Consider the following 72,089-nt stretch of genomic DNA (forward strand, 5'->3'; position numbering starts at 1 on the left):
TTTATAATGCATATAGGGCTTGTCTAACATGGTTAAGATAACCACCGAAAAACGTGTGAAGAAGCTTAACCTTAGATCAAACTTGACAAGCAACTAGATTTACTTACAAGTATTGCATATGCATGGATGTTGTTTTGTCGTTTTGTTCCATTTGCCCTCTTATTGCCAATTTTCTTAAAAAGAATTATAGCCTAAGGCAAAATATTTTGAAAAATATGAGGGTTTGAGAGAGGTCACTCACATCAGTCCCAATTGGTGTTTATTTGAGTCTTATTCAAGTTGGGACTTGATTGGGAACAGGCAGCGCGAAGGAACATTGAAGATTTGCTGGAAAAGAGTGACCAAACGCTGCACCAGACTCTAAAGTCTAGCGTCCGGTCAGTTCACAAGAGGTGAACTCGCTGCGAAGGAGTGACCGGACTCTGTCTTTCAGCGTTCGATCAAAAGACGTCTCAGCGTTCGGTCGTGTGAAGAAGATGAAGGCTAAGTTGACCAGACTCTGGCTGCGTCCGGTCGGTGTCCACCGGACGTGTCCGGTCACGATTCCAGAGGAATTGGACCTCTCTGGAGTCGACCGGACGCTGGGTGGTAGCGTCCGGTCGCTACCACCGGAGCGTCCGGTCAGTCGAAAATGTGTGTTTTCCAAGCTTCTCATTCGTTTCCTTTTCTACTCACGTGGGGGACCACTTTATGACCAAATCATCGTCGCAGTATTAACCTAATCCGTCGCATCCTATTCTCAGCCACCGACATCGCCGCCTCCCGTGCTCGTGCGCCGTCTCCCGCGCCCTAGCAGCCTCACATCCGAGCCCGTGTGCCACCGCCAGCGCCTCCCCGAGTCACGCCTTCACTGCCAGCCGCCGCGCCTGCCCTAGCACCGCGCTGTTCCCGTGCACCACCATGCCTCCACGTAAGGCTCCACCGCCGTCCTCTCCTACGCGCCTGCCGTGCTCCCACGTCGCCAAGATTCACTGCAAAGTTCTCACCCATTGCTCCGCGCCGGTAAGGCCATGCCCTAGCACCCACTTTGCTTTGCTCTTGATCTAGATCGGTTTCAAAGCTTTGACTTAAATTGCATCCAGGGCTGTCAATTCACCGCTCAACCCTAACCCTAGCCAATTCGGCGTTTCCCCCGCGTCACGCTTTTCTCTTCTCAGATCGTCGGTTTGTCAGGTAGCAAGCCAGTCGCTTCAATTTTGTACCTACATTGCTTGCTCTCTTAGGGTTTCGCATCTATTAGAAATATCGTATTTATTCGTATATCTATCTATTCCATCGTGCAGTGAGCTAGTGCCGTTGAGGTGACAGGTGCTGTTGTCAGTTAACTCGGAGCCAAGCTCGTGAGTACGGATCGAGGCCAAACCTCGAAAGTGTCAGTGGACAATTGATCTTATCAGCGGCAGTGGTTCTAGTCAGATCAGATGGCTCGCACCAAGAATGTTGGTGGTGGTCCAGGAGATGATGATCGGAGGCCTCCGCCTCGCCTGCCTATAGATCCTAAAGGCAAGACGATGAAGAAGGTTGCATCAAAGAAGCACAAGTACCTTGATGCAGAGACAGCCAGAGCAGCTACAGTTGCTGAGGCCGTAGAGCGTGCCAAGAGAGGAGGTGCCTGCAGTGGAGTTGTCATTGCAGATCAGCCGCTTTCACCGGAAGCAAGGGCTGGAATTGAGCTAGTTGAGCGCCTTCATGGTGGTACACCTAGGACTGTCACGATTGTAGGAAGGCGTCATGCTATTGATGAGAGTCAGCCATATGGGGAGTCATAGCAGCAGCAGCCCTAGCCAGCAGAGTAGACTCAGGAGGATGAGCAGGCCGAGGAGGCCGAGGAGACCGAGCAGACACCCTAGCCACAGCTTCACTACTCTGGTTGTACCCGTGTTCTAGTCTCACCGAGGCCACCGACACAGCGGAGGGGATCACGTCCACCGCCTAGACCACAGGGTCCGCCTCCAGTGACCCACCTTGACTTGAGGGCCACCACGGCCAAGCAGGTTCAGCAGCTGAGGTTTGTAGAGTTTGATGTATGGTTTCCTCCGAGGAGGGATGAGAGAGCATCTAAGGGATTCTACACACTGCTCCAGGAAGATTTCTACAATGCATATCTAAATAGTGGAGCAGTCTTCAGAGTCAGGGACAACCTCCAGCTCAGTTTGCTTCTCCCACAGTACAGGTGTCTCAGTGGTTATCCTCGCCAGTGATAGCCCCGCAGTTCACACCATTTCAGACGGACTTCACACCGGATCAGTCATCCTTGCTATTTGTGCCTAACACATCAGTCTCTAGGAGTCTTGGAGTATCTTTTAGCGAGTTGACAGGGATGCCTACACTGCCACATATGCATGCCTCAGGTCCTTCTACAGCAGCTCCTGTCGCCATGACTACTCAGAGGCTCTCTTCTTCTGTCGCATCTTCAGATCCTACGACATACCAGCAGCATCACAGGCTGCACCTGCCCTAGCTTAGACCCAGACTGCTTTAGCGACACTTCCAGCCACAGAGGGCCAGTCAGTACAGAGCTCAGGGTCAGATGATGATGGCGCCCAGTTCCAGCTTGCTCCTCGTACCTCAGCGCCCGGCTCGTCCGCTGCAGCCCCGCCGACCGACCCTTAGGTTTTGCTGTTTGACACCAAAGGGGGAGAGGGTTCAAGAGTATGTAGACTCAGGGGGAGCGACTTTTTTAGGGGGAGCTTAGTTTTCTATTAGCTTATATTATTACATTTGGAGTTTTTGTGTGTGATACACTATTACTATTATGCATTCGTGTGTTTACTTTCATGCATATTATTATATCTATGTGATAGTGATATCTACGTGATTGTGATACATGACATGTGTGCTCTCTACTTTGAATTCCTTTATATGTCATATCACTTGTGTTATGCTCAGTTGCTTTTGCTTCCGCGCTTTACTCCGATGCAAATGAGCTTCACCACTTGTACTCATGCTTATTTCATATCTTTTGAGTACATCGTGTTGTCTTGGGTCATATAAGCTTGCCTAACTATTTTGTTCTTATTGACAAAAGCTTATATGAACCAAGCATGTCAAAAACCTCACTCTTTCACATACTCGAGGTGGTATTGTCATCAATCACCAAAAAGGGGGAGATTGAAAGCATCTAGGCCCCTAGTTGGGTTTCGGTGATTAATGACAATACAAGATTACTATGACTAACGTGTGTTTTGCAGAGGCAATTAAGTTAGGTCATGGTAATGGAGATCAATTGGGCAATCAAGGTGGTCATGCCCCTACGATGGAAATCATTTCGGTTTTCAAAGGATGGATGACAAGGTTAAGGATGACTAGTTCTAAATGTCGATTGGAGTTGGAGAGACACTTAGAGTAGTTTAGGACTTTGTTTTTTCTTTGGCCGTACTATTAAGGGGGTATGGACGGGTAGCTTGACCTAGGTGAGTCTAGTGAGTTAGGTGTGGTGCACACTTGTTAAAACTAGCGCTAGGTAGCTCCCACATATGCCTAAGATCCAATGGAGCTAACTTCATTCACATATGATCGAGAGTTGGAAGTGAATGGAGGGTCAAGTACTGACCGAACGCTGGCCGTAGGGTCCGGTCAGTTCATTTGACCAAGGAGATTACGTCTGGTGCGACCGGATGCTGAGGTCTAGCGTCCGGTCGACTCCAGTAAGGTTCCAGAAGAGAAAATCTACGACCGGATGTGTCTGGTTAGTACTGACCGAACCTTGGGGGTTCAGCGTCCGGTCGAGTACAGTAAGGTTCCAGTGAGGGTTAAATGCGACCAAACGCGTTCGGTCAGTGATGATCGGACGCTGCCAGCGTCCGGTCAACACTTAATCACTGGTGTGCGGATGGAACTGACTGGAGCGTCCGGTCAACATGACCGGAGCGTCCGGTCACCCCGCAGAATCACATAACGGTTCGTTTTTTAGCCCATGTTATAAATAGAAGCTCCACTCATGTGTGGAGTTACTTTTGCTCATTCCAACAGCTGAGAAACACGTTTGTGAGTGCCAAGAAGAGCAAGGTCCTAGTAAGGTGATTGAGATTTGAGAATCCAAGAGAGTAGCCTCATTAGTGAATCAAGAGTAGCAAAGTGTGTATCCACCGTTCTCATTAGGCTTCGCGTGGTCAAGTGAGAGTTCGTGCTTGTTACTCTTGGTGATCGCCATCACTTAGATGGCTTGGTGGTGATTGGGAAATTGATGATCACCCGACAGAGCTTGTGGGTTACCCAACTCAAGTTGTGAGCGGTTGTGGGTGATTCACCGCGATGGAGTGTCGAAGAATCAACCCATAGAGAGCACTTGATCCTTGCGCGGATCAAGGGGGAACTATACCCTTGCGTGAGTGCTCCAACGAGGACTAGTGGGGAGTGGCGACTCTCCGATACCTCGGCAAAACATCGCCGCATTCTTCTCTCTCTATTTACTTTGAGCATTTACTTTGAGCATTTACTTTGAGCAATTCAATACTTGTTTTTACATTCATAAAATTGCTATGCTAGAGTAAGTTTGAAACATAGGTTGCAAGTCCTTTGAGCGTTAGATTAATAGAAATACTTTTCTAGGCACAAGGGGTTAATTGGGTTAACCGTAGGATTTAATTATTGCAAGAAAATTTAGAATTAGCCCAATTCACCCCCCCCCTCTTGGGCATCTTGATCCTTTTAACTGGCAAGTGAGTCTTCAAGCACAAATTCAAGGCAGATGGTTCTCTCGAGCGCTACAAGGCGCGCTGGGTTCTTCGTGGCTTTACTCAGCGCCCTGGCATTGACTATGATGAAACTTTCAGCCCTGTTGTGAAGCCCGCTACCGTCCGGACTGTTCTGTCTCTGGCTGTTTCTCGCAAGTGGCCAGTACACCAGCTTGATGTGAAGAATGATTTTCTTTATGGGCATCTCTCAGAGACAGTGTATTGCGCTCAGCCTTCAGGTTATGTGTCGTCTGAATCGCTCTCTGTATGGACTCAAACAGGCGCCACGTGCATGGTACAGACGTTTTGCCAGTTTCCTTCTTCGGTTGGGTTTTGTGGAAGCCAAGACAGATACATCACTCTTTGTATACCATCGTGGCTCTGAGACTGCTTATCTTCTGCTGTATGTGGATGATATTGTGCTGACAGCTTCTTCTCCAGACTTGCGTTATCGCATTATTGCAGCCCTACAGCGTGAGTTTTCTATGAAGGATTTAGGCGAACTTCATCATTTTTTGGGCATGCAAGTTCAGCGCACTGCTTCTGGGTTATTCTTGTCACAACACCGGTACATGTTGGACATCTTGGAACGTGCTGGTATGGCTGATTGCAAGCCGTGTGCCACTCCAGTTGATATCAACCCGAAGCCCTCTGCCGATGGTGATCCTATTTCTGATGTTATAGATTACCATAGTCTTGCCGGCGCATTGCAGTATCTCACCTTCACACGGCCTGATATTGCTTATGCAGTACAGCAGGTGTGTCTACACATGCATGACCCGCGGGAACCTCATCTTGCAGCTCTGAAGCGGATTCTTCGCTATGTTCGTGGTACTTTGGACTTGGGCCTTCATATCCGTGCCTCCAGTCAGTCTGATCTTGTGGTCTACTCAGATGTAGATTGGGCTGGTTGTCCTAACACTCGTAAGTCTACCTCGGGCTATGCTGTGTTCCCCGGTGACAACTTGGTCTCCTGGTCCTCCAAGCGCCAGAACACTGTCTCCCGCTTCAGTGCTGAAGCTGAGTACCGTTCTGTAGCTAATGCGGTTGCAGAGGCTTCCTGGTTGCGCCAGCTATTGTCCGAGGTACATACACCTCTGCGTCAAGCAACGTTGGTGTATTGTGACAACATCAGTACAGTTTACATGTCTTCCAACCCCGTTCAGCATCAGCGTACCAAGCATATTGAGATCGATCTTCACTTCGTCCGAGAACGAGTGGCTCTTGGTACTATCTGCGTTCTTCACGTCCCGACGACGTCCCAGTTCGCCGACATCTTCACCAAAGGCTTGCCTTCTTCTGTCTTCACGGAGTTTCGGTCCAGTCTCAACGTTCGCAAACACGGCGCTGTGACTACGGGAGGGTGTTAGACTATAAATGTATATATGCGTGTGTATATGGGCCTGGGCCTTGGTATAGCCGGCCGGTCCTCTATTTGGTTAGAGAGATATGAGGAGATCTTGGTTGGTCTTGTTTCTATAAACCACGAGATCTTCTCTCCCCTATATATATATATATATATATATATATATATATATATATATATATATATATATATATATATATATATATATATATATATATACATAGGTCTCTCCAATCAATCAATCTATTATTCCACGCAATCCTTATTGCTTTCAATGGCTGCAGAAATTGCTCACGTACTAGATGAAATCATGTTGTTTAATCCTTTGGTATTAATTTACCCAATGTTTGGCATTTGCAGTTGAGCAGTTCATATCCATTTTTTCCTGTATTTATCGTCTTGCGGATTTGAAGAATCTCAGTTCAAGCAAGCATTTCTGTTTCTGATCAAATGACCAACTAAATCCTGATGGGCTTAACTTGAAGAAAAAGAGAACATTTGCGATGCGCTATTTCAGGATTGTTGTACTCTGAGCAGTGAAAGCAGGGCAGCCCCAACCCAGACACTTCTTAGTAGACATGTTCATGGGCCATCCGACCCTACCCGGCCCGCTAGTGCATTGGGTCAGGTTAAGGGCCAGGATTTTCGACCCGTGGCTAGACCTAAAGTGCGAAAACCAAACCCAAGAAATAGCCCAACCCGATTGGCCCACCAGTGTGTCGGGTCAGGCTCGGGCAAAACATTTGACCCCAATCATTTTTTCCAGCCTGACCCAAACCCGATATTTGATCAGGTCTACTTAGTAGTTTTTATGACATACCATGTCATGTAGACACCAGTTAACAAACTACAGATACTCCCTCCGTCTCCGAATATAAGGCATGCACGTATTTTAAAATTCAAACTTTGTTATCTTTGACTAACAATTAGGCTAATTATATCAAACGTTTGTATTACAAAAGTAGTTACATTAGATTTGTATTTAGAAATACTTTCTAGTGATCAAACTTTTGTTCCTATAAGTTGCATATTATAAGAGAAACTATAGGTCAAAATATGTTCTTGAAGACCGCATCAAGTCAAATCGCGCCTTATACTTGGGGACGGAGGGATTATTACGCAATGTCTACTTGTGGCTATAAATAAACCTCTAATCACCTTTCTCCTTCCCCCAATCCATTTTCCTTCGCACTCTCCTATCGTCAGAGAGGCCCTGATGGACATCCAGTGGATTCAGGAATCAGGATATTAGCCTTCTCTGATTTTCTTGATGTCTGGGACTTGACCCATTGTGTAGCTGCAACCGGATGTACAGGATGATCATCGTTGTAGATTCATAGAATCCGGCCAGTATTCAGTAAAATCAGCTTATGTGGCCTTCTTCAATGGGGCTGCTTATTTTGGGTCGTGGGAGCTTATTTGGAAATCTTGGGGACCTAAGAGATATTATTTTTTCCTATGGCTAGCAGTGCATAACCGCTGTTAAACTGCTAATAGACTTTCCAGCAGGAGACAATTCAACATATTTTGACAAATTGTGTCTTCTCTAGATAAGTTTAGGGAGAAACAGGCGGAAAAATCCCTCTCTCGTTTCCATATCTACATTTTTTCATCGGAAACGAGATCAGGTCGGAAAAGTTGGGATCGGAAACGTGCGGACATACAGAAATGGAGAAATACAGACAGAGAGCCGAAAAATTAAGTTAGCATCACATGATCTAATATTCTCAAGTATGTATGTATAAAGTCACACAATAATATACACGTATGAAGATCAATCTAATATTCACTTGCATGCCATGTGTCAATATCCATCCCAATGGATTATACTCAAGAGAAAAAAAATCTTGTCTTGGTCTTTGTGATATCCATCTAAATGGATTATCTAGTTTCTTAAACTTTAGCCTTTGTGCAGGAATCAGTTTCTTGTATTTTTCTTCTCTCCTCCTTGACGCTATTGACAAATCGGCAAATTGTTCTATATGGCACCATATTAAAGGGCATGCTTCCTACAATCCAGTCCCCTGAATTTTGGGTGACGTTCAAGCGACTGGAAACCGGCATCCATAGAAAGGGAGGGGCCCGACTGCCTGAGGGTGGCCGTTGACAGGCGGTGGTGGCGGGTTGGCCGGCGGCGAGCGAGGCGGCAGGGGAGCCACCGAGGGGACAGGGTAGGACAACCGAATGGCAAGTGGCAGCGCCGGGGGCAAGGGGTCGACGACGAGGTCATGAGATTGGGATTAGGGGAGGGAGGGGTTGGCACGGCGACGGTGGTTGGTGAGCGGCATGATCGGCGGTGGTTGGTGGGCGGCGTGGCCGGTGGTTGGGGAGCTGCTGGCCGGGGCGGCGGTGGAGGCTGGTGGTGGGTCGGGCTGGTGCAGTGGAGAGAAGAGGAAGATGAACAGTGCACCATAATCTTTAGCCGTTAGATCATCATCCAATAGCTCATGTTCGTCGCCTGAGAAAAAGGGAAAAAAACATGCGCCTGAAGAATAGCTAATCCCATGGTATCGAAAATATCCTAGTCATAGCAACGTGACTACAGACTACGGGCCTGTTTGAAATGCGGGATTTTTTTCCTATTCCTATGTTTTTCCTGTGAAATTGAACTAATTCCTGTGTGATTCCTGTGAAATTCCTGCGTTCCAAACAGGCCCTACCTAAGGTATGACCGTATGGGTGATTCTGATGAAAGGTAACTGATGTTCCTTTTCGAGTCTAGTAGGGCAGCGACAAATGTCCACGCTGAAAAGCAATACGGGTCAAATCCATGGGTCACAGGTCTACTCTTGCAATTATTGCATCAGACTAAGGGCATATTTGGTTCGTCCAGTAGCTACTAAATTTAGTAGTTTTTAGTCACTTTAGCAACTTTTTAATCAAACGCTATAACTAAAAGCTACTAAAAGGGCTTTAGTCATCTCTAATAACTCTGGAGTTACTAAAAGTGACTAAACCGTTTAGTAGCTACAAATTTAGTAGCTCGAACCAAACACCCCTATCTGCTCTTGGAAGTCTGAGGTGTCGGTAGCCGGAACAGGCACTGCTGATGGGCCCATGAAAAGAAACTCCACAAAGATGTGGACATGTGGACTTGACAAAATCACTGTGTGGAAAGAAGTTTAATGGAGAAGGGACCTATAAACTACTCAACTGTGCTAAAAATATCCAGACATGGCCAAAGAATAAATTTGAACACTATTTCTATTAGAATATGGAATATACCTATAAATCTAATAAATTATAAGATAATATAAGTACTTTACAAGACAAATTTTAAAACATCATTCTTATGTTTCCGAACTAAATATTTTAAAAGTTATTGACAACCAAACTTTCAAAAGTTTGACCGGACAAATGAGTATTAAAAATACGAAGGCACGCCGTCAAGGCGGTCTTCTAGGGTGTCCACGTATGTTCTATTTAGTTGGTGCGTTAGATAGAAATTCTACGGCCTCGATGAAATACCTCACAACTGGCATCCATCCATGACCTTGTTCGCTTATCTTATAATCCGTCTTTTTCAGCTGCAACAGTAATTTTTCTCTCATAATAAATCAGTCGAAATAGTATTTCGGCTTATTTTTTCAGCGAAGCGAACGGGGCCCATGCATTCAACCACGGCCATGGGTAGGTGAAGCAAGTGGACGCATTTAATGAAGCACAAAAATTAGACAAGGATGCATGCACTCGCTGAGTGCGATCATTCATGTCACTCATTGGTAGTAAATCAGAAGTAGGTGGACACATTCAATGCATCTGTCCATTGAATACAAGATTTTGGCCCTGCTGCGGCTGATTTGTTGTGAGAGAAAAAACACTATTTCCATGACTAAAAAGTATGACTGATTCTGGCCGATAATCTCGAGCGAACAAGGCCTTTACCATCAACAGACGAAAAACAAGTGGGTACTTCTTACCACAGATAAAAATAAGTGGGCATTTCTTACCACGGACGAAAAACAAACAAGTGGACACTTCGAGGACCATCCATCCAGTGCCGATGGGCATTTATACTTCCATATTCATAAATGAGGTTGTTGCACCTAACAATAGTTGGTACGCTCACTACCCCTTCAGCTTCGCATGCGTATATAAACGTGTGACATCCCTTGCTCCATCGCACACACTCCTCCCAACATTTGCATATGTCCTCAGCGTAGTTCATACCTGAGGAATCCGCACTCCTCCCAACATTTCCCAACATTTGCATATGTCCTAGGTGTAGTTCATACCTGAGGAAGCCATAGGAACACCTGCATAGGTCCAGTAAATTTTATCAAGCACAGCTAACGGCCTAAGAACATGTTGCATGCCAAGAACCACAGGATAGATCTGTGTTGTGGTCTCGCACGATGACTTAATTAGCATGTGATTATGGTTGTAACGATATGTAAGTAACACATGACTTTGATCCTGACAAGCGCCATCTCCGCACGTGTTTCGTGTGACTGCTGGTGTCCATTTACGACGTTTGCTTTTTATTCTGCTGTCTTTGGGATCGGATGGCTATGGCTCTGATCTGGAGAGCCTAAACTGACGAGGCAACTCCACCTCAAGACAAACAAGATTCACGGCTACAACCATGTTGGATCAGCGTAGTTCACATAACATCATTTTGTCTAATGTTCGGTACATGTTCACCACGTTATTATTATACTCGATGAGTTTAAAATGGTTCCTTGTAATTGTACAATGTTAGCGCATAATAAGCAGCAGAGTCACTAGGAACATGATGTTAGCTACAGGCGAATGGGCCTTGGCAAAACTACCGTTAACCCAATTGTGCATGTCTCAGGGTTCAAACTTAGGGCGAAATTTCAGCCAGAATTCACAAAATATGGTGTTTTTGAGGTGACCAAAATTATAGATTTTAGTTTAAAAATACCGTGTTCACATGTTAAATAGGATTTGTGTCAACAAAAATAAATAAGTCAGTATCTAGGCTAGAGGAAAGTTTCCACCTCCACCTTTCAGAAAGTGAAAGGATCAAACCTCATATCATCCCCCTACACCCATGAAATCTAAGGACTATAAAATCAAATTATTAAATTAAATTTGGCCGTAATTTCTGCAGTGACCAACACTGAAAAATTGAAACCATGACATACAAATATTGAATAAGCAGCTGCATAATAACAACAATTAACAAGTACCTACACATATGAGAGATGTAAAAAATAATTGGGGAAAAGAATCGAAAAAGCACCGACGAGGGGTGGCGAGCGCTGACGAGGGCGATGAGCGCGGGCTTCGCCTTGAAGCCTCCGTGCGCACCAGCCATCGATCGTTGCCTCCGTGTGTCACGCCGCCGCCAATCCTCGCCTCCGTGCGCAGCCACAGTAGCCAGTTCTCGCCGCCGTGTGGAACCACCGCCGCCAGTCGTCGCGGCCTCGCCTTCAGGGTAGGTAGGTAGGGAACCAGCACGCCGCCATGCTGTTGTGCCGCCGTTCCGTTGCAGACCAGGCACCAGGGGCCTACGAGTGGCTGGCCGAGGCTGGGGTCCTAGGCGCTGCCCGCGCTGGGCGAGTGGGCGTCAGCACCTAGGCGGACGGCGGGAGGTGGGCCGACTCCGCCGGGGCACCGGGCCCGAGTGGCGCTAGGGTTCCCGGTGCACGGCCGCAGCGGCGCTTCGGCGTACAGCGGTGTCAGGGACGTGAGCTTGAGGATGAGATTATGGGCGCTAATCTTCCTAGTCCCATGTATTGATTTTATTATTAAGTGGACTTTTCTTTTGTGGGCCTTATTTATTCTTCCAGCTTGCAAACTTCGCTCAGACTGCTATTCGACTTGAGCAAACTATATGAGAAAAGAAGTAGCACGGGCCCTGCGGCTAGGGTACGTCCGTGTCCAAGAATGTTTTCCCTTTCCATTTTTATTTCCTTTCTCTATTTCTTTTTCTATTTCCATTACTTTTATCTGTTCCTTTTTTATATTTTATTTACTCTATTGATATATATTCTCCTTCATTCGTACCTTACGTGCACTATTTTCCTTCCTTGTTTTGTTTTTTCGTTCCTATATGTCCGCTTTCATTTCGTACTTTTGCAATATTTCGTAGACATTCCCCCCCCCCTTGGATATGATCTTATAATATTATGGTACTATTTGATCGAAACTTTTCTGACTTATTTATTGCTCGATTGCCCTCGAAGGGCCTGAATTACGGGAAGCTGACCCAACTATGGCGTTCATGTCTGACCACTTGCTTTCCCTAGATAAACAGTATGACAGGTAGGCCACCGATTTGAGGAAATGCATTCGAAGAGCAGGGGACACCGGAGAAGCAGACAGAAGCCTTGAAGTGCAACTTGCGGAGGCTAAGGCATAAGCAACTAGAGTGGAGAGCCGTGAGGCTGCAGCAATTGAAGCCTTCAAGCAAGCCGAAGGCCAGCACACTCAACAGTTAAAGGATTTCTACCTTGTCACTAGGGCTAGGAGAAGGACCCTCACTTTGGAAGAGAGGGAGTGCCCCATGCTAGGTGGAATTTCAATTGCAACTATGGAGAAAAATCAAAGCGGAGATTGTGGACCTGCCCCCCACGCCTCCCCATGTAATTTCTATGACAGGGTCAGCTGATGGAGAAGAAATCCTCCCACTCACAGCCACCGCCAAGGGATGGTGTCTGTTGTCATGCCATCCTCCCAAAGGATTCCTCAAGCTCTGAAGCATGATCTAAGTGGACACATCGTCCCCTCATGGAATGAAGCTAATACGGTCCGAAGCTAAACCCTTAAAAGTTGTTCCACGCAGGAGGATATGTACCCGTATTGTAGTCCTTACTCTTTCTGCCTATAATGTAATCCCACACACTGTAATGCTTTGGCCTAACGAAAGTGAATCATAATTCACTCTTTTGTAGACCCTCGCATAAGAGATGTACCTACGTTGTAGTTCTTACTCTTTCCACCTATAGTGTAATCCCACCCAATGTTGTGCTTTGAATCTAAGTGTGTTAGTTGCTTGAGCCCAACTCCATTAAACACTTCTTTACACTAACGTGGCATTGATTTGCTGGCCTAGAATAGGCATCATGTAATGACAACCAACTTCTATGTTCCTTTACAACATTGTAATGAAAAAAGACATGTTACCTTTCATTCCTATATTTTCCCAACATTTAATGTACCAAATAGACCTGACTTTTCGTAGCAACGCAATACAAAAATATATTAGACATATGATCTTCCCTTGCCGTATTTCCTAAGATTTCCTATACTAAGCACATCACCCGCAGCAAAGTGTAGACAGTAGTGGCTAGTATATATTATAACGCAGAGGTCCTTTAGTACACGTCTATTCTCAAGTCCTTCCCTACAGGAGTACCGGAGGACTGTACTTATTATACTATTATTATATCACTAATTATGTCATGAGTTTCTTTGTGTTGACAGTTTCCACATTTTGACTACATAAGGAGAAAACCAACAACCCATATTCAGGCCCCGTTCGCTTCGCTGAAAAAACAAGCCGAAACACTGTTCCGGCTGATTTATTGTGAGAGAAAAATATTGTTTCGGCTGAAAAAACAAGCTAGAAAGTACGGATTATAAGACAAGCGAACTAGGCCTCAAACATGCTTGTCTGACCAAAGCAGTGGCCAAGTGATAGGATAACCAAGCGTTTCTTCTTGTAATGCTCTAGTGCAACAACAGAACTTAATGTGCTATAGTTTGTCGTAGTGAATCCTCCATATTTGCCGGCCTGCAGACTGCTACAAGTTCACACCTATGTCCTTATAGTGCTCTTCCCAGGATTACATAGTGTAGAGAGCTAAGAAGCATTTCTGCACTCCTAGTACTAGTAAAGCAAAGGTGAGAAGATGGCAAGCGGCAACATGGTTCCTTCTCTACTCCATTCTAGCTTCTTCCTCGCATGCCTCCTCTTGCGACATCAAGGCACCTTGCTGAGCTGTTTCCAGTGAAGGCGCCACGATTTGGCTACATGCTGAGGCCCATGACTATTGCCTTGCTCTCCTGTGCTTCAAGTCCCAGCTCTCTGACCTCACCGAAGCTTTGGCATCTTGGAGTAGCAACACCTCCACCGACATCTGCAGCTGGTATGGTGTTACCTGCAATAATACGAGACAACCATATCGTGTCACTGAGCTGGACCTGGAGAGCTTGAAGCTCACAGGTATCATTTCTCCTTGCATTGCAAACCTGACTTTTCTTGAGAGGATACACCTTCCAGACAACCATCTGACTGGACAAATTCCACCTGAGCTGGGTGATTTACAAATGCTTCGTTACCTCAATATCGGCTCCAATTAACTCAATGGAGACATACCCAGTCTATTAGGCAGTAGTCCTTCCATTGTGTACATTGATCTATCCAGCAATGGTCTCACAGGTCAGCTTCCTGAATCATTGGCTACAAGTTCATCACTTCAAGTGCTTAAACTTGGGAAAAACAACTTTGATGGGGAAATCCCACCTGTTCTTTTCAATTCCTCGTCACTAGTCCGTATAGATCTTCAACAAAACAATTTTACTGGACCCATACCAACAGTTCCAAAGATTATGTTGACTCTGCAGTATCTCAATTTCATGTCAAACAGACTCTCAGGGACTGTACCACCCTCTCTAGCAAACATTTCTTCCCTACTATACCTATACCTTGACTTTCTAATTGCACAAGCCTACAAGTTCTAGATCTTGCTAACAACTCGTTCTCCGGAGCAATACCACCTTTAGGATCTTTGCAGAATTTGACGTACTTGGATTTCAGCCTTAACCACCTTGAAGATCCGGATTGGTCCTTCTTATCCTCCTTGAGTAATTGCACCCAGTTGACAAGTTTAGGCCTTATGGCAAATAACATCAGTGGGAAGTTGCCAAGCTCAATAGGTAGCCTGCCTTCCCAACTTGACACCCTCTGGCTAAGCTTGAACCGGATATCTGGAACCATACCACAAGAGATAGGGTACCTAAAAGGACTCACAGTTCTTATGATGCACGATAACCAGTTTGTTGGAAGCATACCTTCAGTTATTGGAACAATGAGTAATTTGTAAGTCTTAAGTTTATCAGGAAACAGACTCTCTGGTCCAATTCCAGATTCACTAGGAAATCTTGAACAGCTGACCGAGCTGTATATGAGAGAGAACGATCTGAATGGAAGCATACCTAAAAGTTTAGGAAATTGCAAGAATTTACAGCTGCTAAACTTTTCCCACAACTCACTGGATGGAAGTATACCAACCGAGCTATTAAAAATTGATTCACTTTCTGAAGGTCTGGATTTGTCACACAACAAACTTAGTGGGGTCATACCACAAGAAATTGGTGTGCTAATCAATCTTGGTGTTCTTAATATCTCCAATAACCGCCTCTCTGGCCAAAATTCCTTCCGCACTTGGTCAGTGTATTGTGTTGGAGTCCCTTCGTCTGGAGGACAATCTTCTTGAAGGAAGCATTCCACAATCTTTCATGAACTTGAAAGGCATTAGAGAGATAGATCTTTCTCAAAACAACCTTTCTGGAGAAATACCACAGATACTGACATCATTCAATGCTTTACAGTACTTAAACTTATCCTTCAATGATTTCAGTGGAGAAGTACCATCTACCGGTGTCTTTGCAAATGCCAGTAAAGTGTCTGTCCAAGGAAACAAGAGGTTATGTGCTGGGGCACCTATGCTAGGTCTGCCTCTTTGCTCTGATAATTCGAAAAGAACTTCCAAATCCTTACTACTGAAGATACTGATCCCACTATGTGCTGTCTCTGCAATATTGCTGTCTTGTTTCTTCGTTGTCCTTTTAAAGCGAAGAAGAGCACAACCATCTGCACAGGATTTCAGAGAACAAGAAAAGGTATCATATGAAGACATTGTTAAAGCCACAAACTGGTTCTCCTCTACCAACTTGGTTGGCTCAGGATCATTTGGGACAGTGTATAAGGGCACAATGGCATTTGATACAAACCCAATTGCAATCAAGGTGTTCAACCTCAATTTCCATGGAGCATCAAGAAGTTTTTCTGCAGAGTGTGAAGCTCTGAGAAGCATACGTCATCGAAATCTTGTCAAAATCATTACTTCATGCTCCACTATAGATCCTTCTGGGGCAGAGTTCAAAGCCCTCATATTTCAATATATGCCCAATGGGAGCCTAGACATGTGGCTACATCCAAAGGCTTACGGATACAATAATATCAAAGTCAATGTTTTTAAGGCGGTAAAGCGAGGCGAGGCGACCAACTACCGCCTTACGCTAAAGCGAGTAAGGCGTAAGGCGAGGCGACGCCTTACGGCCATCCAACAGTAGTATAGACTAGAGAACTGGAAGCATGTCATACCTTGGTGTTGTCCTCTCCTGTGCAGCCCGCAGCCCCAAGTGTGCATCCAACAATACACTGCAATGGAGAGATAATTCAGGTTAGTACCTAGGTATTTCATAGGGAATATGGCACCAGCAAAAAAAGAAATTAGTTGAGGGACAGGTAAAGATTAACGAGTAGATAAGCACACTGCCACAAATAAAACCATTACACAAGTAGTTCAACAATAGTCCACTAAACAAGATAACTGGAGTGCTCAGTGAGCACATTCTACAATACTATAATACTAGTGCATAAATAGTCTGGCACAAATACTCTCACAACTCTCAAGCATCATTAAGTCAATAGAAGTCATCCTCCATCACAAAAGGATCTGAATTGCCACCACTAGCAGCAGCTTGATCACTTTCGTCAGCAACAATAGGTGCAATTTCACCATAGTCATCAACTTCCACATCATCAACCAGATATTCTTCATCAGAGTTATCATCTTCCATGTCTTCATCCTCCTGTGGTTCATAAGTCCTCCTAATTGGGGCAGTAGCTGCTGCAGACCGCCTACGAGTATAAGTTCTATCAATATTAGTTGCATCACCGCGGGCTGCCCTAGGGAAATTACGACCACGATACATTTGGGATGCACCAACAGCCTCATCAACTTGATCCCATGTAATTTCAAGTCCACGGCCATTATGGACTGGTTCCGCATCCACATCAACCCATTCATTGTTCCAATCAAAGTCTTCCAAACACAAAGGATCAAAGCTGCCTGCTCCTTTCTCATGTCACTTTTGAAACCTCACTGCCATCTTTCGGTTGTACTGAACATAGACCAAATCATTAAGCCTTTTATGCTCTAACCTGTTTCTTTTCTTAGTATGAATCTGCAATGGTAAAAATGCAAACAAAAGAAATATTCAGCAAGCATTAATAGATAGTAGATTTTATTTATTCCTTGAACTGGGATAATTGAGTACTTATGTAATTGACAGATTACTTACTGACTCAAATGTGCTCCAACAACGCTCACAACCTGAAGCCGAAGCACAAAGCCCAACAACACGTTTTGCAAATCTTTGAAGCTCTATGGCTTTGCCACCATATGAACGCCACCATTCAACTAGATCAAGTGATCAAATAAACATTTTCATGTTAGAAATTAGGAAAGACTAAAAAATCAGATTGTACAGTCAGTGAATAACTTACTAGGAGACTTGATTTTGATGTTGTTGATTGCAATTTTGTTGCTGAAGCTACCCCTTAAGTCCTCATATTCCAAAGCTTGGTCATCAATCTTGTTTTGAAGATCTTGGTCAGGCACCATTTTTGAAAGAACCTCAGTAAATGCAGACCTTAGCTTACCAGCCATAACATCATCTGTTTTCAGGTCAAAATACTTGTTTGGGTTCAAATATAGTGCTGCCCCATATAATGGTTGGTCCATTTGATCTTCCCAACGCTTGTCAATGATTGCCAAGATACGCTTAAGCAAGTCTGCCTTTCCCCTAGTAGGGAAATTTTCTTTAATCTTTTTCTTTGCATATTCCATACAAAACTGAACCTCTAGCATTGCTGGCCTCTCATCCCCATCAACTATCCTCAACAAAACAATAAGGGGCTATGATGCTCTCAGGCAGTCCTCAACTGAGTTCCAAAATTCGGTTGAAAGGATGGTGTCATGCACTTTCTTTCATGCTTCTGTTCTTGCCAATTTGGACTTAGTCCAGTCATCACTCACAAATAGGAATTTCAGAGCATCCTTATGAGTGTGTAGGCTGCGCAAAGTGAGGAAAGCAGTAGCAAAACGAGTTACTCCTGGTCTAACAAGATCTCTACCTCCTGTCTTCTCCATCATTGCATCAAGAAGCCTCCCGTGCCTATAAATAAAGGTAGTAACTTGTCTTGCACGTGCAATAGGCTTGCTAAACTCCTTCATTTTGCCAATGTCCTCTAGCATGAGGTCCAAACAGTGTGCTGCACAAGGGGTCCAGAACAGTGTTGGAATTCTTTCCATAAGAAGCTTGCAAGCTGCCTTATAATTAGCACCGTTGTCAGTGACCACTTGAACAACCTTGTCTCTTCCAATGAGATCAATTCTCTGCTGTAGTAAATCTGCCAACATTGGAGCATCATGTACTTCATTGGATGCATCAACAGACTCCAAGAAGAAAGTCCCCTCTGGACTATTGACTAGGAAATTAATGAGCTGACGGCCCCGCCTATCTGTCCACCCATCTGACATTAGTGTACAGCCATATTGCTTCCAAGCAGCCTCATGCTTCTCCTTTATTTTGTTGACCTGTTCCACAGCCTTTCCAAGCAATGGCACCCTCGCCTCATGGTAGCTAGGAGGTCTATATCCAGGTCCATACTGCCCAATGGCCTCACACATAATCTCAAGGCTCCTTGAGTTGATAGCATTGAGTGGTATTCTACACTCATAGAAGAAATTGGCCACATGCATATTGACTTCATCTCTTTCTTCCTTGGTCCTGATCCTTCCCTCCACACTGCTTTGTGCAGGTCCATTCTTAGAATGCCTTTCCTCAACCACTTCTTCAGGTTTTTTCCGAAGCAAATTCTTCAGGTTTTTTCCGAAGCATGGTAATCACTGACTTCTTCTCTTTCTCTTTTGGTCTAGGTGGTAGATTTGCAAATTTGAGAGCAGATTGCTTCCTTTTGGATGCTGTCCCTAAACTTGGATGTTGCACAGTTGTACCAGATGAGTGAGAGGCAGCATTAGCATTGTTTTGAACCTCCACCACTTGAACACCATCATCATCATCATCTAGGTTTAGCGCTCTCCTTCTTCCCTGAACTAGTGCTGCTTCCATTTCAGCAGCAATTGTTGTTGTTGTCTTCTCACATTTGAGAGCATCTCCATATCCACCTACAAGATGCTCCTTCAATCTCTTGATTCTAGACTTTACTTGAGTTCCACAGAGGATACACTCAACCAAATCTCTGTTGCCAATTTCTGGCCAGAAGCCATACTTCCACCCAGGATCACCAGACCTGGCCTTCCTTTTTGGATCTGTCCTTGGATCATATTCAGCAGTACCTGAGCCTACACTTTGTGGACTTACAGTGTCTTGTGTTGCCATTTAGATGGACTCCTATGAAACACGACAAGCAAAGTAATTATTAATTAACACTGAGCACTGAGCATTAGTTCACTAAACACTAAATAATTGACAACTAGACAGGTTGGTATATAAAAAACAAATTGACGTCCAGATTCCAGACACAGTAAAAGTGAGCAAAGCACCGAGCAAAACAAATATAAAGCATGCCGCTGTCCGGTCCGGCTCGAAAGAAGAGGCCACAAGCAAGTAGAAAAATACGAGCAGAGGAATCAATCAGTACCTGCTGAGCAGAGGAGGCGGCTCGACAGAAGACTTCAGGAGGCGGCTCAGCGGACCAGAGGAGGCGGAGGACCAGAGCAGCGGCGGACCAGAGGAGGCGGCTCGGCGGAGGACCAGAGGAGGCGGCTCGGCAGACGGGCAGAGGACCAAAGCACCTGCCGCGGCCCCGCGGGCGGCTGGTCCTCACGGCTCGGCGGCAGCGACTTCTCCCGGCGGCGCGGGAGAACGCGTCCGCGCGGGCGAGCAGCAGCGGACCAGAGGAGGCGGCTCGGCAGACGGGCAGAGGACCAGAGCACCTGCCGCGGCCCCGCGGGAGGCTGGTCCTCGCGGCTTGGCGGCAGCGACTTCTCCCGGCGGCGCGGGAGAACGCGTCCGCGCGGGCGAGGTGTGGCTTCCGGTTCTTCCCCTGCTCTCCCGCTCGCTGGTAGGTCCGCTTCTCCAGCGCGCTCCTCTCTCCGCGCTCTATTTCTCCCACGCGCCCACTCTTTTCCCCGCCCTTTCTTCCGTCATTTCCCGCCGCCCAGAAACGGACCCCTGTATGGCGCCCGCCACGCACGATTAGGCGCGAATCGGACGCCAAATAGACGACTTCCGGACGCCATGGTAGTAAGGCGGACGCCATACCAATCTGAGGCGAGTCGTCCGCCAAGTCGTCCCGCCTGTAGCGCCTTGCCGATTAGGCGACGCCAAAGCGGCACCTTAAAAACATTGATCAAAGTTTTAACTTTGGCTCAAAGAATAAGCATTGCCCAGCATGTAGCATTTGCTCTTGATTATCTTTATAATCAATGTGTGTGTCCATTGGTGCAATGTGACTTGAAGCCACAGAATGTTCTATTGGACCATGACATGATTGCTCATGTCAGTGACTTTGGGCTCGCAAGATTTTTGTGCAATGATCCCTCTTGTGCAACTAATAGTTCTACCAGCTTGTCCGGACTTAAAGGATCAATTGGATATATTGCACCAGGTGATGCAAGTTGTTATGGTTTTATTCATCTTTGAAGATAGTACTGAACTAGTGAACTCTTACTGTGGAAATGAAAATTACTCATGTTCAAATGTTAAATTAATCTGCAGTGTATGGCATGGGTAGTGAGATCTCTACTGAGGGAGACGTTTACAGCTTTGGAGTGCTTCTCTTGGAAATGTTCATGGGGAAGCAACCTATTGATGAGGCATTCAGGAATGGCACGAACCTTCATAACTTTGTGAACTCAGCATTTCCAGATAGGATTGAGGAGATCTTGGATCCTAACATAATGCACGAGATAGCTGAAAATAAAAATCAAGCAGTCCTAATCATGAATAGCTGCATCATTCCTCTGATGAAGCTAGGCCTTTCATGCTCCATGGAATTTCCAAAAGATCGACTAGGAATGGGGCATGTGACAGATGAAATCCATGCAATCAATAATTCCATTTCAAACATAAATGTTTTGGGGTGAAAAGTGAGCTTCCAGTTTAGAGATTACCATTTCATTACTACAATTAATTACAATCCTTTTCTGTGTATGATGGATGTAATTGTGAGTTGATTAGGACCGACCTGAAGGGAAAAAAATTGTTCCTTTGATTGTTTCCAGTCTGTCCCAACCAAATAGATCTCGCTTTCAAGAAAGAAACCAAGTAGATCTGGATTATTTAACAAAACCCATCACATTTGATAGTGGTAGACTGGTACTACTTGAAATCAAATCCACTGTGCCATAATGGGAAACTTTAAAGTGCCGAGGTGAATATACTTGGCCTATGAATCCAACAGCAAACAACAAAGTAAACAGTACATGATTACTTACTAGTGGTCAATTGCAATGCAATGACATGGACAGCTTGATACTGAAATTGTTGGATCTACCATACCGGATTGCAGGCTTCATAAGCCAGGAAGGTGTCAACTTCCAGCAATCATTGATACATTCTGGATGATTTTGCTGCTAAACTTATCCCGCAGAGCTCCTGCCACTTCAAAAAAAGATACACAACTTATCCCTGCAATGATGATGCTATATTACAATTGGAGCTGCAGGAACAGTATGTTGATGAAATTAGATTCCTGGAGGTAGAATATTGCAATTCGAGCAATAGAAACAACTAAAAAAGTTACATGCTGTTGGTGTGCCATCATGACCCATAATTAGAATTAATTTCTCAGCAGGGATCCCTCCTTTTTAAGGCCACCATGGTGGGCGATGGACGCTAAGACATCCACCATCTCATGCGACAACATAACCTTAATAATCCCTGCTGAGAAATTAATTCTAATAATGGGTCATGATGGCACACCAACAGCATGTAACTTTTCTAACGCATATGTGCTAGCTGAATGGTCGCCTAGCTGAATCACACATCACTGACCATTAGATGAAGTAGAAACTTGCTAGCTGAATGATCGCCTAGGTGACCTCCACATTTTATGTGTTCAATAGGATTGGTAAGTGATAATATCTAACGCATATGTTCAGGAACGATAAGATCATTCATACAGTTATGTGGAATCCATGTGAGTGTAAAAGCATATACAGATTGGTCAGCACTTTTGACCCATGCATAAACAGGAAGAGAGGTTAGCCATTATCATCTTGGTTATGCAGATATAGCCCTCGTGTATGCAAATTGAAAAAACAAAGAATTGTAATTAAGATGCAACAGGATATCCGCGTGCTTAGGTAAGCGCATGAAAAGATAACATATAGAGACGTTGTAACTGCAACAGACAGGTTTTCTTCTTCTAACTTGATTGGCTCACTGTTATTTGAAGTATTTATAAGGGTAATCTAGATCTTCTGGAAGATCAAGTTGCCATCAAAATTTATAAACTTAAAATATATGCGGCAGATAGGAACTTTGGTTTAGAATGTGAAGCCTAATAAAAAAATTACTTTATACAATTTTTTTTTTTAAAAAAACTTCCTTTTATACTCTTTGAGGGATTATACAGTGGCAACCTTCAAGGCCCTAGGCCCTTGGTATTCCGATACATGCCAAGTGGTAAAGTGGATTTGTGGCTACATCCAATGGCCCACTATCGTAGTCAAAGAGGCACTACAACTTTAAGTCAAAGAATCAATATAGCCTTTGGATGTAGCATCTGCTTTGGATTGTCTTCATAACCAATGTGCAACTCACACTGTGACTTGAAGCCAAACAATATTCTTTTGGACAAGAGCGTGACTGCGTCATGGTCGGCAAGACCTATACTAGGAGAAGGCAACGGAACAAGGCAACAGGCTAGTTAAAGTAGTGAGGGGCAATAGGCCCAGCTGTTATAGATCAAGGCTCTTGGGCCAAGCCCGTTAGCAATTGTAACCCCCCTTATATATATCAGGGAGACAATGAGAAGGCAAGCAAGTTTAGGGTTAATCCCTTCTATCTCCTCTCCCTCTCTTCTCTATCTGCCACCGCCTCTTCTCCTCTCTCTATCTGCCACCGCAGCTCCTCCCTGCTCTCCTGCGCCGCTCCCCTCTGCCGCACAGCTAGCTCCAGCCGCTAGCTGCGCCACCCTGGCCAGCCGCTGCCGGCCAGCCTGCCGCCTAGCCAACCGCCACCGCCGCTAGGCAGCCACACGGCTGCCCTAACCGGCCGCCCAGCCTGCTGATCGGCCCTAGCCGATCCCGTCCCTGACAACTGGTATCGGAGCCATGTTGTGAACAACTCCATGGAGGACATTCGCGACGTCACCGATCGTTGGGCAAAGATGTTCGAAAAAAAATTTACCACCAACCAGGAGGAAGAACAGAAGTACGCGCCACCATCCAAACGAGCAGTACTCCCAACCCCCTCCATAGAACACATCAAGCTCCCTCCCCCAGAGCCAATCATGCCGGTTGAGCCAATTTCCCTGGAGATACCGACCGATCAACAGAACAACAAGGATATGCAGAAGGGCAAACACCACCAGATCCGACGACCGCTAAATTCCCACAAATTGTCGTTCCCTGAATATAATGGGACAGAGGAGCCGTCCCAGTGGCTGTACAAATGCAACAAATTTTGTGTCGCCCAAAATACCACAGAGGAAGAACAGATGCACCTAGCGGCATTCCATCTACATGGGGACGCCCTCACCTAGTTCATCAGATGGGAGCAGGAAATTGGCCACCCAAGTTGGCCCCAATTTTCTGAAGCAATTGAACGCTTCGGGCCACCACTCCACCACAATCATCTAGGGGACCTCACCAACACCTGTCAGATAGGAGCACTGGACAATTATACAAATCAGTTCCTCCTGACGTTAACCAAGGTAACAGGCCTCTCAATTGCTCAACAAGTAATGCTATACACCGCAGGATTAGCATCGACATTGGAAATAGACATCCAACTTCAACGACCCCCCGACTTGGAAACAGCAATTGCACTAGCTCGCAAATTTCAGACTTCCAGCACCCTACAGAAGTCCGACCAGCACCAACAGGATGAGCAGGACATCCAAATTTCACTGAGTGCAGTTACGGGAATCACCACGAGCCAGACAATGCAGGTACAGCTTTCCATCAACGGCCGCGACTTCCTAGCACTGTTGGACTCCGGCTCTACCCACAATTTCATAGACTCAGACACAGCAGTCGACCTCAATCTCCAGCGCGTCTCTGCCCCAAATTCCCTCAAAGTGGCAGTGGCAAATGGAGACCAAATTTCTAATGTGGGTATATATAATGACCTGGCAGTACAAATTGATACAGAATCATTTATAATTGATTGCTACAACATTAAACTCGGCGGATATGACTTTGTACTCGGTGTCAATTGGTTAAGCTCGCTTGGACCAATTATCTGGGACTTCAATAACCTCACAATGAAATTCTGGCGCAACGGGCGCCGCATCATATGGACCAGCTTGAGCAAACCGCCCCTGCAGCAACGGGCGCCGCATCATATGGATCCTCAGGGATTACCACCTAAGAGGCGATATGACCACCGGATTCATCTCAAGGATCCAAATAAACCAACAGTTGTTCGACCCTATCGCTACCCACAGATCCAGAAAGACGAATTGGAAAAACAATACCACAGTATGCTGACTCAGGGAATCATCAGATACAGCACTTCCCCATTCTCATCTCCAGTACTGCTTGTCAAAAAACAGGATGGGTCATGGCGCTTCTGTGTTGACTACCGAGCTCTCAATGACAACACACTAAAAGATAAATTCCCCATCCCAGTTATTGATGAACTCCTCGACGAATTGGAAGGAGCCAAATACTTCACCAAACTGGATTTGCGATCGGGATATCATCAGGTACGCATGCATCCAGACGACATTGAAAAAACGGCATTCCGAACTCACCACGGTCATTTTGAATTCTTGGTCGTGCCATTCGGTCTGTGCAATGCTCCCTCTACTTTCCAAGCTCTTATGAATGATATACTTGGCCGATACCTTCGGAACTTTGTTTTGGTGTTCTTCAACGACATATTGATCTACAGCAAAGCCTGGGAAGAACATCTGCCGCACATTCGGCAAGTACTAGCTCTCCTACAACTTAATTCAGTCTTCCTCAAAAAATTGAAATGCTCTTTTGGACAAACTACAGTGGGCTATCTGGGACATATTATATCAGATCAAGGGGTTGCAGTGGATCCAGAAAAAATCAAGGCCATCACCTCTTGGCCTCAACCTGTGACAGTTAAGCAATTGAAAGGGTTTCTCGGCCTTGCTGGTTACTACAGGAAATTCATAAAAAATTATGGTGCCATAGCCAAGCCTCTCACAGACCTCCTGAAAAAAGGATAACTTCCGCTAGACAGAACTAGCACTGACATCAATTCAGCAACTGAAGCAAGTCCTATCCACAGCACCAGTTTTACAGTTACCGGACTTCAACAAACCATTCTTAGTAGAATGTGATGCTTCTTCTACAGGTTTTGGCGCTGTCTTGCATCAGGGAGCAGGCCCAATAGCTTTCTTCAGCCGCATGATTGCTCCACGACATGCCAAACTAGCTGCTTACGAAAGGGAATTAATTGGTCTGGTCACGGCAGTCAAGCACTGGCAGCCCTATCTCTGGGGGCGCACCTTTCTAATCCAGTCCGACCACTACAGCCTCAAATACATCCTGGACCAGCGCCTTTCAACAATCCCACAACATCAATGGGTCAGTAAACTACTAGGATATGACTTCACAGTTGAATATAAACCAGGCAAACAAAATATAGTGGCCGACGCCTTATCCCGGCGAGATACTATAGAACCTTCATTGCTGGCTCTCTCAGGAATTACATTCCCAATTTTCGACCACCTCAAGGCTGAGATTGCAAATAATGACGAGGCTATGGTTAATCACTATCCTAAAATACATGATCCTGATGGATCCTTTCCTAATGCTAGCCTTCCTAATGAGTTATTTCCTAATACCCGCCCGCAGTCGAAGCGGTAGGAGGATCACGGACGCAGAGGCTGGACCAAAAGTCTGTGAACAGCTGCACAGGAAGACCCTTGGTCATGATATCCGCGAATTGGTGAGCCGAAGGAACGTGGAGGACGCGAATCTGCCCCAAGGACACCTTCTCGCGAACGAAGTGGATGTCGATCTCGATATGCTTGATGCAACAGTGGTGGACAGGATTAGCAGTCATGTAGATGGCGCTAACGTTGTCGCAGTAGACCACTGTAGCCAAGGGAACCAAGATGTGAAGTTCCTGAAGGAGTTGCTGCACCCAGCAACATTCGGCGACGACATGTGCAATAGCCCGGTATTCGGCCTCCGCGCTGGAGCGGGAGAGCGTGGTCTGGCGTTTGGATGACCAAGACACCATATTGTCACCGAGGAAGACGCAAAAGCCAGAGGTGGAGCGGCGGGTGTCCGGGCAGCTTGCCCAGTCAGCATTGGAGTAGGCGGTGATTTGGTCGACTGGGCCGGTGCCCAGGTGGAGGCCGGTGGAGAGCGTGCCCTTCACATAGCGTAGGATACGCTTGATCAGCGCCATATGCGGCTCACGCGGGTCATGCATGAACAAGCAGACCTGCTGAACAGCAAAGGCCAAGTCAGGCCGCGTCAGTGTGAGGTACTGAAGGGCGCCGGCGAGGCTCTGGTACTCGGAGGGGTCAGCCACCGGGGCACCGTCGGTGGCGGACAGCTTGGTCCGTGCATCGTCCGGCGTGGCAGTGGGGTAGCACTCGGACATGCCAGCCCGCTGGAGGAGGTCGACGGCGTACTGGCGCTGGGACAGGAATAGACCGAAGTGATCCCGTGTCACAGCGATCCCGAGGAAGTGATGGAGGTCGCAGAGATCCGTCATGGCGAACTCCGAGTGGAGGCGAGCCATGACGTGCTGGAGCAGCTCAGGAGACGACGCCGTGAGGATGATGTCGTCGACGTAGAGGAGCAGGTAGGCGATGCGGGCGCCCTCTTTGTACACAAAGAGGGAGGCGTCAGACTTGGAGGCAGCAAAGCCGATGGTGCGGATGTAGCTGGCGAATCGCTGGTTCCAAGCCCGAGGTGCCTGCTTGAGTCCGTACAGGGACTTCTGCAGCAAGCAGACGTAGTCAGGGGTGGCCGGGTCAACGAAGCCAGACGGCTGCTGGCAGTAGACCGTCTCCTCGAGATGCCCATGGAGGAAGGCGTTCTTCATGTCCAGCTGATGAATGGGCCAAAAGCATGAGGCGGCGATACTGAGGACGGTACGGATCGTCACCGGTTTGACAACTAGGCTAAAGGTCTCGTCGTAGTCGACACCAGCCTGCTGGGAGAAGCCGCGAACGACCAAGCGTGCCTTGTGCCGAGCCAGAGTACCGTCAGAGTGGAACTTGTGTTTGAACAGCCACTTGCCAATGATAATATTGGCGCCGGGGGGCCAAGGTACAAGGCGCCAGGTGCCGTTGGTGAGGAGAGCATCGTATTCCACCGACATCGCAGCCCGCCAGTTGGGGTCGAAAAGGGCGCTGCGATAGTTGGCCGGAATCGGGGAGGCCATCGTGGCGGAGAAGCCGTAGCGGTCGACCAGACGCCAGCTGTCGGTCTGTAGCCATGTCACCGGGCACGAAGGTGGTGGAGGCGCAGCAGGCGGTGCTGAGGACGCTGCAGGGGGCGCCGGGGGTGTCGTCGGGGGCACTGGGGGCGCGGCAGGGGGCGCCATGGGCGCCTTAGGGGGCGTCGGGTGAGCTGTAGGAGCGCCGTGGGAGGCGCGGGAAGCGCCGGGGGTCGTGGACGCCGCTGATAGGTGGCCCCAAAGCGACCAGTCCCGCCCGGATGTGGAGTAGGGTGTGCTGAAGACGGGGACCCACCCAGAAGCTGCACCGGGCCGGCGTAGATGATAGCTGAGTCCTGGTAATCCAGCAGCACAGCCTTGCTGCTGGGAAGAGGCGCAGACGAGCGTTCAACAGCAGTAGGAGGCGAAGTGTCCGCTGGTGGAGAAAGTCCCTGCATCAAGAAGTCAAGTGATGACGGCACGAAGGCCGCCGACGGAGCTGCAGCAAAGGGGAACACAGTCTCAATAGCGTGACACTATGACATGCCGAGTGGCCATGTCCAGGTAGTGGTACCCTTTGTGGGAAGAAGGGTAGCCGAGGAACACGCACAGGGTCGATCGAGGGGAGAGTTTGTGGGATGTCGTGGCATTGAGATTTGGGTAGCAGAGGCAACCGAACATACGAAGGGAGGAGTAATCCGGGAGCTGCTGATGAAGGAGTTGGTAGGGGATGGCATGCTGTACAGAAGCAGATGGGCGCCGGTTGAGCAGATATGTGGCAGCGGCCAAGGCTTCAGCCCAGTATTGGTGGCATGGAGGCGTGGAGCAGCAAAGTGCGGATGGGGTTGTTGATAGTGCGAAGTATGCGTTCGGCTTTGCCATTTTGTTAGGAGGTGTAGGGGCAGGAGAGGCGCAAGCTGATGCCGTGGCTGGAGAGGAAGCCAGTAGTGGCCCGGTTGAGGAACTCGGTGCCATTATTAGCCTGAAATGCTTTGGGGTGACGCTGAACTGCGTACGAGCAAAAGCCATGAACTCAACAAGATGGCGATGAACTTCATATTTGTGGCGTAATGGAAAAGTCCAACAAAAATGAGAAAGATCATCAAGCATTACAAGATAATATCTGAACCCCGAAGTGCTGAAAACAAGGGATGTCCATACATCACAGTGAAGTAACTCAAAGATAGAGGTAGTGACAGATGTAGAGCTACTGAATGGGAGCCGGGTGTGTTTGCCAAGTTGACAGGCATGACATAAAGACCGCGGCTGCTTATTACATGAGATGACAGACATGTTCTGTAGGGTGGCGAAGGCGGAAGGACCCGGGTGACCAAGACGATGATGCCAGAGCGTGGCCGAGGTGGCGAGGCTGTAGGTGGGCGGTGGCGTGGGGGTGATGGTGTAGAGATCCCCGCCACTATTGCAGCGAAGAATCACAGGTCCCGTCTGCAGGTCCTGACAGAAAAACCCAGAGCGTCAAATTCAATGGAACATGAATTGTCACGAGTGAATTGATGGACAGAAAGAAGATTGCGCACTAGAGCAGGAGCAACAAGGACATTGTTAAGGTGGAAGGTAGTGTTGGTTGCCGACAAGGTAGAAGTGCCATGACAGGAAATAGGAATGTTACTGCCATTACCAACAGTAATGAAGGAATCGGAGTGAGGGAGGTGGGAGAGGAGTATACCATCCGAGGGCGACATATGTGTAGACACGCCCGTGTCGAGGACCCAGGGGTTTGAACCCTAGAGGGACAGCTGGTTCAGGGCAGCAACAAGACTGGTCTGATTCCAGATTTCTAGGACCAGTGCCCGGCTGAGGAGGGGCGCCGTCGGAGTACTGTGTTGGGGCGAAGGCAGTGTGGGCCTGCGGAGGGGTGCCTAGGACGCCACGACCGCTGTGGGGGCGCCACTGCTGCTGGTAGACGCCCCACTGCTGCTGTTGGCCGCCCCAGGGGGAGAAGCAGAACCAGGGGCCGGCTGGCTGGTGAGTGCCGCGGCTACCTCCCTAGGACGAACCACCACGACCCTTCCGCCGATTGCGATAGCCGCCACCGCCGCTGCTGCCCGACCGGCCGCCGTGGCCAGAAGCGCCTTGACTGCCCATGGACGCATGGCAGGCAGTGCCGCAGGAAGGAGTTCCTGCGAGGAGGGCGGTCTGGGAGGTGACCTAGCCCTTGTTGGCAAGGCAAAGCTCCTTGAGGACGAGCTTTTCGCGGGCGGTGGTGAAGTTGGGCAGCAGATTGGAATCAGCGATGTTGTCGGCGGTGCTAGAAAAACGGGGGTTGAGGCCGCGCAGCAGGTTGAGGACGAGCTACGATTCGATGATGGTGTGGCCGACGTCGCGCAGGGCGTCGGTCGTGGTCTTCATCTTCTAGCAGTAGGCGTCGATGGAGAGGTCACCCTGAGTCATCGAATGGAATTCGTGACTCAGGAAGACGGCGCGAGAGGCCTTGTTCGCCTGGTAGATGTCGGAGATTGCCGTCCACAGCTAACGGGCGATCTGATCCGGGGCCTCGGCGAGATCGAGGACGTCGTCCCCGACGGTGCTGAGGAGCCAATTGCGGACATAGGAGTCAACAGCAGCCCAGGCCGCGTCGGTAGGGCGTGCCTCCTGCGTGCCATCGATGTGTAGGAGAAGGCCGAATTTGCCGCAGAGGGAGAGGAAGAAGGACGACCAGCGAGTGAAGTTAGGGCGCTTCAACTCGAGGGTGATCTGCACATGGGATTTGACTGAGATGGTGGCATAGGGGGGAATGGAGAAGACAGCCGGTACCGAGGTTGAGGATGAGGAGTCGGTGAGGGCAGCAGAGGAGTCGCTGGAAAGGGGAGGGGCAGTCATGGTGGTGGCTTGGCAAGAAGGACCAGTGCCGGGGGTGGGAGAGGGAGAGAAGGGCGCGACCAGGGTGGTGGCGCAGCAGCGGGAGGAGGGGGTGGGCAAGTGGACCTAGGCCCGGACTCGTGATACCATGTAGAAAAGTATAGGAATCACACCACACACCCAATGTGGGGGGTGCTGGATATATATAGCCACAGTCACAATACAATACAAGGCAACTAGGCTATGGTTAATCACTATCCTAAAATACATGATCCTGATGGATCCTTTCCAAATGCTAGCCTTCCTAATGAGTCAGTCTATCAGGACAGGGCAACTCTCACCAGCTTGGACATTTGAAGATGGTCTCATCCTCTACAAACGACGGGTACACATTCCCTCATCTTCACCTATCTTACAAGAAGTACTGCACGCCATCCATAATGCTACACATGAGGGATCTGAAAAAACATTGCATCAATTCCGTCAAACTTTTCACACTCCCAAAGCCAAACAGACAGTTCAGCAATTCGTTAGTGACTGCACAGTCTGTTAACGAAATAAAACAAAGCACCTCCATCCAGCTGGACTTCTTCAACCACTCCCAATTCCAGAACAAATTTGGGAAGACATCTCCATGGACTTTATCTTAGCAGTGCCTAAGGTGGGAGGTAATCAGTTATACTAACTGTGGTGGATCGCCTGCCCAAATATGCTCAGTTTATCCCTCTGGCACATCCGTACTCAGCAACAACTGTAGCTCAAAAATTCTTTTCAGAGATAGTTACATGGATTACCTAAATCCATCGTAAGTGACAGGGATGTCGTCTTCACAAGCAGATTTTGGCAGGAATTATTTAGATTATCAGCAGTGAAACTTCAGATGACATCAGCTTACCACCCACAATTAGATGGACAATCAGAGGTCGTCAACAAAATCATCACAATATATCTACGATGCTTGACAGGTGACAGACCAAAAGAATGGATCAGATGGCTACCTTGGGCAGAATTCTGTTACAACACCGCATATCACAAATCCATCCGAACCACATCGTTCAAACTAGTCTACACACGAGACCCCCCACAATTGAAATCATACAGCCCAGGTGATGCTTCAGTTCCATCAGTGGATGACTTGCTCACAGAACATGATCAATTTTTGGAACAAACAAAGGTTCGGCTTCAGCAGTCCCAGGATTACTACAGCAAATACTATGACAGCAAACACACAGATAGAACATTCCAGATTGGAGATTGGGTCGGGCTTAAACTAATGGCTCGATCGGCAGTAGGGATCTCCGACCTCCAGAAAGGCAAGCTCGCTCCGAAATACTTCGGTCCCTTCCAGATAAGTGAATGCATCGGCTCAGTTGCTTACTGCCTGAATCTACCTTCGGACACCCGCATTCATAATGCCTTCCATGTGAGTATGCTTAAGAAGCATAAGGGAACGCCACCTTCAGAACTAGGCCAGATGCCAACAATGCGCGAGGGCGCTGCGGTTCCAGAACCAGACCTCATGCTTAAATCACGGCTATATAGGGGACAGCTGCAGGTATTAATCAAGTGGAACAACCAACCAGCTGCAGAATCATCCTGGGAAGACGTGGAACTCTTCCAGAAGCTTTATCCCAAATTTCAGCTCGAGGACGAGCTGATTCTTCAGGCGGGGAGAGATGTCATGGTCGGCAAGACCTATACTAGAAGGCAACGGAACAAGGCAACAGGCTAGTTAAAGTAGTGCGGGGCAATAGGCCCAGCTGTTATACATCAAGGCTCTTGGGCCAAGCCCATTAGCAATTGTAACCCCCCTTATATATATGAGGGAGACAATGAGAAGGCAAGCAAGTTTAGGGTTAATCCCTTCTATCTCCTCTCCCTCTCTTCTCTATCTGCCGCCGCCTCTTCTCCTCTCTCTATCTGTCGCCGCCGCTCCTCCCTGCTCTCCTGCGCCGCTCCCCTCTGCCGCACAGCCAGCTCCAGCCGCTAGCTGCGCCACCCTGGCCAGCCGCTGCCAGCCAGCCCGCCGCCGCCGCCGCTAGGCAGCCACGCGGCTGCCCTAACCGGCCGCCCAGCCTGCTGATCGGCCCCAGCCGATCCCGTCAGTCGCCGAGGTGATCAAGGGCTTGACAGACTGCATATGTCACTTTGGCCTAGCAAGATTCCCATACACCAGAAATACACATCAAGATTCTACAGCAAGTTTGGATGGGCTCAAAGGATTTATTGGGTACATTACACCAGGTGACGTAAGCTCTGCATATTTATAAATGAGTACTCTTTATAAATTGTCAATTTATTCTTTATAGAATTATAAGCCTTGTAATAACTTTTTTCTCTTAAATAAAGCAGCATATGGCATGAACAAAGAGGTATCAGCTAAGAAGTTTAATTGAGATCCTTATGGTCAAGCAAAATCTCAAACATGATTGGTAAATGAAATGAATTGATAAGATGGCAGCTCATGATGGAGATCATTTGGGTACTGATGTAATAAGAGAGCCTCATGCTTTTCTTCTACTACTTATTACGGTCTGTTTTGTTCAAAATTTGCCCAAGTCTGCAGTAAATTTACCACTGTTGGCATTTGAGGTTCACGTCATCTAGCTTGTTTTGAATGCCTGAGTATTTGTAGCAGCTCAACTCGCCGAGTAATCACATACCAGTACAAATTTAGAGTACAACTGATCCCGATGTTTTTCAGAAACCATTTAACTAGAAAGCGTACGGAGCCCTTAAAGGCTCTAAAACAACATTTGGCTGCGTTGCGCTCGGAGGACAGGAGTCCCCTCCCCAAAATCCGCAGTGTCACCGACCAAATGTAAACTGTCAGGCGTAGCGCGCGTACCTCTGTAGCCTGTGGAAGCCGAGCCCAGCCCCTGCAGCGTGCTGGGTCGACAACGCTGCACGAATCTGTGCGCGCCACCGTGAGGCGGCACGGTATGCGCCGCGGCATTGGAAGACACTTTCGCTACCGCAGCCGCCGCCGCTGCTCCGCGCCGTGGCAATCGGCGCCGTCGGGGAAAGGGAAGACGGCAACGGCGACGCGAACCGGCCAGAGACAAGACATGGGTGACGTCACATAGGAATTGGGAGCACGGTCAAACCTTTATGGCCCCGTTCGCGTGGAAGAAGGAATTCGGATGAATCTGCATCTCAACTCTTTTTTTTATTAAGTCTACTTCCGCTCCCTTAATTATTGGGTTCGTCTAATTTTCACCCTAACTATCAAAACCGTTCACTTTTAGCACAGGGACGTGAGCAGGGTTGTTTTGTCCAGAGTGAAGCGGGTTTTGGCATGCAACGCTGGCCCTCTCTTTTCCTCCCGTTCCTCCGTGCGTGAAGGAGACAACGACAGCGAGCTGGCTACGGCGATGGCACGCCAGCATGCTGCGGCGGCGGCACACTAGCAGGCTATGGCGACAGTCGCCTCCCTACGCCAGACTAAGCTCACCATGGCCATTGCCATGGCCGGCGCCGAGCGGCGAGCGACAGACGAGGGAGATCGAAGTGGTGACAACGAGCGGCTCGCCCATGGCGGCTTGGAGCTCCGGCGAGGACAGGGGCTGCCGCACGCTTGAAAGCTCTAGTTTGGTTTTGGTGAATTGATGAAACCCTAAGTGCTAACCTAGTTTATCAAGTGCTCATGACATAGGTAGCACACTTCAAGTAGAAGAAGCTAATGAAGATCATAGCATGACAATGGTGATGGCATGGCGATGATCAAGGGCTTAAACTTGAAATGAAGAAAGAGAAAAACAAAAAGCTCAAGGCAAAGGTATAAACCATAGGAGCTATTTTGTTTTAGTGATCAAGACACTTAGAGAGTGTGATCACACTTAGGTTTGATAGCCGTACTATTAAGAGGGGTGAAACTCGTATCGGAATGCGGTTATCAAAGTGCCACTAGATGCTCTAACTCATTGCATATGCATTTAGGATCTAGTGGAGTGCTAACACCCTTGATAACATTTGTGAAAATATGCTAACTCATGTGCACAAGGTGTTTGCAGGGTTGAGATGGGTTTGGGATTCGGCGCTTTTGGAAAAATGAAATGTCTATTTTCTATTGCGCCGGATGCAAAATTCTTGGTGGTTGGCACATTTGAGCAAGGGTGAAGAAGTTAGAGTTGAAATGGAGTTGGTCGAAATGATGCTGGCGTCGGTCTACTGACCGGACGCTGGGTCACTCAGCGACCGGACGCTGAAAGGCTGCGTCCGGTCGAGCTGTCAGACGGCACAGTGGATAGGGTTGAGCACCGGACGCTGGTCTGCATCCGGTCAAGGTGGACCGGACGCGTCCGGTCGGAAAAACATGCCTCGGGGAGCTTACTGGAAACGACCGGACGCTGGGGCTTCAGCGTCCGGTCAGTTTATACCGGAGCGTCCGGTCAGGTCAAGTGACCGTTGGAATCAGGACACGTGGTCGTCTGCAAGCGACCGGACGCTGGGGTCCAGCGTCCGGTCAACACGACTGGAGCGTCCGGTCAGAACGCGTTTTGCCTAGTAAAGGGGTATAACGGCTCTATTTGATGGGGGCTCTATTTATAGCCCCATGGCCGGCTCAAGGGATAGCTCTTGCACATTTTCATTGACATAGCAACCTTGTGAGCCTAGCCAAAGGACTCCCACTCATCTACATCATTGATTCATCATCATAGTGAGATTGGGAGTGATCCAAGTGCATTGCTTGAGTGATTGCATCTAGAGGCACTTGGTGTTCGTGTTTTGCTGCGGATTTCTCTTGTTACTCTTGGTGGTTGCCGCCACCTAGACGGCTTGGAGCAGCAAGGATCGTCGAGCGGAGGTGGTGATTGTCTCCGGCTCCGATCGTGGTGATTGTGAGGGGTTCTTGACCTTTCCCCGGCGGAGCGCCAAAAGGTACTCTAGTGGATTGCTCGTGGCTTGTGTGATCCTCATCTTGTGTTGGTTGTGCGGCACCCTATTGAGGGTTTGGCGTGTGAAGCCAATTAGCGCGTGAACCTCCAAGTGAGTGAATCGCCACAACGAGGACTAGCTTGCCGGCAAGCAAGTGAACCTCGGTAAAAATCATTGTCTTCATCATTGATTCCGAGGTGATTGGTCTTCATTGTTATTCATCTTTGTGATTGATTGGTTCTTCATCTACACGGCGGTATAACTATCCTAACCACTCTCTTTACTCTACCGCAAACTAGTTGACAAGCTCTTTAGTGTAGCTAGTTGTGAGAGCTTGCTTGCTTGGTTGGTGTGGCTCTTTAGTTAGTCTTTGAGAGCACACTAACATAGGATAGTGTCTTTGCTATTGTGTGAATAGACACTATCTAAACTAGAATTGTGGTAGGTGGCTTGCATTTTAAGTAGGCTAGTGCAACACTCGCTTCGCCTCATAATTGTCTAACCATTTGGTTAAGTGTTGTTGTAGAAATTTTTATTAGGCTATTCACCCCCCCCTCTAGCCATTAGGACCTTTCAAGTGGTATCAGAGCCGAGGTCACCGTTATTTGAGGCTTAACAACCTTCGGTGTTAAAATGGCTCAAATCAACAACACCAAGAAGCCACCCCAATTTGATGGCTCAAATTATTCTTATTGGAAGTCAAAGATGGCCACACATATCAAGTCAATCAATAGAAAGGTGTGGAAGGTGGTAGAAACCAAAATTGAGATTGGTAATCCGGAAAATCCCACCGCCGCCGAAGAAGTACTTCTCCAAAACAATGATATTGCTCTAAGTGTCATTCATGATGCAATTGATGCAAGAACATTTGAGCAAATCAAAAACATTGAGATGGCACATGAGGCTTGGAAGAAGTTGGAAGAATCATTTGAAGGTACTCAAGCCGTGAAGGGTGCAAAGGCATACATCCTCAAAGAAAAGTTTGCAAGCTTCAAGATGAAGGAGGATGAGAGTGTGCCGGACATGTTCCACCGAATGGAGGTGATTGTAAATGATCTCAAAGCACTTGGTGAGAACATAGAGGACAAGGACTTCTCAAACAAGTTCTTGAGATGTTTGCCCGGGAGATTTAAAATGTTGGTCACCTTGCTAGTGAGGAGTGGTTTGAACACAATGACACCAAATCAAATCTTAGGAGATATCATGACCGATGATGCTTATAGAGATGATGATGAGAAGGAAGAAAAGAGGGAGAAGAAAGATGAGAAGAAGGATGACAAGAAGAAGAGCGTGGCATTCAAGGCCACATCATCCAAGGGCAAAGCAAAGCAAGAAACATCAAGTGAGGATGATGATTCATGGGATGATAGTGATGATGAGAAGATGGCTCTCTTTGTCAAGAGGTTTGGCAAGTTCATGGTGAAGAAAGGCTACCGTGCAAGAAGAAAGAAGTCTTCATCCAAGAACAAAGATGAGTCAAGAAGATGCTTCAAGTGTGGAAGCAAAGATCATCTTGTTGCTCAATGCCCATACAATAGTGAAAATGATGATGACAACAAGAAGAACAAGAAGAAGGAAAAGAAAGAAATGAAGGAGAAGAAGGGCAAGACATTCTTCAAGAAGAAGAAGGGTGGATCATATGTGGTCACTTGGGATAGTGATGCTTCCTCAAGTGATGATGATGATGATGATAGTGATGATCACAAGACCACCAAGAAGAAGGTTCTTGCAAGTATAGCAATCAATGAGAAGCCTTCTCTCTTCGACTCTCCATTATGCTTCATGGCTAAGGCCACAAAGGTACAAACTTGTGATGATGGAAGTGATAGTGAACATGATAGTGATAGTGATAATGATGATGATGAACCTACAAAAGATGAATTAATTGACATGCTAGAAGATGCTAGAGAACACTTTGACATCTCAAGAAAGGAATGCAAAAGCTTGCGAAAGGAACTAAAAGCCCTTAAGCAAGCATTTGATGAGCTCAATGCATCTCATGAGAGGCAAGAGGATGCCCATGAGAAGCTTGGCAAGGCTCACAAAAAGCTTGAAAAAGCTCATTCCACTTTGCTTAATGAACAAGATAAAAAGAAGCATGTTGAAACTTGTGATGTAGGTTTAACTTGTGATTTAATTGATACATCACTATCTATGTCTATCATTGTTCCTCCAACTAACCCTTCTTGTAGCACTTCCACTTCTACCTCATCTAGTAGTGATGGTCTCACTTGTGATACCTCACTAGTGGTTGAGAATGAGAACCTCAAGAAGGAGGTAACTAAGCTCACTCACACCTTGGCTAAGGCTTATGGTGGTGAGGACCGCTTGCTTATGGCCTTGGGTAGCCAAAAAGCTTCTCTCTACAAAGAGGGATTGGGCTATACCCCCAAGAAAGGCAAAGCGGCCTTTGCTCCTCACAAGACAAGTTTTGTGAAGAACAATGGTCGATTTTGCACTAGTTGCAAGCAAGTTGGTCATAGAGAGCACGAATGCACCAACAAAAGCAAAAATGCTAATGTATCCTCCATTAAGCTTAATTCTTTCTATATGCTTGTTAAGGGTACAAATGGTGTGAAGGCTAAATTCATTGGCAAACCATGGATGGGCTCAAAGAAGAAAGTCATTTGGGTGCCAAAGAGCTTGGTTACTAACCTTCAAGGACCCAAGCAAGTTTGGGTACCTAAAAAGAATTGATCTTCTTTTGTAGGTCAATTACAAAGCCGGAGGAAGGCATTGGGTTCTTGATAGTGGGTGCACTCAACACATGACCGGTGATGCAAGAATGTTCAACTCAATCAACACCAATGGCAATGATGGTTATGATAGTATCACATTTGGTGACAATGGCAAAGGCAAGGTCAAAGGGCTTGGTAAGATTGCAATATCCAATGACTTGAGCATATCAAATGTGTTGCTAGTAGAGAGCTTGAACTTCAATTTGCTATCCGTGGCTCAATTGTGTGATCTTGGATTCAAATGCATATTTGGGGTAGATGATGTAGAAATCATAAGTGTAGATGGCTCTAACTTGATCTTCAAAGGCTTTAGATATGAGAATCTATACTTGGTTGATTTCAATGCTAGTGAAGCTAGATTGTCCACATGCTTGTTCACTAAGTCTAGCATGGATTGGTTATGGCATAGAAGGCTTGGTCATGTTGGAATGAAACAATTGAATAGATTGATTAAGCATGACTTAGTTAAAGGCTTGAAAGATGTTGTGTTTGAAAAGGATAAGCTTTGTAGTTCTTGTCAAGCCGGCAAACAAGTTGGAAACACCCATCCTAAGAAAAGCATGATGAGCACTAGTAAAGCATTTGAGTTATTGCACATGGATTTGTTTGGGCCAACACATTATACTAGCATTGGTGGTAACAAATATGGATTTGTGATAGTGGATGATTACACTAGATACACATGGGTATTCTTTCTAGTGGACAAAAGTGATGTATTTGCAACATTCAAATCATTTGTCAAAGGCATTCACAATGAATTTGAAACAACCATCAAGAGAGTTAGAAGTGACAATGGTAGTGAGTTCAAAAACACTAGAATTGATGAGTTGTGTGATGAATTTGGAATTAGACATCAATTCTCGGCCAAGTACACACCTCAATCAAATGGCCTTGTTGAGAGAAAGAATAGAACACTCATTGATATGGCAAGGTCTATGCTTAGTGAGTATAATGTGAGTCAATCTTTTTGGGCCGAAGCTATCAACACGGCTTGCTATTGTAGCAACCGCCTCTATTGTCACCGATTGAAAGAGAAGACACCATATGAGCTCTTGAATGGTAGAAAGCCCAACATTGCATATTTTCGGGTCTTTGGTTGCAAATACTATATCTTGAAGAAAGGCACAAGATTGGGCAAGTTTGACAAGAAATGTGATGAAGGATTCCTACTTGGCTATTCCACTACAAGCAAAGCATATAGAGTTTGGAATTTGGATAGTGGTACTCTTGAGGAAGTTCATGATGTTGAATTTGATGAAACCAAGGGTTCACAAGAAGAGAATGAGAACTTGGAAGATGTTAGAGGCATTTAACTTTCAAATGCCATGAAGAACATGGATGTTGGTGAATTGAGGCCTAGGCAAGTGAATGATGATGAAGATGATCAAGTGCAAGTGCTCTCCAACTCAAATGTGCAAGATGATATAAATCAAGCTAGTGCAAGTAACTCTCATGACATTGATCAAGATCAAGTGGCTAGTACATCATCTCAACCCAATGATATAGCAAGTGCAAGCAATCAAGTTCCTTTGCTTCAACCAACAAGCATTGCAAGAGATCATCCTTTGGATACAATCATTGGAGATATTTCAAGAGGTGTACAAACAAGATCAAGATTGGCATCATTTTGTGAACACTTCTCATTTGTCTCATCCATTGAACCAAAGAAGATAGATGAAGCATTGAAGGATGTTGATTGGGTAAATGCTATGCATGAAGAGCTAAACAACTTCATAAGAAATCAAGTATGGGAAATGGTGGAAAGACCAAAGGGACACAATGTGATTGGTACCAAATGGGTCTTTAGAAACAAGCAAGATCAAGATGGGATAGTACTAAGGAACAAAGCAAGGTTGGTAGCACAAGGCTATACACAAGTTGAAGGTCTTGACTTTGGAGAAACATATGCCCCGGTTGCTAGATTGGAAGCAATTAGAATCTTGCTAGCCTATGCTTGTGCCCACAACATCAAGCTCTATCAAATGGATGTTAAGAGTGCTTTTCTCAATGGTTATATTAATGAAGAAGTATATGTTGAGCAACCTCCCGGTTTTGAAGATGATAAGAAGCCCAACCATGTGTACAAGTTGAAGAAAGCATTGTATGGCTTGAAGCAAGCACCTAGAGCATGGTATGAGAGATTGAGGGACTTCCTACTCTCTAAAGGGTTCACCATGGGCAAGGTTGACACCACTCTTTTCATCAAGAAGATTGGAAAAGATCTATTTGTGTTGCAAATATATGTTGATGATATCATATTTGGATCAACCAATCAAGAATTTTGTGATGAGTTTGGAAAGATGATGGCTAATGAGTTTGAGATGTCCATGATTGGAGAGTTGAGTTACTTCCTTGGTCTTCAAATCAAGCAATTGAAGAATGGTACATTTGTGAGTCAAGGCAAGTACATCAAGGACATGATCAAGAAGTTTGGAATGATTGATAGCAAAGTTATTAGCACACCAATGGGAACCAATGGCAACTTGGATAGTGATGCAAGTGGAAACATGGTGGATCAAAAGTTGTATCGGTCTATGATTGGAAGCCTACTCTATGTGACCGCATCAAGGCCGGATGTCATGTTTAGTGTATGCATGTGTGCAAGATTTCAAGCCTCACCAAGAGAAAGTCATTTGAAGGCTACAAAAAGGATATTGAGGTACTTGAAGCATACACAAAATGTTGGTTTGTGGTATCCCAAAGGAGCAAAGTTTGAGCTAGTTGGTTACTCCGACTCGGATTATGCGGGATGCAAGGTTGAAAGAAAGAGCACATCGGGCACATGTCAATTGTTGGGAAGATCACTTGTTTCATGGTCATCAAAGAAGCAAAATAGTGTTGCATTATCAACCGCCGAAGCCGAATACATATCCGCCGGTAGTTGTTGTGCACAAATACTTTGGATGAAGGCCACCTTGAGTGATTTTGAAATCAAGTTCAAAAAGGTGCCATTGCTATGTGACAATGAGAGTGCAATCAAGCTAACCAACAATCCGGTGCAACATGCAAGAACAAAGCACATTGATGTCCGCCATCATTTCATAAGAGATCACCAACAAAAAGGGGACATTTGCATTGAGAGTGTAGGCACCGAAGATCAACTTGCCGATATATTCACCAAGCCATTGGATGAGAAAAGGTTTTACAAGCTAAGGAATGAGTTGAACATATTGGATTTCTCAAATATGTGTTGATGCACCCCCACTCATATGACATGCCTCTCCTTCGAGCAATCTAAGGTAAAAGTTGATTGGCATGACATACATCCTTGCTAAGGACATGTTTAGTGCATCTAGTCATATTTTCAATCTCATTAGGATCTTGCATATGGTTCTATCTTATTAGGCTCATTCATGAAAATCAAATGAATTTTGATGTCAATATGGTATCACTATTGCTTCTATGCTTGACTTGATCTAGTGATGGCATATGACATGTTTATGGGCTTGCAAACCTAGTGTTTAATCTAGAAAATGAACTATAAGTGTTTAACTCAACATGGTACAAGATAACCCTTATTTGGAGGTGTGAAGAAGCTTGTCCTTGGATCAAACCGAGTTAAATATCTTTGGGAAATAATCTAGAATTGAACCAAATTTGGGAAAATGACCCTCACCCCATTGATTGACATTGATAATCTCGACCCTTCAAGTAATTCTATTTAGAACCTTTGTGGTCATTGATGACAAAGGGGGAGAGAAACAAAGATAAAGGGGATAAGGGGGAGAGAAACAAAGGAAAGGGATCAACTAAAATTTTGAGCACACAAGTAGGGGGAGCAAGCTCATGAACTTGTATGGTGCATTTGAACGTGCATTTCATATGTTTGCTTGCATGGTATAAGTTCCATATTTATAATATCCATGCTTGTGTGATGTATGCTAGTTGTAGATTTGAATGATGAAATGCAAACTAGCATGTATAGAATATCTAGTGATTTCACTTCCAAATATTTCTAAGTGGTATTGAGCTAACCATGATGCTAAGGATGGTATATTGGTGCACTCTGATTGGTATCACGCTTCAAAGGTCCATCTTTTATACCTTAGCATCATTTGGTAGATATTGACTCCTACATTTCCTATCTAAGCATATGTGCAAGCTTCAATCCAAACTCTTAGCACATATGTAGGGGGAGCAATTGCTACCACTTAGGGTTCATGAAACTTGTCCATATCCTTTTACACATAGTAAATATGCTTGGGCAAGCAACATGGATTCAATTGAATTTCAATTCATATCTTTGTATAAGGGTTGTCATCAATTACCAAAAAGGGGGAGATTGAAAGCTCTAGTTTGGTTTTGGTGAATTGATGAAACCCTAAGTGCTAACCTAGTTTATCAAGTGCTCATGACATAGGTAGCACACTTCAAGTAGAAGAAGCTAATGAAGATCATAGCATGACAATGGTGATGGCATGGCGATGATCAAGGGCTTAAACTTGAAATGAAGAAAGAGAAAAACAAAAAGCTCAAGGCAAAGGTATAAACCATAGGAGCTATTTTGTTTTAGTGATCAAGACACTTAGAGAGTGTGATCACACTTAGGTTTGATAGCCGTACTATTAAGAGGGGTGAAACTCGTATCGGAATGCGGTTATCAAAGTGCCACTAGATGCTCTAACTCATTGCATATGCATTTAGGATCTAGTGGAGTGCTAACACCCTTGATAACATTTGTGAAAATATGCTAACACATGTGCGCAAGGTGTTTGCAGGGTTGAGATGTGTTTGGGATTCGGCGCTTTTGGAAAAATGAAATGTCTATTTTCTATTGCGCCGGATGCAAAATTCTTGGTGGTTGGCACATTTGAGCAAGGGTGAAGAAGTTAGAGTTGAAATGGAGTTGGTCGAAATGATGCTGGCGTCGGTCTACTGACCGGACGCTGGGTCACTCAGCGACCGGACGCTGAAAGGCTGCGTCCGGTCGAGCTGTCAGACGGCACAGTGGATAGGGTTGAGCACCGGACGCTGGTCTGCGTCCGGTCAAGGTGGACCGGACGCGTCCGGTCGGAAAAACATGCCTCGGGGAGCTTACTGGAAACGACCGGACGCTGGGGCTTCAGCGTCCGGTCAGTTTATACCGGAGTGTCCGGTCAGGTCAAGTGACCGTTGGAATCAGGACACGTGGTCGTCTGCGAGCGACCGGACGCTGGGGTCCAGCGTCCGGTCAACACGACTGGAGCGTCCGGTCAGAACGCGTTTTGCCCAATAAAGGGGTATAACGGCTCTATTTGATGGGGGCTCTATTTATAGCCCCATGGCCGGCTCAAGGGATAGCTCTTGCACATTTTCATTGACATAGCAACCTTGTGAGCCTAGCCAAAGGACTCCCACTCATCTACATCACTGATTCATCATCATAGTGAGATTGGGAGTGATCCAAGTGCATTGCTTGAGTGATTGCATCTAGAGGCACTTGGTGTTCGTGTTTTGCTGCGGATTTCTCTTGTTACTCTTGGTGGTTGCCGCCACCTAGACGGCTTGGAGCAGCAAGGATCGTCGAGCGGAGGTGGTGATTGTCTCCGGCTCCGATCGTGGTGATTGTGAGGGGTTCTTGACCTTTCCCCGGCGGAGTGCCAAAAGGTACTCTAGTGGATTGCTCGTGGCTTGTGTGATCCTCATCTTGTGTTGGTTGTGCGGCACCCTATTGAGGGTTTGGCGTGTGAAGCCAATTAGCGCGTGAACCTCCAAGTGAGTGAATCGCCACAACGAGGACTAGCTTGCCGGCAAGCAAGTGAACCTCGGTAAAAATCATTGTCTTCATCATTGATTCCGAGGTGATTGGTCTTCATTGTTATTCATCTTTGTGATTGATTGGTTCTTCATCTACACGGCGGTATAACTATCCTAACCACTCTCTTTACTCTACCGCAAACTAGTTGACAAGCTCTTTAGTGTAGCTAGTTGTGAGAGCTTGCTTGCTTGGTTGGTGTGGCTCTTTAGTTAGTCTTTGAGAGCACACTAACATAGGATAGTGTCTTTGCTATTGTGTGAATAGACACTATCTAAACTAGAATTATGGTAGGTGGCTTGCATTTTAAGTAGGCTAGTGCAACACTCGCTTCGCCTCATAATTGTCTAACCATTTGGTTAAGTGTTGTTGTAGAAATTTTTATTAGGCTATTCACCCCCCCTCTAGCCATTAGGACCTTTCAACACTGGGTTGCTGCTCGATGACCACGCCAAGCCGCTCAGCGCCGGCGGCGCTCTGCCATCGGTCAGCTCCCGCCCCGCGGCCGCCGCACCTTTCTCTTCTCCCTCAGCCGAGCGTATGTGCCTCTCTCTTCTCCCTCAGCTCGCGCGAGCGGCTCGGCCATGGTAGCTTGGAGCTCTGGCGAGGAAAAGGGCTACCGCCGCCGAGTTGATGCTCGACGACCACGCCTAGCCGCTCGACGCTGGCGGCGCTCTGGCGTCGATCCGCTCCTTCTCCAGCGACTCCCGCGCCCGCGCCACCGCCGCTCCCGCCTCGGCCACGGAGCACGCACGCCTTCTCCAGCGACTCGGCCTCCGTTCGCGCCGCCCGCAGGTCCGCGAGCGCGGCCGCGCGGCGTTCCCTGACGTCATCGAGTTCCACCTTTGCATTCGCCGCGACCCTCTCGCTGGTGGCGCGCCGCGACTCCTCGAGGCGCAACTCGACGAGCTCCGCCTGCTCCCGCACCTGGGTCTGCTCGGCCCGTGCCATATCTAGGCCCAGCCTGAGCTCGTCGCCTCCAGGAAGGTGGAGGAGGCGCCACGTTGTGGCCTCACGGGCGAGACACGGTGGCCGCACGGGCGGAACACGATGGTCGAGCCCTCTTTGTCCCGCACCCGGCGCACCTCTCCTCGGCTCCTCTCTGCTGCCGCGGTTGTGGTCACCGGGCCGCCGGCGCACGTGGCCAGCAGGCCATGACTCGCCTCCCACCGAGTCGTAGCCGGCCTCGGGACTGTGCGGGCCAGCGCTGCTTGCCGGCCGGCCTCCTCCTATGGCTGCGGGCGCCGAGGGCACGTAGGGTGTAGCTCCAGCTGCTATAGCAGGCAAGGGTCGGCGTCGAGATTTCTCTGGCAAGGCACTGCTTTGGCGGCTGCAGCAGTTAACGTGAGGATGGAGAGGGAGGGGATGGGTGGTTGACGTGTGTGCCCCACATGTCACTAGATGGAGGCCAACATCCTACATGGCGGTCAACGCCAGCGTGGCGTGGTCAAACTCGCTCCACGTTGGACAAAACAGCCCTAGCCGCGTCCAGGTACTAAAAGTGAATGGTTTTGACAATTAGGGTATCAGCATTAGACGGTTTGTTGTTGAGGATCAAAATTAGACGAACCCAATAGTTGTGGGACCAAAAGTGGACTTAATCCTTTTTAATAAAAATTAGAGAAAAAAAACTCTCACCAACAATCTCTTGTGTAAACTCTCCATCTTTCCGCACTTGAGAAAATTGATTGAGACCCAAAAATATAGGCGTTCTTGCTCACACCCGTCTAATTTTTTACATTTAACCTGTCCATTTATATGTTTTTGGAAAAATCTAGAAAAAGAATGAAAGTTCACGGAATTCCATATTTGTTGGGAATTCCCTATTTGTTCAAAACGAAACAAAACGAGTGCTTTTCACCTTTATTTGAGGAATTCCATATTTTTTCAAAGGAAAAAACCATTTTACCTCCCTGAACTATTCCCAAAGTCTATTTTTTCTACCTTAACTCTAAAACCAGGTAAACCATCTCTCTGAACTTTTAAAACCGTTCATTTTACCTCCATGATCCGGTTACATGTGGTTTTTAAAGGTTGTTTCATCTTTTTCTTTTTTATTTATTTTGACTAAATATTTAAAAAATCATAAAATAGAAAATCTAATTTTATTAGACTCCACGTGAGTAGACCTACACAGGAAACATATAATATGATATGCTTTAGTACAAAGTTTTTTTTACTGTAGCTGTAGATCTATGTTTTTTATAATTAATTCAAAGCTGTAGTTTCTATGGTCCAATTATGGTGAATTTTTTATGGTAGGCTAATTATTACATTATTGAACTGTAGTAAAAATTTCATGCTCAGTGGATCATGTATAACTAAGTTATAGATTAATTTAGTTTTATGCTTGTTAAATAGTTTTAAAATAGTTAAAAGTGTGTAAAAATATAAATGAGTATGAAATTTTTACTATAGATAAAACATACAATAATTAGACCACCATAAAAATTTTACAACAATTGAACCATAGAAACTACAGCTACGAATTAATTATAGAAAAGCATAGATCTAAAGCTACAACAAGAATTTTGTACTAAAGCATACCATATTATATATTTGCTATGTAGATCTACTCATGTGGAGTCCAACAAAATTATATTTTTTATTTTATGATTTTTCTATGATTTACTATGATTTTTCAAATATTTCGCCAAAATAAATAAAAAAAAAGACAAAACCACCTTTGAAAACTACCTATAGCCGGGTCAGAGAGGTAAAATGAACGGTTTTAAAAGTTGAAGGAGGTGGTTTATCCGGTTTTAGAGTTCAGGGAGGAAAAACAGACTTTCGTAAAAGTTAAGGGATGTATTGTGAACTTTTTCCTTTTCGGAATAGACTCGTACCCAGATTTGTAAAGCAGGCCCGACCCACTGTGGCCCATCAAAGTGTGAATTGCGTATAGTTACTTTGAGTCGTGAGTGAGCCGTGAACTTCAGTTTGTCATTTTTCATTTGCATTTGAATCTTTTTTTTTCTCGAAAACGCAGGAGAACTGCGCTTCATTGTATTAAGAAGATAATAAGAAGGGGGGTAAGAACGCATATAACACAACACACACAAAACACATTGCAGCAGCAGCTGCTGCTACTAGGAAGCTAACGCACCTTAGACATAGAGGACGCTAACCACCCGGAGCGAGGGCATCCAAGAGGGATAATCCTCGAGCCCCGCCAAAGACCACGACCTTCTGTCATCTTCCGCTACAGCAAGAGCGCCTGCAACACTTAGGGCTGAACCATAAAAAACACAAGTACACAACTGTTGCGGTGTCTCCATAAGGTCCATGCTCCCAGGATCACGAGAGAGTTTATTCCTTTCCTTGCCATGTCACTAGTAGCACTGTTTACTCTCTCCCACCTAGAGTGAAAGGATATTTCTGTGGACTGCGGGGAAAGGGCTTGGAGTCCCATCCGAGAAAAGAAGCGGAACCAGAATTCTCTTGCAAAGACACACTGAACTAAGAGGTGATCAATGGTTTCTGCAGCCTAATCACACAAAGGGCAGTGCTCAGGATGAGGTAGTCCATGGCGTGCAAGGCGATCCGCTGTCCAACAACGGTTGTGAGCCACCAACCAAACAAAGAAGTGGCATTTGGGTGGCGTCCAGGTCTTCCAAATTCTTTCACAGGGCTCAAAAGATATAGACCCCACAAAAAATCCCTTGTATGCAGTCTTGGCCGAATACTTTCCATCTGCGGAAAACCGTCAAATATGCCTATCTTCAACACCAGGTTGCAAAGAGAAATCAGACAAGACGTCCCAAAGGAGGAGGAAGTCAACCATTACACCGACCGTGCGAGCCCCTTTTATATCAGAAATCCAAGTCTGGTTGGTAAGGGCATCTTGGACAGTTCATTGTTTGGTCCTCCTTTTAGGGATAGCGGCAAAAAGACGAGGTGCAAGATCTGCGATACATTGGCCATGGAGCCAACGATCTGTCCAGAAAAGGGTGTTCGCTCCATTCCCAACTTCGGAGTACATAGCCACTGCAAAGAAGGCTCTAACTTGATCTGGCACATGAATTGGAAGATTAGCCCATGGGTGATATGGTTCTGTTTTTTGTAACCAGGCCCATCTCATTCGCAATGCCCAGCCAAGGGATTTATGGTCTGAAATTCCTAGACCCCCAAATTCTTTAGGGATACAAACCTTACCCCAAGCAATAATACAATGCCCTCCTTTTGCATCTCTGCGGCCTCTCCAAAGGAACCCACGCCGAATTTTATCCACTGCTTTAATAGCCCAAGGTGGAAAGTCGATGGCCATAATTAGATAGACGAGCATACCGGTGAGCACAAACTGAACCTGAACCATTCTTCCAACCTTGGTCATCAAATCTGCCTTCCAGCCAGGAAGCTGATCAGCAATATGGTCAATAATAGGCTGAATTTGAGCCTTGGTAAGCTTCTTCAAAGCGAGAGGCAGTCCCAAATATCTGCATGGGAAGTCAGTGAGTGCACAGGGCAGCAGGTTTTGCAATGCTGCAAGCTCCACATCACCACATCTGATGGGCAATACATTGCTCTTTTGTAAGTTTGTCTTGAGCCCGCGTTGCTTCTCCAAATAAATTGAAGATATCCAAGGTTACAGCAATGTCACCAGCTTCTGGATGGAGGAACATAACCACATCATCCACATAAATGGATATTCTATGGTGTAAGCTGCGCCTAGATAGTGGTTGTAGCAAGCCTTCATTTTCAACCTTCAAAATCATGTGCCCCAATACATCCATAACCAGGATGAACAACATCGGGGAGAGGGGGTTGCCTTGCCGAAGCCCTCGTCGATGTGCAATCCTGTCACCTGGGATCCCATTTAACAAGACTTGAGTTGAAGAAGAGGATAGCAGCCCGCTGATTATATCTCGCCAAATTTGTCCAAAACCAAGCTGCTGCAATATCTCAAGTAGGAAGGGCCAGGATACGGAATCAAATGCCTTCGAAATATCCAACTTGAGTAAAATTCGGGGCTGCTTTTGCTGATGAAGGAACCTTGCTGTTTGTTGCACTAACATGAAGTTATCCTGTATAAAATACCCTTTTATGAAGACGCTTTGGTAAGGAGAGACAATCTGTTGCAGCCTAGGGGCAAGATGATTAGCAAGCAGCTTTGTTACTAGCTTGGCGAAGCTGTGGACCAAGCTTATGGGCCTAAAATCCTTGGGTTGTTCAGCACCTTCTTTTTTGGGGAGAAGGGTGATGTAAGCTGAATTCAGAGCTTCAAAATTTACCATCTTCCTACTCCATACTGCTGAAATTGCTACCATGATGTCTTCTTTTATAATAGTCCAGCATGCTTTGTAGAAATGACCCGTGTACCCATCCGGCCCGGGGGCCTTATCTGAAGGTAACTGCTGGATTGTCCTCCACACCTCATCTTCGGTGAAGGGAAGATCAAGCTCTGACATGTCTTGTGCATTAATTCCCAAATCAGCCAAGTTGATTGTGTGCTCTCTAGCTGTACAGATTCCCAGCAGGTTTTCATAAAAATCATCAATGACTGAAGCCTTGTCCTCATGGTTGGTGCAAATTCGATCACCTGAAATAAGTTTCCCAATAAAATTCTTCCTTTTCCGGTGCCGGGCGAGCATATGGAAGATTCTTGTATTAGCATCACCATCTTTGAGCCAGCTGATCCTTGAGCGTAATCGAGCCATTGTGCGCTTAAGGGGTGCGAGGGCCAAGCTGTGCTTCTTCAGATTGTTCTTGAGCCAAACTTCTCTAGGGGAAAGCTGACGGTTATCTTGGGCGATCTCGAACTGATGCAAAATCTCTCTTGCCAAAGCAAGCTGAAAGCTAACCAGTCCCACCGCCTTGTCACTCCAACTCTGCAGGCCCTTGGTAACAGCTTTGAACTTCTTGTTCAGAGTTAAAAAAGGGCATGGACCAGCAGGGACTGAAGTCCTGGGTCGTCCTAGTTTATTATCTTGGAGGCCTAGCAAGAGAGGACAATGATCAGAATCATCTGAAGCCAAACTTTGAAGCAAGAAGTTGGGAAATTTCTCCTCCCAGTCAACTGAACATAACACTCGATCCAGTTTCACCAGGGTAGGAGAGTTTTGCTGGTTTGACCATGTGTACATGCGACCATGCAGCGGTATCTCTTTAAGAGCCAAATCATTGATAAACCTCCTAAAACGACCCATCATTGCCCTGTTATAATTGGTATTATTCTTGTCTTCATCCCTGTAAATTAGATTGAAATCCCCAGCCACCATCCATGGTCCAGGGCATGCTGCACGAATATCCCGTAATTCCTGTAGAAACTAAATTTTGTCCTCATTACCTTGAGGTCCATAAACACAAGTCAACCACCAAGACTGCCCAATTTCCGGGGAGAACTGAATTGTTACACTATGATTGTCAACCCGTTGAGCTACGGAAAAACCAATATGTCGTCTCCAAGCAACCAAGATTCCTCCGCTGGCACCAACAGAGGGGGCAGCAACGAAGTATGAGAATTCCGAGCCTAGGGTAGATAGTATAATTCTACGAGATATACCTATGATTTTGGTTTCCTGAATACACACAATGTCCGACCGAGTTGAGTCCACAATAGAGCGTACAGAGTCTTGCCTAGGGATAGAATTTAATCCCCTAACATTCCAAATTAGAATTTTTTCAGGATCCATAAATACATGATCAAAGACGACCACCCATGCATCAGACAATTAACTCAACATTTCCAATTCCTCCCGCTGCCCAAGTTCATCAGGTAGGGACCAACAAAACAAGGCAGCTAGTGCTTGAAGCTGTGAATCAGATAGGGGTTGCCCAAATAATTTTGCATAATCATCTAGAGCCTGTTGGTCAATACCTTTATTTTCATCAAGGATGCCCAGAGATCGCATTGCCTTCTTCTTCGTCCTCCCGCCCAGGTCATTCAGAGGAAATTCCACAGCAGCCCCAGCAAGCCGATGACTACGACGCGGTGTGGCCCCAGACAACTGGGACTTGTATCTTCACTTGTTGATTACCGGCATCGGAAGCAGGGCATCTGTACACCGAGCAAGGCCGTTGAGGAAGGCAGCTCGGGCTTCCGAAGACGGGAGACTCCCAGCCCGGGGTGGAGTCGCCAATGGGACTACAACGCCCGGGACTTGGGTCTACTGTTCAGGGCCCCCCAAATCTGAGCCAACTGCGGTATGGGTGCCAGAGGGGGTCGGAGACCCTAGCTAATGCGCCTCTGAGGGGGCCGGTCATCCACTCCTTGGACCGCACCAGGGAAGGAGACCGAGGATGGAGCTGCTACTGCCGCTACCACATCCCGGCCGTCGTGGGATCAATTCTTCCAGCTTCCAAATCTAGAATCTCTAGGCACGGGCGTGGGGAGGACCCACGACGGCAGCCGGAGCGCTGGCGCTGCCGTGAGCAGAGACAGCGCCTGGAATAGACCCGGAGCCACTTAGCCGAAGACTTGGATTGTAGCCTTCAAATATATGAGATTTTGCGAGTCTATGTTGATGACATCATATTTGGATCAACAAATCAAGACTATGTTGATGACATCATATTTGAAACGCTTCAAATATGATGTCACCAAGACTCGTTAAATGTTGATGACATCATATTTGAAGCGCCTATGTTAAAGAATATGATGTCATCAACATTTAACAAATCAAGAATATGATGTCACCAAGACTCGTTAAATGTTGATGCCTATGTTGAAGAATATGATGTCATCAACATTTAACAAATCAAGAATATGATGTCATCAACATTTAACGAGTCTTCGACGCTTCAAATATGATGTCACCAAGACTGCCTATTTTCCGAGTCAACATTTAACGCTTAGCCGCTTAGCCGAAGACATGCTGCATTTGAATCTCTAAATTCATGGTTTACCTATTTTTCATTGTAAAAGGTTTAACCTGTGAACTTTTGAGTTTTTGTGTGTGATTGTGATTTGTGAATATAAAGATGTGTGGTATTTCGTCTTAAGTTCCTATCCTGACCATTTCCGTTGAATTTTCGCCCGAATTTGTTCGTTTCCATACACCTGCATATCCTGATTTTGTTTCCGAACTCAATTCCGTTTCCTCAAAAAAAAATATAGAAATGAAAACAGGCTGCCCGTTTCTGTTCCTTTCATCCTAGGGCTAGGGCAGCTACGGCGACCAACTGGCATCACATGTTCTAGTGGATATTTTATTTTTTAAAGTGAGATTTTGAAAATGGTTGAAGAAACCCAACAGAGGCGCTTCTAACTTTTTTGCAACTTTGTTTAAAAAAAACTTTTGTGCAACTTGAAAAATTATAGATTATGAGAACTAATTTTTAGGAATTATTGGAGATGCTCTTATATATATTGGAAAAAGTCCAAAACGCTGCCCGCGCATATGATAAAGGCATGTATAATACACAAGGCTAATTTAGCTCTAGACCATTCGAGGTTAGTAGATAGGCTAATTTGTTAGCCAAGCTTACAACTAGTTATTGTTGCTAGCCAACTAGCTAGCTAAGAGCATTTCCAGTAGTTTCTGAAAAATCACTTGGCAAATTAATAAGTCTTTCAAGTGACTAAAAAAAGTTAGACGCATATTAATTGGCTTTCTCCGATCATTTCTAAAATCTCGCTCTTAAAAGATAGAAGGTAATTTTATATTAGGAATCACAAACTATTTTTATACTTTCTTTCTCTCTCGTACATTTGCAACAGAAACATTGTCCTACTCCTTATTCTTTCCCATATTCTTTCACCTTCGGATTGGCCAATGGATACATGCACGTATATATTCTCGTGCAATCACGTTACTCTTTCCAAGTGCAGAAAGATTGGTTGTTGAGATAGGGAGTTGTTGGAGAGCAGTTTTTTTCAATCTTGCCAAAAATAAAATCAAGAAGTGGGTTTTGGGAACGGCTGGAGCTAACACTAGCTAATTTAGGGTATTTTTTGGGCTCAACTAATACACCCTAGCTAATCTAAAATAGGTCCTAAAAGATATCCAAATACCCTTAATTTTTTATTCAATTTGCCCCTTCCGATCTTTAAATTAGTCCAATTTACCTTATAATAAAATTTAAATTTTCTATTTCTTCACGTACAAATTTAGTTCTAAGTTCAAATTTTACATAGTAATAGAAAATATCATAAATTATATTAGGAAAATGCAATCATTTTTTATCATTATTTTTGATATTTTGCATTTATTATGTTAATTTATTGCTAGATGCCTATAAGGTATAAACAAATAAAGAAAAATCTATTTAACTCCTAAGAGAAACTCGAAGAACCTGTTTATATATCATTTCTAATTGACAAAAATAGAGTTATCATCTCCTTCTGGATTTTTCGCTAAGCCAAAGGTGGAGAACAGAACTAGCACTCTAGAATGCGCACAAGATATAGAAAAGTTATTGGAGGGTAAAGACATATCGAGAGTGATTTTTATTTAAATGACTCTCTAGAAAATGATTTAGAGAGTGAGTTTAAGAAAAACTTTTGAAGATGCTCTAACGATTGGCGGATGTCTACTTCACCTCATCACCTATAAAATGAGATATTCTACTTTTTAAAGTATTGAACCATCTAAATAACATAGTTATCAAAATCTACGCCATATACTATCTAGACTTGTAATGCAGTTTTGCTAAGTATTGCTATATCTAATGTAAAAGAGTTTTTCATCCTAGATTTTATCCCTACCAACTAACATAGCAAGCTAGACTAGAAAAAGATAAAAACACGCACCATGTAATGCAAGCAAATGTAGAAATATAAAGGAGTTAGAGAATGTAAACTCTTGTGTCGAATCTTCCAGTGGCATCAAGAAGCTCATGCTTCCTTTATTCCCCATTGGAGTGCCTCGCAAAGATGCCCTCACAAGAGCCAAGCTCTCGATTGGGTAACTCTATCGATCGCCCATGAGCCTTCCCCACACGCAAATGGATCTCCATGTGGCCTTCTCCCATACCGCGTCCCACCGCCTTCACTATTGAGTCTATGGCCAAAATACCACATGCCCCGTTCCCTTAGTACAACCTAAGCGACTGGTCCACACATCAGAGGGTATCGCAAGACTACAAGCCCTCTGTGCAGTACTCTTTGTACTGCCTGAGCTCAAGTGCCACACCGGAGGGTTCAGGTGCACGCCCTGCAGTTTTGCCTCGGACTCTAACTTGACTGGGAAGCTATGGTGCATTCACTTGGTAGCTCCGCTGCCACCGGAGAGCTCCAGTGGTGCATTACGGTGCACTCTGAGCTCCATTTCTCCACATCTTTTCGTTCGAGCTTATTCCACTCGATGTCTTATATTCTTGCTTGTCTTCTAGGGTCTCCTCTTTTGCTTGATGTGTTGATCACTTGATCACCACCGTAGCCTCGTTCAAGTCCATCCTTGCATCTATAGGACTAAAACCTTGTATACTAACAAACAATGTTAGTCTCAAAGATCACAATGCAATTCAATCACCAAAATCACTTAATGGTCCTAGCTAGGTGCCATTTTCCTTACAATTTCTTCTTTTTTGGCAATTGATGCAACATAACCAAAGCAAGCAATAACTAATACCAAAAAGTACATACCTACTTGCTTAGATGCAATAAAAGAGCAAGATTATATGATGTTAATTGAAATATACATGTGTCTTGGGTTCGTTACCACGACTAGTAATCAGAATGTCAATTCATGGGTTTCAATGGTGTAACACTCGAGACACTATTCGAGTTCTCCATTCTTCCCCAATGGCATCCATGCCCCGCCTTATATATATGGGGGCAGGCCGTACAAATGGTCTGGGATCCGTCCAAGGAAGCAGCAGTGCGGGATCTCCAAGATACCTCGCGGATGCAGGACCAAATCTTGCTGCCTTGATCTCCGTGTAGGTCGTTGGGATATCTCCTTGCGCCGCATGGGAGATGCGATAGCCACCTCCTATTGTGTGTAGGGTGGCGCTTATGGCTGTTGGGGAGCGGTCTGAGGCGACACTACTCATGTCGTTGTGGTGGGACCATGCCATAGGCGTGGCACCTATTGTAGATGTCACTGTAGCAGATCTGGTGTAGGGACACACGTCATGATTATTAGTATATGTCCAATTAGCTTTGTTCCAAGGCCCAAAAAGACTAGATGTACAAGTGTATACACATATGTAGAAAACCCTTCCAAGTAGAGGGAAAGTAAATATACATCTAATAACGATGTCCCCAATCAGCCGCCCATGTTGAATCCTTGACCGTCTTTGTATGGTGTGGGAGACCGGGTGCCGGAAGGCCGTTCGCTCAAATGAGTCTGCCTTGTGGCGATCCGAGTGGTCCGCTTTCAGCCTGGCTTGTCCAAGTGACGATCGCTCAATCGGACTTGTTTAAAATTAAAAAAATAATACTATATCAAGCTACTGTTTAACATTGTTAGAATATTTTTGTAAATATTCTAAAGCATGTATCATTTTTATAAAGAAATAAAATGATTATTTTAAAACACCTTGGGAGAATTCACTAGTTGTATCATCAAGATTTATAGAAAAAATCTCATGGAACTCTATAAAGTATAAACATGATGAAAGTTCTGAAAAAATTTACTTAGAACAAAATTAAACTAATTATAATTCGGAGGGTATATATAAATGCTTCACGTTCAAAAAAAATTAAAATAAAAGAAGTAGAAACTAACGGGAAAGGAAAAACAAACAAACAAACAAACATGCTTGAGCCTGTTGCCTCCAGGCGCCGACTGGCCCACCTATGGCTACATGCTGCACTGCCCAGGTAGTTAACCAAACACACCCGAAATACCAACATAGATAACATCACTTTATTTGAATTTTGAACGCTGTCATCAGTACACATATACGTGCAGCAACAACTATTATACAGTGTTGCAAATTTACAGTACAAAATATACAATAAATCAATGATCAATTTACAAATACATCACCTACCAAGAAAGAGAATGACGAAAAAAAATCAATTCCATCCAAAGAATCCTTGTTATCAAAATTCCAAAATCAAAGGGGGGCAAACCAAACCATTTGCTTTGTAACAAAAGGATTTATACGTGCTGTACATATATACACCTAGCACCAGCAGCAGGCCCTTGCCGTTGCCTTAGCACCATTGCATCTAGACTACGAGTCTAGGAGAGTTCTTCGCTGGACTGGGCCCCTTTGGCGACCTTGACGAACACGTCCTCCATGGTGGTGTCCGCGAGGCCCCAGGCCTGGACCTCCACCCTCTTCTTGAAGCTCTCCACGGCCATGAACACATCTGAGATCCTCGCTTCCTGCTTCGGCAGCTCGTACTTCTGTGTCCCAGACAGATGGTACACCTTCCTGGAGCTTGGTGAGAGCTTGCGCACCAGATTTTCGACCTCTTGTTCGAACTCGGGCAGTGTTGTCATCGTCAGCACATAGTACCCTCCGTATCTAGCTATGAGCTGCCACATGATTCTGTATGTCAATCTCCGTTTGAACAGAGCTGTTGCAACCATAATTAAGAAGTATATATAATGTTGTGGTATGGGAATACCTCTTTGGGCGTGCCTATGCACTGGAGGCTTCCATCGACCATGATGCACAGTCTATCACAAAGAGTTTCGGCTTCTTCCATGGAATGCGCTGCAAAGGTGCACAAAAATAAGTACAAAAATCTGTGGTCAATATTAAAACAGGAGAGCAAACTATGGACAAGCAAAAGCTATGGAATGATCAAAGTTTTCTTGTCTGAACATTACTGGTGAGAATGATTGCTCTATCCTGCTTTGCTTGCTTCACAGCGCTCCAGAGACTCTTCCTAGAAGCTGGGTCTAATCCAGTGCTTGGCTCATCCATGTACACGACCTGAGGCACAATTAGGAAGTGTCAGAAGTCCCTACATGTATCTTTATGGAAATGTGAGATTCTGTATAAAGTAGTACTTTAGCATCTCCGATCAATGAGATGGCGACACTAAGGCGCCTCCTCATGCCACCACTGTACTTCTTCACTTGCTTATCAGGAGCACCCCCATGAAGCAAATTTACACTCCTTAAAGACTCATCAACAGCCTGCAAACATTGTCATTGCTGTAAATTTCTTCTCAAAGCTGAAGCTTCACCAAAGAAAAGTACATAACTGTTTCACATAATCCAATAGGAGAATGTAAACAGAACAACAATTTCACAACATCCAAAGAAAACTAATTGGTTTCATGTAAAATGTTATATGCTATTTTATTATCAAATTATGTGGTACTTCCTTTGTTCCAAAATGTAAGGTATTTAAGTTTTGTCCTATGCCAAACTTCTCTAACGTTGGCCAAGTTCATAAAAAATATATTAACATCCACAATACCAAATAAATGCACCGTCAAGATGCAAGTCTCTCTCAACTCACTGTTGATGCTAGAGCACTCAAGAACACAGTAGGATTGGTGCTGCAAGACTGCGGCTTTTGTGTTTATGTTGCCTAGCAAAGAGTTTACATGGTCAGCAAGCCATAAGTCCATACAAAACCGGCCAAAGTGGTCCTATTCTCTAGCTCACGACACCACTACGCAACTGACCCACTAGCTCTACTTCCTGAAGACCAGGACAAGTAACCAACTGCTAACAAACCTGAACAGAAACAACTGAATGACTTTGAAGCAACTGAAAGACTAAAGGACTCTAACAGACTCAACAGTAAGCTAGTAGAATGTGCAGGGAATACTTCCATCACAAGACATATTTTATCGTGGATTTAATGAAACTAATTTGATGTTGTAGATGGTGTGCATTTTTCTATAAACTTGGTCTAAATAGAGAAATTTGACTTAGGAAATTGAAACACCTGACATTTGAAACAGAGGGAGTAAGCAATTGATATACATGTGAACATGTGATTACTTACGAGATCCAAAGACGAACCACTAAGGCCCTTCAGTTGGCCATAAAACTGGAGATGTTCCCTGCCAGTTAGCGTCTCCCAAAGCATACTGCATTCAAATAAAGACAGCATTGTTTAAATTGATTCTTTTTTTTTTGTCCCGGACAAAAATATTACTCAGAACATTTCAGCAATAAAGAAGTGCATATCCTACTCATTCTGTGGGCAAACTCCCATGCTGCTGTATATCTTTTCCATGTCATTTTGTATGCTCAAACCCCGTACAAATGCGTTTCCTGATGTTGGCTTTACAAACCCAATCATCTGGCAGGCACAAGAAGGATGGATCAACACCACAATGGATTTGCTATGGTACTTCTTAATAACTGTGGACCGTCCAATTTAGTAGATCATGATGGTTTTGATCACTTATTACCTCCTAATCCTAGGAGGTAATTAGAGAAATATATATTTATATATCTTTTATTCTGGAAAACAGTGAAGATAATTAGGAAACATAGGCAAAATAACTTGGAATTATATCTAAGATGCATGTGGTCAAAGATCCCAACGTGTAACCTTTTTTCCCAACAAATATAACTCTTCCTATTGTGTTCTTTTGTTGGAACATAACTCTTCCTTGCAATGTTTTTGTTTGAACTTGACATATGTAATGTATTTGTTTGAACGTGGCATAGGTAATTTTTCTTTTCATGAATAATGTGTCAGACAAAGGCGACACTTAGAGGTGGGCATGCTAATGTGACTTATTGTAATAGATGCATGACATTTTATTTATCATTTTTCTAATGTGAACAAAGGTAAACATGTGTGAAACAACTTTTTTTTGAGAGAAATGTGTGAAACAACTTTGGAAAAATAATGTTTGTAATCATAACGTTGTGATTTCCTTTTTAAAAGGATGGCTCTATACTTTTTGAAAGTGTAATTTGGATGAATTATGCAATACTATCCCATTTATGATTTAGCTACCGTAGAAGACAGCAATGAAGAGATAATCATGCAAGATAGAAGAAAACATCTGGTTTGTTGCCGTATGGATTAGGTGCCGTAACTGTGTGCATGCTCCAGTAACCATTACGGCAAGGAAGGTAGGGGATGGCCCAAGATAGCCGTGCCTTTTATCTTTTTTCCTGATTTTTAATTATTTTTTATAGTTTAATCTCTATAAATCTGGTTGCTCATAAGAGATGTTGGACAGCGGATCGCTTAGCTCGCCGGGGTCTCCCTCACCCTGAGCGCTGTCCTTTGTGTGACCAAGCAGCAGAAACCATTGATCATCTCCTCATTCTCTGTGTCTTCACAAGAGAATTCTGGTTCAGTTTCTTGTCACAAGTTGGCCTGCAGTCCCTCTCCCCTCAGCCCACTGATCTCTCATTTTTTGATTGGTGGGATAGAGTGAGTAATGCTTCTAGTGACATAATTTTGCAAGGAATCAATTCTCTCATAATTCTTGGGGCATGGACTATATGGACTCATTGCAACAGGTGTGTTTTCGATGGAGCAGCCCCTGATATTGCAAGAGCCCTGATCATTGCTGGAGAAGAGCGAAAACTTTGGTCGATGGCTGGGGCTCGAGGAATTTCCCTCTTGACTGCCCCCCATTCAGAAAGTTAGGTTCCTAGTGCTGGTGTTGGTCACCCTTTGATTCAGACATGGGCGTGCTTGTATCCTAAGGATCAGAGAGTTTGGTGGAGTTTGGCATGAGTTGGTGTGAGTGTGAGGGCTTGCCTTTTTGGCTGGCCTGGGGTGTGTTGTATGGGTTCTTTCCCATTTTTACTTCTTAGTACGACGATGCGCAGCTCTCCTGCGTTTTTCGAAAAAAAAATCTTTTCTATAAATCAAGAACTGTGATTTATTCATGCTCTTACCTCCTATGGGGAAACCGGAGTACCATAGCAAGGCCCACACCACAATATGGGTTGGGAAAAAAAGACAAGTCATTTGATAGTCTTCATTGTGAGATTTGAGGAGCTTGTGGTTCAAGAAAGGCTAAATTTCGTGGCAATGTGTGGCTCAAAGAAAATATAGAAGATTGCGAAGAAAAATACTAGGATGAATTAAATTCTAACTAATCTGTTTTAAACAAAAATAAAGCATGTGAAAAGAGTGGACTAGAAATTATTCTATTATTCACAATCAATAGAGCTTAGATAAAGTGTATCATGTAGAGGGATATGATGACAAACCATGCTAATAAAAGAGCTTTTTCCAGCTCCATTAGGACCAAGAATACCAAGGCACTCTCCATAAGGCAAAGCAAGTGATACACCTTGAACCGCAAACTTATCAGGGTTACCATCTTTTCCATGATATACTTTTTTTAGGTCATCACAGACAACAGCATAGCCACTAGTTTGTTGCTGTAGCACTTGATCAACAGTCTCTCTCTGAGGCACAAATAAAGTAGTACGGTGACATCTGAGACTCAGATTTGCTCACAAATGATATCAATGAAGTTGCAGACTAAATTTTATTCATAGGAAAAATATATATAGTTATTTAGAGTAGTTCTTTTTAAAACAAACCAGGCAGAAGAGCTGCCGATTATATTGAAAAGGAGATAACTTAGACTAAGCAAATACAACAAAGCAACAAAAGTTATTAGAGTAGTGATAGATATAAAAAAATAATTCAATAGCCAAATCCAAAAATTTTAAAGTACACCTAAACAATACTGGGAGGTGGAAAATTTTTAAAGGGGAAAAATGGCTACATAATAAGAAACTTACTTCTTTGATAATATCTAGCTTCTCCATCTCTATGTGAACATCCTTATCAGCTATGTCATTAACAGTTATCCTTCTTGAAGTGGGGTCCTTCTTTAGGAGATGTTTGATTATAGAAAGGAGACTAGATCTGTGTCCAACTGAAGAAGCATGGTCGAAATAATATGCAACAGGAAGCAAAACCAACCATTCTAAAATAATAATGATTAACACATCTCTCATTCCATTCGTGTGGTCATTTAAATCACTCCATCGCATGCCAGGGCTTCCTGTTTCTGAAGATCTAACAGCATACTGGCCAAGCTCATATAGTCCTCGATATAAAGAAAATGCAGGTATTATCTCCAGAACTGTAATCCAGTGTCCTGTAATAGCATGGAACAAATATTATGCTATAATTTTAGATTGATCCATCAAAGAACCACACCTGAAACATTTTGGAGAGGAGCAGGAAATGCAGCATCTACTTTCTTATTATTCATTCATGATTGTGAATTTTACACAAAAAGAGACTGTAGTATTTTAAAGTGATCACTAAACTTACTTGGGAATTTTCCCCCTTCAATAAAATTGCGAATAAGATATCCTGCCATCAGCCCTGACCCAAATATGTACAGGTACGCAAATGCTGATAGCAATAAGATAACAAACAAAAAAACATCACATATCTTCCATAACTGAACAAATTGGTATGAACACAGAAATAAAATGGTGCAGTTTTGTTATACCTTGAGCAGTGTTAACTTTCCAAAAGAATGATGAAGCTAGGAAGGCCAATACAATCTGCAGATTAATGAAGCTGAAAAAGAAAACAAACTGTATACTGTAGTCGTTTATCTTGAAAAAGTTCACACCTGCAAAGTAACAGCTGAATTAGATAAACAGCTTCAAACAAAGTACATTTTTGTTAAGATGATCATTGTTGGATATCCTACCTATGACGGATCCGAAAATGACAAATACAATCAGATACAATGTGGAGAAAATAAGGAAGTACATATAGTATATAATCCAGTAAGGGCCATCCCCAAGTCCATGCATTTTCATCATTGTTCGGAGCTTGTGTTGCTTCTCATATACAAGGTAGGTCAGCATAACCTGAATTGTAGTTCGAGTATTTTTGTTATTGAAATCATGAATGGAGTTTAAAAGTTTTTGTGATGCACATTGGTATTCTGTGTATATAATATGTTACTCACAGAAAGAAACCAACTCCAATAACATCATACCGGAAAAAGCAAGACAACAACCCATTCGAAAAATAGTGGACCGGCGACAGCAGAAAAATCAAATGTCAGACGGGTGGCTTGCTTAGGCATTTCTTTTGTGAAGTCGAGCAACATATTTATGCCTGAACCTCGAATAAGTTGGAGATAGGCATTTGATACCTGAACAGATGTCAAGATAATGTGTTGTTATTTGAGGGTAACTGACTGTATAGGTTCTTTGATTGCATTGAAAAATGAGCAAGTAAGAGTAATAATGTATCTTTGTTTTTAAAAGGTGAAATCATTCTAGCAATAATGAGATTAGTTCCATAATTAAAAATGTTAAACAGAAGATAAACTTATAACTGAAGCACACACAAAAGCAAATGACCCTACTAATATATGTTAAAAAATATTAAAAACTATATATGGCTGTGCATGCTCATCAATTCATCCTTCAGCAGTTTTCCCTTTCCGGTAGCCCTGAAATGTTTCCTCATTAATTGTTGCTGAACTGTTCCGCCACAAGGGTAAACCTTGAACACATTTTATCTCTGCCAAAAATAAGTTGTTCAAGTTTGAAATGCTTGTAAACAAAATATCCCCAACAAGACAAGAAGCATGTAAGTATGACAATAAGAGGATGAAAAACACTCTGGAATGAAGAAAAATCAATGATAATTATGAGAAGACAATGCTGGAAATTGCATGGCCCAGGACTCAGGATAAGGATTTTTTTCTCAAACTATGCAGGAGAGCTATGTATCATTTCCTTAAGAGAGAAACAGTACAATGAACTGTGTTTGAAAAAAAATGGACTTGAACAAGAGTTCTGATGCTTCTAGATTTCCCATGAAACTAGGATAATGAGGGAATTCAGCCCCTTCCTCAACTCCTTTGGCACTCTTACGGAATAATCAATTTTTTGCCTTTTTTTTATACACTCTGCCAACTAGTAAGGCCCATGGCAAGGAGGTTGGTCCACTTATTTCTTAGGGGCCACTATTAAACTAAAAGACAAGGAAAGAATACAATACCTTTCTGGGCATTAACAGAACCGACGGTAATTGGGATTGTAACTGAAGCACTGGACTTGCATTGTGGTTGAAGAACATATATAGGTCGAGCCGAGATAAAAGCAGGTTCAACAAATCCTGTAGAAGATCCTGGTACATCTGTACCCTGGATTTATATATTAGAAAGTTTTTTTTTTATTTTCATTCTTGGCAAAGCATTGATAGAAGTACTAGCACAGAGATTTCAACTTACAAGCAAAAGACTTGATATGCTTGTGTAATCAGAAATATTTAAAAGCGGTGAGCTTGTGAACAGGTTCTGCATGATACCTGACAAACAAAGGGGTAAAGTTGAGCAGTTGACTCTTTGAGGAACATGCTTAATAACTAAGAATCCTGTATTAACTGTATTTGGGGAATAAAAGAAGATGGTACAAACTGCTTACTATTAGATAGAGTCCTGTTTGCTCCAGCAAAGGGTATACTGACAGCGCATGATTGTGTCTTTCTACATGATTCGTCAGGGAAGCCTGTAAACAAGCCAGAGGAATCCTGCACAGCGCGATACTCTGGGAGGGGTACTTGCACGAGAGAAGGCCATTTTGGAGGATTTGGAATGGGGCAACTAGGTGCCTGATCCAGTGTAGAGTACTGAATTCCACACATATTTTGGCAAGGGCCTGTGCCGTTGACATCAATGCACTTGCAACCACACCTGTATTTTGGCTTATCTAGAAAATTGTTGATGACTCTTTGAAGAACGCTGATTATGAGACAGAGATATATGGGAACTATGATTAACCGAATGGTTCCCTTCCTATTACGTTTCTGCAAGATGACAAGAAATGGAGCAACACCTGTTAGTTTGACTCATACAACCAGTATATAATTAAAGAACTATGGAAAATGCCACTTTGTCATTAATAAACCTGGAAAGGTCGCGAAAAAACATCATTAGAGTAGAAACTTCAGCGCAAGTGGCATTGCTACGTCTTTTGATGTTTAGAAACAAATTTTCATATATTGTGGACAACGATCTCAATTCTTTCCATTTTGACTTACAACAAGTTCCAATCAACATTGAGAACTTGTTTGGTTAGGCAGGAATTCGATCAGAACCCTCTGGATTGGCAGGGAAATCAGTAGATTTTTCATTCTACCTAGAAGTGTTTAGGCCCCATCCCCGTCCTCCCAATCCCTCAACTGCCAAAAGGGCAATTGACCGCAAATATGCCCAAGAATTCAACAGTGGCAGAAACTAAGGACATAAGTTGTCAAAATTATGGAATAATTATGCGGCCCTTCATTCAAAGAGGCACATCTGCACAAAGGTGCAATTAGCCCTTGCCCTTACAATACAATACATCACCGTAAGTTCATAAGTACTAACACAATGCTGTTTTGTTTTTCTTTTATTTTGCAAGGAAGATTAAGCAGTACTTTGTGAAAAGGGAATAAGTGGTCACTTCAACCCATGACTTCCTGCAGCACACGACCAAAAGAACATTCTGTAATGATTGTGATCCATAGAAGTCTCTTCCTCAACAGCAAGACAATGAAAGTTGAAACCACATGCCCATTTGGCAAGTAAAAGTCTCTCTCTTTTTTTTCAGAAAATAGAAACTTCCGGCCTCTGTAGCCACACGTAGCTAAGAGTTCTGTACTATTGCAAAGTCAATAGCCTGTAGTAGCAGTAGCACTCAACCCGAAACGGGAAGCCAATTGGTTTTGGTTAATCCAATTATATTACCAAAAAGAGAGAGCACCAGAGAAAAAAAAAAACTGAGGGAAATGCCAGAGCCCAGGGAGCGATTGGGGATCAGACAGACCTGGAAGATGAGGTTTTTGCGCAGGAGAGCATTGGTCTGCGACGCGAAGCTCGGCGGCCTTGGCACAGCCACAGCCGCCGCCCGCGCCGCAGCAGTGGGCGGCTCCATGGCGCTCCGGCAGTTCTTGGTTCGTCGCTGTTGTTTCCTTCTCTCTGCGTGGAATTTTTTTTTCCCTTTGAAGGCCTCTCTCCGTGTACTCGATGGAGGAGGAAGTGGGAGCAACTATTATTAGCCGTTAAGATCATCACTCATCAGAAGAAGGGGGAAATTTATAGAGGCGAATGGACGAGAGATGCTGCGTCCGGCGTCCCGCCATAGAGGAAATTTTTTACAATTTTCGGGTCAAACTCTGCTGCTCTTCTACCTTAACCATTTCGGTTTCTTTGTTTTCCTCGAAATAACCATTCTGGTTTCCTGGTGTTGTTAGATGGTGGAAACAATTTGCCAACTTACGAAATCGTGTCAAACGCGCGCGAAAAATTTCCGCATTTTGAAAGTTGCAGTTTTTTGGTTAATTATTATTATTATATTACTATTATTACCTGCTCAGCCCTAGCGTGTTAGGCTTACCAGCGAGCGCTGTAGCAAAGGGCCTGGCAGACGCTTTCTACACGCATCTCATGTGTAACACCGGATTTACTTTTGAAATATTCAGATGTAACAGTTGCAACATACGAAAGATGATAGATAAAACACTTGAAACATGTATTTGAAACATTTGCAAAAACACATGAAAACACTTGAAAACCATTGCAAATATATACAACATCTAGATGAAACACTTGCAACAGACGTATGCAACACATGAAATATTAAAACATACGCTTGCAACATGCAAGTATATGTAACATCGAGATCTACTTTTATAATATCTAAATGAAAACACTTGCAACATATGTCTAATACAAATGAAACATTTAGAACATACACTTAAAACATACGTGCATAGCCATTGCAACATGTGCAACATCCCGATCTACTTTTGCAACACCGATACGAAACACTTGTAATATATCTCTGAAACATATATTTGCAACATGCTCTTTCGCAACATCTTCTTTCTGCTTCGGAATGGAGGCTTGTCGGCTCGTGGAGTTCACCGGTGTAGAGCTTGCTGGTGGCACGGAGCTCGTCGCTCCGGTGGAGAAGACCGCGATAAGTCCGGTGAAAAAGACCCCGACAGATCTGGCACGAGCTATCACCGCTCCGGTGGAGCCGCGCTTTGGAGAAGGCCGTGGCGGACGAGAGACACGACGGAGATTGAGGAAGGCAGGTAGCCGCGGTGGGCTGGAGGTGCGATGGAGATGGAGGAAGGCGGGCGGGTGCGCTCGGGCGTGGTGAAGATGTCGGCCGGCGGACACTCGGTTGTCGTGGAGAACGACGAGGCGACACAACAGTGCGGTCATGGTGCTGCGGAACGGAAGCGTCCGAGTCTTAAGCCTTCGGGGAACGGAAGCGTCAGAATATTCAAGAGGATACGATTGTCGCGGCCCGCATACAGGAGCAGACAATCAGACGCCCTCAAAGTTGCTGATAGGTGTTGAGATTGGCTTTGGGGCGAAGCAACCGATCGAGTGTCCACGTGGCCACGTGGGACGGGTTTTCATTTGAGATTTGACGTCTCTAAAAGTCAACACGATGCTGCATGATTCCGCAGCTTGTAGCTATAAAAACATAAAAAATGAATTGAATTTTGGAAGCTGCTGTGGTATCCCATTAATTTTGTAAAAAAATGAATTGAATTTACACAGCTGTTTCGCTTAAAAAACATAAAAAATGATGTCATTGTAAAATTCTGAGATTACAGAGTGGATTAAAGAAGTTGTTGTGGTATCCCAGTAATTCGGAGAGCTATCTATTCTAGAGATTCTCTCAATTGTGCTTTCTAGAGATTCATTTTACAAAATCTCTTGGAGTTGCTCTAAAAATGAATTGAATTTTGTAAAATAAGCGAAACACCTGTGTAGCAAATAGCGAAACTAGCTTCTCCTAATTGAATTTTGTACTAGAAGCAGTTGCATCTAAAGATTTTTGGATTTGGCATGCATTCTTTGTCATGCCAGGTTCGCACAATGACATTAATGTTCTTCAAAGATCTCCTATATTTGCAAGGCTGGCTCAAGGTGAAGGTCCACAGGTTAATTATATACTATTAATGGGAATGAATATACGATAGGTTATTATCTTGCGGATGGCATTTATCCATCATGGCCACATTTGTGAAGACCATACCAGAGCTGAGAGGTAACAAGAACAAATATTTTGCAAAGGCATAGGAAGCTTGCAAGAAGGATGTTGAACAAGCATTTGGGGTTCTACAATCTCGCCTTCCTATCGTTCGGGGGCAGCTCGTATCTGGGACGAGGATACGCTTGGAGACATCATGAGGGCTTGCATCATTATGTACAACATGATAGTTGAGGATGAGCGAGATGATGAAGTTGATTTCAATTATGATGACGTCGGAGAAAAGGTGCAAATATCTCATTCCGTCAAGTCGCCATGGCCAACAACCGCCACCGGCAAGGCTCGGCCAAGCACCACACTGTCACCATTGCACTCGCCACTCACTCGCACCCACATACACGTAGCTAGTTGAACCGATTAGGGCCTCTAAGGCCGAGTCCACTGCAAGGCACCGCAGCATTTCCTTCCGATGAGCCACCACCGCCACCACAGTCATTCCCCGGCACCTACATCACCATAGACGGCCGTGGCTTGGCCTCCCAAGCCCCGTCCACCACCTCACCACCCGCGCTAGGGATCAGCCTCACCGACGTAACCCGCTCCGGTGAGCCCAAGCCCCTCCCCTGTTCTCTGGTGCCGCTACGGCAACCCGTCCGGCCGCCATTTCCTCTCTCACTCTCCCCGAGCAGCCATGTAGGACCGGACGGTGACGTTGTTTTTGTAACGGCCGTCTCCATCCGTTACTCTCTCCCTCCCCTTTCTTCCCCTGATATGTGGGCCCGTGGCCACAACGCCATCATCACCACGCCCCCCTAGTTAGCCACACATGTCATGCACACACACAGCGCCGGGGACACTATAGAAAATGCTATGTGCACCCGATTAATGTACACAAAGGGTTAGAAATCTATTTTCCTAGCCTAGAAAAATTCCCAAAAAATTTGTAAATAAACTAGATGCAATAAGGAAATTAATCATGTAATTTGCACATATTTCCATGCACTAGAAAATACATGTAAAATTCCACCTAGTTAATCACTATAGGTTAAACTTCTAAAATACATAACATTTGCATCCTAACTCCTTTTCGCATGAAACCACTTCTAAATTTCATCTAAAATCTAGCTCTATTCATTTCACCTTGTACCACCATATTGTTCTATGTTTGCTTTTGCCCTTTTATTTGGCGGTAGTCTCATTCGATAGCTACGCCCGACAGATGACGACGACTACCAAGAGAAAGAGGACCCGAACCACGTAGACGTGCCGGAAGGAGACAACAGCGAAGGCAAGTCCTAGCTCCCCCTTCCTCCTACCATCTTGCTTTAATTATTACTGACAGTGCCATACTCCTAGGATTCCCGACTACCGGATATGCTAGCTACCGAATCCGTACCGAAGAAGACCCAAAGGTTCACGACTCACATATTCAAGGAAGGATTTCTAGAGATCACGCCTAGACTCTGACTAGGGCACGACTATGTAACTTGTAGGGAAAGTAGGCCTTGGATATAAATAGCTAGCCATCCGCTTATTGTAATCATCGAAACTCTCATAGGCATAGCTCTTTGTAACATGTCATCTCGCCATCTTGACGAGATTACAATATAAACAAGTAACTGTTGGATGTAGGGTTGTTACTCGCTTCCTAGAGCCTGAACCAGGATAAATCTCGTGTCCCGACTATGCTTGCTCTTTGCGTCAGGAGAATTCCTCCAAGAACTGAATATCTATCGGTAAAAAACACCGACAGAGGCATGCCAGGTAGTGGGATTTCGTACAAAGAGTGATCATGCCGATCATCAACGGAGTTTGGTATGCCGCACCAACGCGTTCCGATGTCGAGGTATTGCCTACTTCGGCCAAATCTGAGATCTTGAGCTACCACTACTCAGGACCTTAGATCTATTCACCCTCCCGCAACATGCCACCAACCATCCACTTTAGAAGCTTGGCATTCAAGCATGACGGTGATTTCAATCTCAAGTGGACGGGGATCGATGACCCCAATCTAACTCACGTTGGCCGAGAGGTTTTCACCTCCTAGGGACACCAAACCGAGGAGGAGAAGAATGACAAAACTACTCAGCTTGATCTAGACTTTGAGGACTCTGACAGTGAGTTAGATCCCTTCGAAAGCCATTGGCTATACATGGCTAGTCATGCTCAGACCCCTGCCGATGAGGCTGGTTCATTGGTTTCCTAACGACCTCCATGCTTAAGCAGTGCACCGACACTCAACACAGCCACCCCTAGGGCACCAACTCAGTCAACCCTAGCTCCATGGAATTTGAGTTTTGACTTCCGAGCAGCCTAGGAGGATAACATTCAGATCAGAATGCTCCTAGGTACTATGGGAGCCTTGGCAGAAGAGGGCACACCCCTGGCAAAAATCATTGAGCAGGCTCAAAATCTAGCTGATCAGACGAAGCAACGCATGGATGCCTAGGCGACCAAATCATGATCTCAATCTAGAGGTTGAAACCCTCCTCCCGAGAGATCCAATCGATCGGTAGGAAACCGTTATCAACCAAGACGAGGTCGAGATCTACGGCCCTAACTTGATACGCATCGCCATAATCATGATACTCGGGAAACCATCAATATCAACATGGCCCAGCACAAGAACTATTCGGTCAGCCCCTATTCCACATTTGCGCATAGGCTGCGTCAGGTGATATGGCCAGACAAGTTTCGACTTGGACCCATTGAGAAGTACGATGGAACTACCAATCCTAAGGAGTGGATCCAGATCTACGAGATGGTGATCGAGGCAGCATCAGGAGACGACTATGTAAAAGCCAATTTCCTACTGATTGTCCTTTAGGGGTCCGCCCAAACTTGGCCGATGAATTTGCCTGAATGCACGGTCCAATCTTGGAACCATTTGCGCCAGCTATTTGAGGCCAACTTTCATGCAACTTATAATCATTCTGGGAGCGAGGATGGTCTATTTGCATGTGTTTAGAAATCCTATGAGAATCTTTAGGACTTTATTTGTCGATTCAGTGAGATCTGAAACACAATCCCCAACATGACCGAGGATCGGGTGATTATAGCCTTCAAGCAAGGGTGTAAAGATGAACGAACTACGAAGAAGTTAGCCACCAAAATCCTGAAGATGGTCGCTGAGCTCTAAAAGATTCTTGATGCAATAGCAAAGGCAGCCGATGCCCGAGCCCAAATGCACGGACAGCCTGATGCTGAAGATAAGAAGAAGAACAAGGAGAAGAAGCACAAGACCGAAGTTGAAGTCCTTGTCACAGGAAAAGGAAAGGCTCCGCCGTGACGATAAGGTAAACCTAAGGACCTTCCTGTCTATTGCCCTATTCACCATTCTACCAAGCATAGCTTTGTAGATTGTCTGGTCTACAAGAAGCAGAAGCAAGAGGAAGAATAGGCACGTAAGCCTAAAGGCCCAGTTAGGTAGGAGCTACCTAGGCAACAAGCCAACCCCTAAAACGATGATTATTCGATCGCCTTGGGGGAAAATGAGATTGTTATAATCTATGGTGGCATGGCCACACCAGCCTCTAAGACCAAATTGAAGCAGGTCGAGCGGCAGGTGAACAGCACCTAGCCCTTAGACAAAAGGCTTAAGTGGTTAGAGGATTCAATTCAACATTCAGGATCGTCCCCTAAATTTGTACGACGGCCCGTTGCTCCCGTTGATCATAAAACCCTACATCGGGAATGACAAGGTCGGTTGAACCTTAATTGACAGTAGCAGTGGCTTCAACCTCCTTTTTGCCAATACGTATGACAACCTGGGGCTCCCCAGGAAGCACCTCCTCCCAATCAAAGAGCCCTTCTATGGGATAATGCTGGGCATGTCAACATACCCCCTTGGGAGAATCAACCTACAAGTTACCCTTAGAGAAGGCGAGAACACAAGGTCCAAATTCCTGACATTCAAGGTTGTAGACTTTGAGTCAGCATATAACTACATCTTAGGTAGACCGTTCCTAAAAAAGTTTATGGCGGTTGCCCATTTTGCTTATTCTATACTCAAGGTACCTAGCCCTCATGGCCTGATGACTATACATGGTGACCGTAAGGGTGCCATCACCTATGACATGAAAACCCTAGACATGATCAGGCGGTATGCATAGGTTTTGGTAGATCCGAAGGAACCACCAGCTAAGCAATAGAAGACTACTGCGGTGGCAACCATGACTCTAGCTACCCCAAAGCCAAAAGATGTGCTAAAAGACCCTGAGTCCTCCAAAGCAGCTGCAGCCTGAGCTAAGGCTTTGGCACCACCAGCTCAGGAACCGGTGGTCACCACCTATGAAAGCCATGAAGAAGACGACGAGTTGGCAAAGACTCCTACTCCTACTCCGTAAGCGAAGGAGACCTAGGATGATGCGTCAACAAAGAAAGCAGTTCTAGATCCTCAAGATCCAGCCAAGACAACCAATATCGGGTCAAATCTAGACCCTCAATAGGAACTCAAGCTTGTTGCTTTTCTCCAGGCAAATAAAGATGTGTTCGCTTGGGAACCATCCGACATGCCTAGGATCCTAGAGAAGTAATAGAGCACAAACTTGGTCTACCAGCTGGAGCCCAACTAGTCAGATAGAAGCAGAGATGCTACACCCACTAAAAGCAAGCTGCCATACGTGATGAAATTAACCATCTACTGAAGGCAGGTTTCGTACGAGAGGTCCCTTTTGCAGAGTGGCTAGTAAATTCTGTCATGGTGAAAAAGCCTAATGGTACATGGCGATGTGCATGGATTACACCGACTTCAATAAAGCAAGCCCAAAGGATGAGTATCCCCTTCCGAGGATAGATCAAATTGTAGATTCAACCTTTGGATGCGAATTGCTATATTTTCTAGATGCCTATTCGGGGTATCACCAAATTAGCATGTGCATAGATGATGAGGAAAAACTGCATTTGTAACTCCTTTTGGTGTATACTGTTGTCGGTGCAGAAAGTGACAAACACGTAAATATTTGTAGTTTTGCCGTACGTTGTGATCGGATGTGGCATAGCACTCAATAACACAGGGTTTATACTGGTTCAGGCAACGTGCCCTACGTCCAGTTTGAGTCGATCGATGACTTTATTCCTGAGCCTAGGTGCTCAAAGTTTGCTGTGGGGTTACAAATGGAAGGGAGAAAGATGGGGGGTGCAAGAGGTCTGGTCGGACTCCGGTCTAAAGGGCCAAGAGTGATGGGAGCTCCGTTGTGCACTAAGTGTTTGAACGTCTGTTGTTCATTAGGATCCTTGGTTGTTTGGATCATGTGTGTGTTGTTTGAGTTGTGAACTGATCCTCCCTTTGTTGGGAGAGAGCGCGTCCCCTTTTATAGATGAAGGTGATGGCCTTACAATCGAGATAGGGAGAGTACGTATGCTACTAAGTCTTGTTGCCCATGCCGTCGAGTACAAGATAATTGTAGGCACCCATAACACTGTTGATGTCTAACACATGTGGGAGGTTTTTATCGTGTTCTCCATGTAGGGCAAATGATGGCGCCTACAACACTGTTGATGCCCAGAGGCACGTGGGGGGAGCCTTACCGTGTTTGTCTGGTAAGGGAG

At 45.1% G+C, this 72,089-nt stretch overlaps 1 protein-coding gene and 1 pseudogene across 1 annotated transcript; one reads left to right on the top strand and one right to left on the bottom strand.

The window, feature by feature from the left end:
- The first annotated feature begins 1,511 nt into the window (after positions 1–1,511).
- LOC136524142 (receptor kinase-like protein Xa21) lies at positions 1,512–21,146 on the top strand (annotated as a pseudogene).
- A 34,378-nt stretch (positions 21,147–55,524) lies between these two features.
- LOC136520942 (ABC transporter A family member 7-like) lies at positions 55,525–64,569 on the bottom strand. Its single transcript, XM_066514633.1, has 16 exons — positions 64,353–64,569; positions 62,970–63,351; positions 62,777–62,853; positions 62,545–62,682; positions 61,529–61,687; positions 61,235–61,397; positions 61,028–61,153; positions 60,844–60,927; positions 60,303–60,664; positions 59,760–59,960; positions 57,764–57,873; positions 57,574–57,658; positions 56,622–56,750; positions 56,439–56,544; positions 56,234–56,322; positions 55,525–56,141 (listed from the first exon to the last, which is right to left on the bottom strand). The coding sequence occupies exons 1-16, from the start codon at positions 64,458–64,460 to the stop codon at positions 55,842–55,844; spliced, it is 2,619 nt and encodes an 872-aa protein (XP_066370730.1). The 5' UTR covers positions 64,461–64,569; the 3' UTR covers positions 55,525–55,841.
- Positions 64,570–72,089: the final 7,520 nt, after the last annotated feature.

Source organism: Miscanthus floridulus, chromosome 18 (genome assembly GCF_019320115.1).
Source record: "Miscanthus floridulus cultivar M001 chromosome 18, ASM1932011v1, whole genome shotgun sequence".
NCBI lineage: Eukaryota > Viridiplantae > Streptophyta > Magnoliopsida > Poales > Poaceae > Miscanthus > Miscanthus floridulus.

Excerpts from the sequence above, each read along its gene's own strand:
- LOC136520942 (XM_066514633.1), bottom strand. The coding sequence starts at position 64,460 with ATGGAGCCGCCCACTGCTGCGGCGCGGGCGGCGGCTGTGGCTGTGCCA. Across the intron at positions 57,659-57,763 it reads GGAGTTTGCCCACAGAATGA|TATGCTTTGGGAGACGCTAA; the intron begins GTAGGATATGCA and ends ATTTGAATGCAG. Across the intron at positions 56,142-56,233 it reads GCATAGGCACGCCCAAAGAG|CTCATAGCTAGATACGGAGG; the intron begins GTATTCCCATAC and ends ATCATGTGGCAG.